Source organism: Cnephaeus nilssonii (genome assembly GCF_951640355.1).
Source record: "Cnephaeus nilssonii genome assembly, chromosome: 1".
Lineage (NCBI taxonomy): Eukaryota > Metazoa > Chordata > Mammalia > Chiroptera > Vespertilionidae > Cnephaeus > Cnephaeus nilssonii.
The window spans coordinates 118180288-118251605 of NC_137072.1; the positions used below are offsets into that span (position 1 = coordinate 118180288).

Sequence of the window (71318 nt, forward strand, 5' to 3'; positions counted from 1 at the left end):
ACAGCTATAAAAACTACATATATATGTATATAAACATCCATACACACCACACACACACACACACACACACACACACACACACACACGCTTGTTAACCCTTACCTGAGGATATATTTTGCTTCTAAAAGACTGGAAAAGGGGGGTGGAGAAACGCATGAGGGCACACATCAATTGATTGACTCTTGTACACGCCCCGACTGGGCCGGGGATGGAACCTGCAACCCAGTATGTGCCTTTGACCGGGAATCAAACTCACGGCCCTTCAGTGCGAGGGCTGGCACTATCTAGTGAGCCACACCAGCCGGGGCTTTTACTTTAAAAAGCTTCCAATGGAAGTACCATTTGAGCTGAGACCTGAGACTGAAGTGTTGTCTAGGTGAGATGAGGTGGGGCCTTCCTAGGGAGACAGTAAACTGCAAAGGCTCCAAGCCAGGGGCAGTGCGCATGGGAGCTAGCTACACGTGATCCTGAGAGGAAAGGGAGCTCAGACGAGGGGGAGGTACACGGGCAGGACAGCCACGAGGCCTGGGTGAGTAGGCGCAGTGGCGGGCACTCAGTTGAGTAGCACGAGCTGGAGACCACATTGGACTGGATGAGGGAGGTGGCTCAGTTCAGCTATATTCTCAGAATTAAGACACACCTGTTCACCTCATTTCTCATGAAGAGTAGGTTACCATCCATCTTTAAATTTTTACAATGTGATAGACAAAACTTGGCCTTGCAGATGGTTTTGAGTTGCTATGATTACTAGTAAAGTAAAAAGAATCTTTTCACATGTTTAATGGACATTTCAATTTCTTGCCCTGTGGAACTCCTCTTACCCTCTGGGCTGGCACCCCAGGGAGCATGCAGGTAGCAACCGAGTTGCAGTTGGGGGCTGTAGGAAGTGTGAAGTGAGAACTCAAGTCTGTCAGCTCCTTGGAGGTTCCCGTGACTGCCATGGCCTTGGGAATGGGGGTTCTTGCCTTCTGAGGGAAGGACCTGTCTCAGTCACCCTGCTCAGCAGTGCTGCCGTGTGCTGCCCCATGACAGCCAGTCATTGGAGCCAGGCAGCCTTGTGCTCCAGTCCCCATTGCAGTTGCATGACCTGGGTACTTCAAGCCTGTTCCCTCCTTTGGAAACGGTCCCTAATAAAGCTTCAGTCTTTTCTTTACCTATAGTTCCTGGGTGAGGCACTAGGCACTTGAAAGCCACATTCACTAGCTGAGCACCTGCAGGCAGTTTACACAGCGAGAACTGTGGAGGCCAGACCCTGCTGGGTCAGTCACTGTATGCTTCAGTGCTGGGAAAAGTCTGAGTTTCCCTTCTCATCCATAAAGTCAAGAGACTGGACGAGATAACCCTAAAGGCTTTCCAGGAGTATAACTGACCTAATGGCCATTACAGAAAATAACAGGGTAGCAAGGAGGATGGCATCCCTGAGACTAGGCTAGCCTGGAATAACTGGCTTTCAATCCTTTATGCCTCCCAGGAAGCATGAACTCTGGCTACTTGAAAAGGGGTACAAATCGTGGTCTCAGTTCTACCTTATTATGTCAGGCTTCTTTGTCTGTCTACTGCCCCAGCCAGGCTGAGAGCAGTAAATGCATTTCAAATGTGGACAAGTAACAAACTATAAAGAGCCCTCTGCACCTCTTAGAGCCAAACCATCCAATCTAATAAAGAGCTAATGTGCTAATTAGGACGAAGCGGGGGCTGCGAGGGCTGTGCCCCTTGTGAGAATTTCGTGCATCTGGCGCCTAGTGATTTATGAAACACGGTGTTAAACTGTTTACCTTGATTCGAGGCATAGTAACTGTAGGTGGCTTTGCTTCAGCCACAAAACTGTGAGATGCTCCTTTTTCCACAAGGTAAGTTGTGTAGGGCATACATTTCACACCTTTTGACCCAAACACAAAATCATCTCTCAAGGCATCGATCAGCATAATAACAACTTTCCTGAAGAGAGGTGGGGGGAGCTTGGTCCAATTGGAACTGGCCCCTAAAAGGGTTTGAAAGGAAAAGAAAATTGAGTTGTCCACTTTACTTAGCATTCCATCACCTATAACCTAGTTGCTGCCCACTTCTCTAGCACAGCTCCTGCCACGTACCCACCCACCCACCCACAGAACAATGCCCTCCCCTACAGGGTGGGGGGCGGCTCCCACCAGGTAGCTCGGGAGCCCCAGGACCGAGTCAGGAAGTTCTGGGCCCGGGGAGTCCCTGCCGAGGCGAGGGCCCTGGAGCGGTAAATGCAGGCGCTGGACCTGCGAACACGCGCTTCACTGCGCGGAAGGGCGAGCTTCTGCCACTTGTGTTCACGTGGTCAGCGGCTCGTAGTGTGTGGACCTGGGGCAAGACGGAGCCTCTCCCTGGCATGGCCTGCCGGGAGGGCGAACCGAGCAGGGGTCCCTGCAGGCGGTCGTCACTACCGGCGACAAGGGGCCTGGCGGAATGTAAGAGAGAAAAGCGAGGGCTCAGCAGGGATCCCTATCTGTTGTGACTCAATGAGCAAAGCGGGTGCCGGGAACCCAGGGGCTCCGAGCTGCTCGGGGAAGGGGCGCGGGCTGGAGGGTGGCGGCCCGGCTGGGAGCGCTGGCTTTCGGTGACCAGACCGGAGGGCCGAAACGGGGCTGACAGCGCGGTTGTCAAGTTGTCGGACAGACACAGAGAGAGAGGCTGGAGCGGTCAGGAGAGGGGCCTCGGGTGGGGGGTCCGGGAGGGGCTCAGGAGGAGGGTCCTCCGGCAAAGGAGCGGGCCGGGAGCGGGGCCCTACCTGCCGAGGGCTCGGGCGCCGCCGGGGGCTCGGGCTTGGAGGAGGAGCGCACGGGAGGCGGGAAGAAGCCCCGCAGGAAGAGCGCGACTCCCAGCACCTCGATCACCACGCAGCCCGCGGCGAAGGCCCCGCAGCCCAGCCGCATCGCGCCGCCCGCCGCCGCCCGGCCGCCTCCGGCTGCGGAAACAGCGGGGAGCAGGTGCGCACCGCGGCCCCGGCTGCAGCCAGCCCCGCGCGTCCGGGCGGCCTGCGCTCCACCGACACACCCGCGAGGGGCGAGCGCTTCCGGGTGCCCAGCCGCCCGGTTGGAGGCCCCGTACAGCACTTCCGGCGCGCCGCCCAATCCCCGCAGGGTCCCCGCCCACCCGGATCCCCGCCCACCGGCGAATCCCGCCGCGCGGCCCCGCCCACCCCGCCGTGGAGCCGGGGGCCATTGGGCCGGGGCCCGCCCATCTCCCGCCGGGTTTGGGGGTTGGGGTGAGAGTCGTGGGCTAAGGAGTGAGGGCAGAGGCTGGAGGGGAAGCCCCGCAACCGAGGGGCGGGGTCGGGGCGCCTGTGGCTCCGTGAGCCAGTCCAGCAGACAGGGGCGACTCACGTGAGCGTTTATCCCGAGCCGCCCGCCAGGTGGCAGACGGGCAGGTCACCCCCAAAGCCTGCTCTGCATCCCCCCGTAAGCCAGCGGCCTGTAAGGTAAGAAGGACAAAGATTACCTGGGGAAGTAGGCCAAAGGAATAAAAATGTGTGTGACGGTTACAGATTAGAAGTGTTAACGGAAAAAAACATTCAAACCTGTAAAGAGTTTCCGTGCCTTTATTTGAGCCCAACTGTCGACAATTACCCAAAAGCAGAATCTCAATGTATTGGGGTAATGCCCCGGACATCCGCAGTCCCTTCACACCGCTTTGCACACTGCAAGCAAAGGTGGAGACGCAGTGGGCCACATGAGATCCACCGGTGACAGACCAGGGAGGGGGGAGAAAACAACGCGGGGAAGCCTCCGGGAATGGACGAAAAGTAAAGCGACACGTACTTCTACCCAGGTGGGCACAGGACAGTCAGCAGTCAACAGCCAACATAACAGCAACGAAGGAACTTACGGTATCCTTCCCGCCCTGGCTGTGCCCTTGTTTTAGAAGACCAGAGAGAAACCAAGCAACGCTTAGGGAAATGGAGTTACACAGCTTTATTAGGCCAGTGGACTCAGAGGAGGTTGCCTCTCAAATTCTGAGCAAACCCATGTGATGGAAGCCCCTCTTTTACCCCCTTTTGGTGTCTTTGTCCCCCAAATATGGATTATACTTCCAGACCGTTCTCAGGCTTTGTAAAAAGCCACACACAAGTGTTGGTGGTTGAGACCATACCTAAGGGCCTGGCGCCAGCGCTATAACCCCCCTCCAGGGGCTGTGTCATGGTTTATGGTGCTGTAAGATGGGAGCATTTAGGTAACAGGTCTTGCAAGACCAGTCGGTGGAGAAAGGGGCAGTGACTTAATTATAGGTCATCAAGAATGTACATTAGGAGAGGAACCAAGATGGCGGCAAAGTTAAACAACTAAACTGCCGCCTCGCACAACCATTTCAAAAATACAACTAAAAGACAAAAGTCTACCACCCAGAACCACGGGAAAGCTGGCTGAGTGGTAGATTTACAACTAAGAAGAGAAGGGAGCGCAAACGCTGGAGAGCTGAGGTATGCAGGCGCGCGCGTAGCCGGCTGGTGGCGGGCGACTGGGCGCGCGGCTTTTCTTCAAACCGAAGGGAGACAAACTCCCGATCACTCTGAACTCCAGTTTCTGGGGACACGCGGGGGACCCAGACGCCTACGGGGAGAAGCTGGACTCTCGGCCATCGGTCGGAGAGTGAGAGTGACTTTTTTGCAGAGGTGCGCCCAGCAATCAGGGTTCGCTGCGCTGGAGCGCGGGACACAGGGACTTGGAAACGCGGAAAGGCAAAGATGGCTGAAGGCAGCCATGGCCGTTGGCCACGCCTCAGCCTAGTGACGCCCTGAGACCCCGCCCCGCCCTGAGACCCCGCCCCGCACATTCTACAAACCTGCCCAGGCTCCACACAGCGGCTTTTACATATAAATGGCCTGTTCTGTGGCAGCTCAACCAAATTAACTGCAGCTCCAGTCAGACTGCTCCCAAACCACCCAAGCAAAGAGGAGAAAACTGTAGCTCTTGCTGTAGCTCCTGCTGGGAGGCCTCAGACCTGCACCCCATTGGAGATCCAGACACTAGGGTATCTAGTGGTCGGTGTGGACGACACCAGATTTCAACCACTCTCATAAGGGACACATTCAAGTGGCAGACTCAGTGAGCACCAAAGCCCTACTGTGTCTCCAGCACAGCAATTCTTCCGTTATAGACACAGCAGGTCCTCACAGCCAATTGGCCTGGAGGTCAATTCCTCCCAGTGTACCAACAGCAATCAGGGCTTTTAACTACACCAAGACTTTCCACTGAGCCCACAAAGGGGTGTACAAAGAGTGACCACCTAGAGTGATTGGGAAAGCTGAGCTACTGGCCCCTATAGGTCACTGACCACACAAAGCCACTCAATCAACACAGGGAGGCAGCCAAAATGCGGAGACACCGAAGTATGTCACGAGTAGGAGAGATGGAGGAAAGCAAACTAATGGACGACACAGTGTTCAGAACCACATTTATAAGGTTACTCAAGAATCTTCCAAAAACTGCTGAGAAACTTGAAGAGACCTTCAAGACCTTAATGAGAATACCAAAAAAAACGGAAAAGGACCAGTCAGAAATTATGCATACACTGTCTGAAATAAAGAATATACAGACACTCAACTGTAGATCACCGTACCCGAAGAGTCAAACCAAAGATCTGGAATATGAGGAAGAAAAAAACACCCAACCAGAGAGGCGGAAAGAAAGAAGAATCCAAAAGTGTGAGGATAGCGTAAGGAGCCTCTGGAATGGCTTTAAGCGTACTAATATCTGAATTTTTGGGGTGCCAGAAGAAGAGAGAGAGCAAGATACTGAAAACCTATTTGAAGAAATAATGACAGAAAACTTCCCCTACCTGGTGAAAGAGTTAGACTTACAAGTCCAGGAAGCGCACAGAACCCCAAACAAGAGGAATCCAAAGAGGACCACACCAAGACACATCATAATTAAAATGCCAAGTGCAAAAGACAAAGAGAGGATCTTACAAGCAGCAAGAGAAAAACAGTTAATTACCTACAAGGGAGCACCCATACGACTGTCAGCTGATTTCTCAACAGAAACTATGCAGGGCAGACGGGAGTGGCAAGAAATATTCAAAGAGATGAATAGCAAGAACCTACAACCAAGACTACTCTACCCAGCAAAGTTATCATTCAGAATTGAAGGGCAGATAAAGAGCTTCACAGATAAGAAAAAGCTAAAGGAGTTCATCACCATCAAACCAATATTATATGAAATGCTGAAAGGTATTCTTTAAGAAGAGGAAGAAGAAGAAAAAGATAAAGATAAAAAGTATGAACAACAAATACATATCTATCAACAAGTGAATCTAAAAGTGAAGTGAATTAAAAATCTGAGGAACAGAATAAATTGGTGAACATAATAGAATCAGAGGCATAGAATGGGAGTGGATTGATAATTCTCAGGGGGAAAGGGGTGTCTGTGTGGGGGGTACGGGAAGAGACTGGACAAAAATCATACACCTATGGATAAGGACAACAGGGGGGAGGTAAGGGCAGAGGGGGGGTTGGGAACCGGGTGGTGGGGAGATATGGGGGGAAAAAAGAAGAAACAATTGTAATAATCTGAACAATAAAGATTTATTTTAAAAAAAAGAATGTACATTAGATTGCTGGCACAGATGCAGATTGCTAGGCCCCTCCCCCACCCCCCAAATATCAGGGTTACATTGGACTTAGCCTTTTAGCCTTCTCACCCTGAGGGGTCCGGAAAAAGGGAAGCCACAAGTCACTCTGACATTTCACAGTTATGCACCCCCAGATGCAAAAAGACAATAGGCTCAGCCAAGATCAAAGTTGATTTTTGCCAAGGAACTAGCCTAGAACATGACCACCCACCATAAACTGCTCTCTAATCAAAGGTCTTCAATTTCAGACCATCCTCTGTGGTCCTCCCCCACCCCCATCCCTTCCTAAAAGACTACCATGCACTCCGCCCCCCTCCCCCTGCCCAGCCCCCAAGCCCGCCAGCCAGCATGTAGCCCCTTTCCAGTCCACACAGGCAATGTGGGCTGGGGATTTGCAAAGCACAAGATCATCTGGGACTCCATTGTTTTCTTTCTGCAACAAGGTTGTTGATCTTCCCAGGGTAGTAGTTCTCCAATACTCCCATGTCCCGGGCAGTGCAACTCTCAGCCAGGTGAGGATATGCATTCTCTAATAGAACAGAACAATCCCAGTTCACAGAGCAGGATTACCATTTCTTCCCCTAGCAAAAGAGGGGGGAAAGTGGATGTGGGCTCCCTGAGAGAGGCTGGGTGGGGGTGGGGACAGGGGATCTGAACGTGGTTGTTCCCAGGAGTGCCTGATTCCCCTAACCTGAATACAGAAAACCTCAGGAGTGTTAGGTTTGATGGAGAAATTGAATCAATACCCCTCCCCCGGGAACTGGCTTTTTAGGTCATTTCACTATGGATATTCCCTTTGCTGAGGCCACATTTCACTTGTGCTGACCACGTCCATTCTCTCCCCTCCGGGTATGCATAAAGAAGTCTTCGGCCCCCAAAAAGCCCGCAAAAGTCCTTTAACGGCCGCTGACTGCTGTCACTGGGTGCTGGCACCACACAGGCTCAGCCACGTGGTGTGCGGATGACCAAATAAATCCCTCCCCACTCTGGTCTCCTGTGTTCCTCCTTTGGCTCCTTTGGCGACCTAACAAGGAGCAGCACACAGCACTCCTCGTCCCTCCCTGGGTCCCAGCTATCCTTTGTTACCATGTGGGCCACCCCCAAGTTGCGGGATGTCTTGCCCCAAACAGGGACACTTCCCCAAAGGGCCACAAAGCCCCACATGAGGACTCTACATGGTGTGTGTTGTAGATGGTGGATGGGCACCCGGCGTCTGACCTGTGGAGTCAGATCAAAGCTGGGGTCAGCAACCTTGGTACTTGGGTTCTGTCTGGGAAAGAATTCAGAGCCATGACCCAAACTGTAAGAGAAAATTTATCTGGCAAATCACAGAGGGAGAGGAAGTAATGGCTAGAAGAAATGGGATTAGCAAACAAGTTATGAATGCAAAGAAACAGCCCTTGGAGCTTGGGAGTGAGGAAGATGATGGTAACACGCCTGGGGCAGGGAGGGGAGGGGAGGGGAAAGGCAGGGGTTGTCCTGGGAAGAGAGTGAAACAAAAATGCTGTGGTGGTCGGTCAGAGTGCTTTGTCTCACAAAGCTGAAGATTGGATTCAAAGACAAAAACGGTGGGTGGAAACCAACCTTTTGGGGGGATTGTGGGAGCACTTACTCTTCGATCTTGCTTGACCATGCCAACTGTTGGGAGCACTGGTCCTCATTAGACAGAGAAGACATGAGAAGTCGTAGGCACATACAGGAGAGACTATTGTAGATCAAGCAGCCATTGCTACTCTAGGAGCCATTAGACAAAGTAGTTCTTCAAAATAGCCCCACAAGAGCAGCTGTAGAAAGCGGCCCATTGCCAGCTGGTCAGTAGAAGCGTATATAGACGCTCAAACAGAAGAGGCCTCATGCCAACTAGTGACACACGATCAAACAGAAGAGGCCTTGTGCCAATTCGTGATGCTTGTGCTACATTAACATAAACAGGTTACATCTGTTAACATAACGTCAACGAAAAAACCCATTGAGACCTGTAAAGAATTTTTGTGAGTTTATTGGAGCCAAACTGTGGACATGTGCCAGGAAGCAGAAACTCAACGAATTGAGATAATGTTCTGGAGATTGGCGGGTTACATCTGTATTTATACATTGCAATCAAAGGAGGGACGTAGGTGGGTTACATGAAATCCACTGGTGATAGATGAAGGAGGTGGGAGAAAGCAGAGCTGGGGAATCCCCTGGGATTGGATAAAAAGTGAAATGATGGACACATACTTAGGTGGGTGCAGAAACAATTAACATGATAATGAAGGAATTTGTGGTATCTGTCCTGTGCCTAGCACATTTGGTTGTGCCTATGGGGTCCAGAAAAAGGGAGATTACCAAGTCACCCAGACATTTCAAGGGCCTGTTATTGTAGAGGCAAAAAGACAGATAGATAGGCTCAGTTAAGGTAAAGGTTGACCTTGTCAATGAAGATACCGGCCTAGGACATAACTACCTACCCACCATAACTGCTTTTAGTTAAAGTTTAATTTCAGACCATCCTTTGTGGCTACTTTAGGTCTCAGAGGTTGTAAGACTGCCATGCAGGCCTCCCCTGAGATTGTCAGGTTAGCATGTGGCCCCTTTCGACCACAACAGGTTTCCATGGTTTTTTTGTTTGTTTTGTTTTTAATTTATTTATTGATTAAGGTATCACATATTTGTTCTCATCCCCCCATTCCCATCCCACACCCCTCCCCACACATGCCCCCACCCCCCTGTTGTCCTTAACCACTGGTTAGGCTCATATGCTTGCACACAAGTCCTTTGGTTGATCTCTCCCCTTTACCCCCACCCTTCCCTACCCTCCCTCTGAGGCCCGACAGTCTGATCCATGCCTCCATGTTTCTGGGTCTGCTCTTGTTCATCAGTCTATGTTGTTCATTATTTCCCCTAGATGAGTGAGATCATGTGCTATTAGAAATACACTTCTAAGAACCGAAAATGAGACAAGCAATCATGGTTATGCTGACAGGCAAATGAATCAGTCTGTAGTGAGTTTCTTTCTGGGCCAACAGTTCTTTTGAGACCCAATTTCAATGTCCAACAGTTCCTTATGTGTACATGTCAGCACCGACATTACAGTTCTGGATGGTGGACAAATGGTGGTAATGCAGGTCCAACTCTCTCTGGTTTGGTCCTGGGCAACCTGCAGTGATGCACAGCTGCTAACTGCTAGTATGGGAAGGCCACATCAGCGTCTTCCGTCTCTGGACTGCTTCTCTTCTGTCTTCATGGCTGGAGTAGTCCTGTCGATTCCTCTCTGTTGCTGGAATCCACATGGTCTCGGAGTTGTTTTCTGAAAATATACAAACGTATTCTCGACCAAAAGTTAATAAAGGAATATTTTCTATAAATTTGACTTGGGATCCTATTTCATTTTTTGCCCAAATGATTTTCCTCTGTCTTGTTTTGACACCTTGTGTGTTTTTCATGGGTGTCTTGCTTTTAGCCTTACAATTAATTTTCTAAAGTATTAATTTTCTAGATGTAATTTACTTACAGGATATTTTTCCTTACATGATATTCCTCTACTATCCCCTCCTTTTTTGATTTAAATGTTAGGAGGCTTTTGAACATTTTATAATGTAGTCTTGATGGCTTTTAAATTTTAATTTTTTGCACTATAATATTACTGTTTTAGGTTCATTACATAGTGCACAATTTTATCATGAGATGAAGTACCAGTAAAAATTTTAGTTAACACTTTAGGAACACCTTTTTGTCCAGTACAATTAATTTTTCTAGAATATTCGCTTGTTTCAACTAGCCAATTTAAATTTGCCTGAAAACTTGACTACTATTTTACTGTCAAATTTATTACTCTAACAACAATCTGATTTTACCCTGTAAATATTGGTGGAAGGGATTATTTGCCTTCTTGAGTAGGTCCTGAGCATTCCTGGTGGCAGGCTGGATTTAGATATCGTAAACCCACTTCCCCACACCATGGGTATAAGACAACTCAAACAATTCTTGTTGGAGTGAGAGGGCAGCTGCTGTAGGCCAAGTCTCTGTCGGTCACCTGGGTCCTGATCTGAGCTGGGCATGGGAAGCACGAAGCAGCCATGGGGGCAGGAGACCTCCCTCAGAGGGACTAGGGTTTAGGCCTCTGCAATGTTGGGCGGGGGGGGGGGGGGGGGGGTGTGAGGGTCTGTGCCCCACCTCTGTTGATACCAAAATTCTCTCCTGATGGCCCCTCGGAGACTGTGCCTGTCTTAGGTTGTTCCTTCCTTGAGGAATCTTACCCATCTCTGGCTAACCAGCAATGGTTTTTTACATTGACATTATCATAGATGCAAGAGGACAATAGGCTCAGTTAAAGTAAAGACTGACCTTTTTCAGGGAAGATGCTGGCCTAGAACATGACTATCTAGTATAAACTGCTTTTTAGTGAAAATGTTTTAAGTTCAGATCATCCTTTGTGGCTACTTTAGGTCACTGAGTTTGCCAGGCCGCCATGCAGGCCTCCCCTGAGCTAGTCAGGTTAGTATGTGACGGTCTTTCGTCCACAGTATGGAATATAACTTTGTTGTAATGACATAGCATGTGTGCAAGTAGCTACAGGGAAGCCTGACATGGATGCAATGGCACATGGTTCTGCTTCCTTCTCTTTTATTTCCACCTTAGCATTCACGAACAGGGTTCCCACCTCCCCCTCCTCAACCCCAGCTGAATGCACACCCAGCCCCACCCACTGCCACGCCTTGTCATTGTTGCCTCAGCTGACCCAGCCACTCTGCCCTTGGCAGGAAGTGGCCACTGCAGATGGTGGGGACCAGGTTTCACTGAGGACCCTCCCTCTCTCCGTTCCCATCCACGGTTCTCCCCCACCAAGGGCATGAGGCTGGCAGAGGGCCCGGTCACCCTCAGGACGCCCCTCTTGCTGCTTGGGCTCTGGGTGGTGCTGGGTCCCGCCCAGTGTTCTCAAGGTCGTCCCTCCTGGCGCTACATCTCCTCGGAGGTGGTGATTCCCAGGAAGGAGCTGCACCATGGCAAAGCCGTGCTGGCAGCAGGCTGGCTCTCCTACAGCCTGAGGTTCGGGGGCCAGAGACACGTCCTCCACATGCGGCGCAAGAGACTCTTTTGGCCTGGACAGCTGGTGGTGATGACTCAGGATGACCAGGGGGCCTTGCAGGTGGACTACCCCTTTTTCCCTCTCGACTGTTACTACCTGGGCTACCTGGAAGACGTCCCTCTCTCCATGGTCACCGTGGACACGTGCTATGGGGGCCTGGAAGGCATCATGAAGGTGGATGACCTGGCCTATGAAATCAAACCCCTCAAGGATTCCCAGAGGTTTGAGCACATCATTTCTCAGATCGTAGCCGACACTAACGCCACAGGACCCATGTCCACGCTGGGACACAAGGCTGAGAGGCACCCGCTATTCTCTGACCCGAACCCCAGTGCAGCCTCCAGGGTCAGCAGTAAGCTCTATTCATCCCACCTTGGTACTATGAAAGGCTGTGTTATGAGTGCCCATTCCACTTATACTCTGTACAACAATGTGTCACAGTGTGCCCAATTCCTGGTACATCTAGGTAGTTTAATAGACGCCATGTTGAGAGGTCTTAATATGAGGTTCTACATCAGCCTCATCATCATTTATAATAAGGGAGAGCCTGCAGACATGAGAAACTATGATGTGCCACAAGGTCCATATGCTCAGAATTATGCTCACAACATTTTCAAATATTTTCTTACATATCCATCCTTGATTGTGAACAGATATGGGCCCCATGAACTTAATCATGAGCCACAACTATACGGGATATGCAGTAGAACAAATCTCATCTTTCTGGGCCACCTATCCAGACATTATTTATTGTTATCAATTATAGCCTCCCACCAAATAGGGGTTCTTATCGGTTTGTGGTTAGATACGAGCGACTGTGTTTGCCAGAGAAGGGCCACCTGCATCATGTACACGTACCCTGTGTTGACAGATTCATTCAGTAACTGTTCCTTTGCACACACACAACACATACTGAATAATAATGTAGACCGATGCATCTTCAGAGAAATAGTGTATTCAAACAGTAGCCTGACACCCATTCGATGTGGAAACTCTGTGGTGGAAGACAAAGAGCAGTGTGACTGTGGGACCTTCAAGCAGTGTTACACCAACCCATGCTGCGACAGTGACTGCCGCTTTACACCTGGGAGCATTTGTAACAGGGAATCATGCTGTGCAAACTGCACCTACACGCCCGCGGGGACGCTCTGCAGACCAATCCAGAACATCTGTGACCTTCCCGAGTACTGCAAGGGGAAGGACACGCGGTGCCCCAGTGATTTTTATCTGCAAGATGGAACCCCGTGCACCGAGGACGGCTACTGCTACCATGGCAATTGTACGGACCGCAGTATGCACTGCAAGGAGATCTTTGGGGAAGGGGCGCTGAGCGCTCCAGATGTCTGCTATGGCATAAATAGAAAGGGCCACCGATTTGGACACTGTAAAGTTACTGAGTTTTTCCGTCCAGCTCGTTGTGGGCAAGCTGACGTTAAGTGTGGACGCCTACAGTGTGTCAACGTCACTCATCTGCCTCGTTTGCAGGAACATGTGGGGTTCCATCACTCCATAGTAGGGGGGTTCTTGTGTTTTGGGGTGGGTGCACACCGTGCGACAGAAACAACTGATGTGGGTGCTGTGAGACCTGGTACCCCCTGTGGGGGTGGAAATTTCTGTCTTCAGGGCTTCTGCAATGCTACTCTGGCGGCCATAGACTACAACTGTCCCCCTTCGAAATGCAACTACAGGGGCGTGTGCAACAATAATAGGAACTGCCATTGCCATGTAGGCTTGGACCCTCCCCGGTGCATAAACACTGGAGCCGGAGGGAGTGTGGACAGTGGACCCCCTCCAAGAAGAACGCGGACAGTGAGGGAAAGTGGTATGTCAGTGGTGTATTTGAGAGTCGTGTTTGGTCGCTTGCTTGCAGTCATAGCTGCACTCCTCTTCGGTGTAGCCACGAATGTGAGAACTCTCCAGACCACTACAGTCACTGAAGTGAACGTTCGTGGGAAGTAAACAACAAGTTAGCCTTCGGACCCCTGTACAAGTCAGGCAACATGAAGAAACACCTGCAAAAAGTCACCATATCCTGCTGGCAGAGCTCAAGCCCACATTTCTGAGCGGCTGCAGGGGTCCTGGCCCACATCCAGGGTGTGAACCGTGGATGTTTTCACACCACTCTCTCTGACAGCTTGCTTGCCAGCATCTGCAATAAAGCTTGAACACCTCACGTTAGTGTCCTGTGCAGTCCTTGTAAGTCTGTAAGAGCCCTGAGTGAGCCTGAGGCTCGGGCCTGGAGAGGAGACCTGGTCAGCAGCTGGCCTTGCGCTGTGGATGACTGTCCCAGGATTAGTGACAGTGGCCACAGGTTCCTTTAGGGCCAATTCTTGACAGTTCCCCCCAATTGTGCCCTTGAGCACTGAGTGTCCCTCAGTCCCTGGGTAAGGTCTCCTCTAAACTGCTTGGGTTCAGGGCAATGGCGTGCTCCTCCGCTCCCCATCCATGTCTGTTTCACACGGGGTTGGGGGAGGGTGGGTGTGGGCTGTGGGCTGACAGTGAGGGTTCCTTGTCTGCTAGTGACCCCTGAGCTCCATGAAGAGCACCCTTCCCTGTGTGGAGGCAGACCAGTGAGTGGCACTCAATCAGAAAGAAGAAGTGGCCCTCGTGATTCTGGCCTCAGAGGGAGAAGGCAAGCCGAGAGCAGGTAACCCTCGCCTTACTTGCTCCACCAGAACCATCCTCTTGGCTTCTGTAATCTCTCTAGCTTCTCGCATGATGCGTAGCCAACCGCCCAGGCTGCCACATGTGTGGAAAGCCCCCTGAATATCCGGAAGCTTATCATGTATGAAAAAAGGTCAGAACCCGGATGCAGGGCTCAGCCTCTGGAGAGAACTCCCCTGAGCCCACAGTGGTGCAAATAAGTCTTTTTCTGAACCTCCGAGTGCATTTGGATTGTCGCTTCTGCCCAGCCTGGTTTCTGCCATCACATTTGTTTCCCTGTTTTCTGAGAAGCCAACAGCCACTCTGGCCCTTTGAGCCACCATTGTCAGAAGCCATCAGAGGCAGCCGCTAATTTCGGGTTCCCGTGAAGGACAGGAAGGCTCGCCACTGGTGATGTCACTGGGCCCTGACCCTCGCCGGGCCCGAAAGTAGTCGGCCACTGCTGTCCTCGAACGGACTCCAGGGAAGACAATAAAGTCTGCCAGGACCAGGACATGAGACTGGTAAGTGTCCCCGGGGACCTTGGACCGAGTTCAGGCCCCCCTCGAAGGCAGAAAGGCAGCTTGATCACCTCCTGAATAGTGTGGTCACCGCATAGGATTGGAGACTCCTGGGGTGGGAGTCTGGAACTCTGTGTGAATCTGTGTGCATGTGTGTGTATGACTGTGCCCCATGGCGTCAGCTATGGAGCCTGCGTGAGTCCCTACCTGCGGTTCTGTGGTGACCTCATATGGCTTACGGCAGTGTCAGGTTCTGGGGGACACTGCCCTCCCGGCGAACCTGATCCGGGTCAGGGCCTTATACTGACCTGCCAATGCTAAGGGGCACCTAATTCCCCACCAGGATCGGGCCTAAACAGGCAGTCGGACATCCCTCTCACAATCCAGGACTGCTGGCTCCCAACTGCTTGCCTGCCTGCCTTCCTGATTGCCCCTAACCGCTTCTGCCTGCCAGCCTGATCACCCCCTAACCACTCCGCTGCCAGCCTGGTTGATGCTTAACGGCTCCCCTGCCAGCCTGTTTGCCCCCAACTACTCTCCTCTGCCAGCCTGGTCACCCGTAACTGCCCTCTCCTGCAGGGTTGATCACCTCCAACTGCCCTCCCTTGCAAGCCTGGTCCCTATCAACTGCCCTCCCTTGCAGGCCTGGTCCCTCCCAACTGCCCTCCCTTGCAGGCCGGGTGCCTCCCAACTGCCCTCTCCTGCTAGCCATCTTGTAGTGGCCATCTTGTGTCCACATGGGAGCAGCTATATTGTGTGTTGCAGTGATGATCAATCTGTATATTACTCTTTTATTAGATAGGATAGAGGCCTGGTGCACGGGTGGGGGCCAGATGGTTTGCCCTGAAGGGTGTCACAGATAAGGGTGGGGGTTCCCTTGAGATGTGGGGCGGCCTGAGCGAGGGGCCTGTGGTGGTTTGCAGGCCGGCCATGCCTCCTGGCAACCCAAGGGGAGGCTCTGGTATCTGGAATTTATTTTCCTTCTACAATTGAAACTTTGTAGCCTGGGGTGGCAGCCATTTCTGGGGCGGCAGCCATTTCTGTGGCAGTTAATTCACCTTCTACAATTGAAACTTTGTAGCCTTAAGCGGGTGAGCCCGGCCAGGGTGTGCGGAAAGCTTTGCTTCCCCTGTTGCCACCGGCAACCCTGGCCTGCTCTCTCAAGCTCCATTCTGCTGCCATTTGTTTGAATTTGTTTACCTTCTATAATTGAAACTTTGTAGCTTGAGTGGAGGCTTAGGCCTGCAATGGCTATGGAAAGCTTGGCTTGCTCTGTTACCTGGGAAACCTTGCTCTCTGTGGCTGTAGCCATCTTGGATTGGTGTTAATTTGCATACTTGTCCTGATTGGTGGGCGTGGCTTGGCTGGTGGGCGTGGCTTATGTAGCAGAGTGATGGTTAATTTGCATATTACCATTTTATTAGAGAGGATATCTTACCATTGCCCCCCCCCAATGCCACTTCCATACATGCCCTCACCCCCCAATGCTTTGCATCCGTTGGTTATTCTTATATGCATGCATTCAAGTCCTTTGGTTTATCTCTTATCTCCCCCACCTCTCCCTAATCTTCCTGCTGTAATTTGACAGTCTGTTTGATGCTTTACTGCCTCTGTATCTATCTTTTTGTTCATCAGATTATAATGTTCTTTATTATCCACAAATGAGTGAGATCATGTGGTATTTTTCTTTCATTGACTGGCTTACTTCGCTTAGCATGATGTTCTCCAATTCCATCTAGGTTGCTGCAAATGGTAAGAATTCCTTCTTTTTTATGGAAGCGTAGTATTCCATTGTGTAGATGTACATGACAGTCATCTGCTGACAGGCACCTAGGCTGTTTCCAAATCTTAGCTATTGTAAATTGTGCTGCTACGAACATAGGGGCGCATATATCCTTTCTGATGGGTGTTTCTAGTTTCTTAGGATATATTCCTAGGAGTGGGATTACTGGGTCAAATGGGAGTTCCATTTTCAGTTTTTTGAGGAAATTCCATACTGTTCTCCATAGTGGCTGCACCAGTCTGCATTCCCACCAGCAGTGCACGAGGGTTCCTTTTTCTCCTCATCCTCGCCAACACTTATCGTTTGTTGATTTGTTGATGATGGCCATTCTGACAGGTGTGAGATGGTACCACATTGTCGTTTTGATTTGTATCTCTTGGATAATTCCTGACTTTGAGCATGTTTTCATGTGTCTCTTGGCCTTCCTTCTGTCTTCTTTTGAAAAGATTCTATTTAGGTCCGTTGCCCATTTTTTAATTGGATCATTAACTTCCTTTTATTCAGTTGTATAAGCTGCCTGTAGATGTTGAAGATGAAACCTTTATCAGTGATAACATTTGCAAATATGGGAGAATACAGTGGGCTTTCTTGTTGTTTTGTTGATGGTTTCTTTAGCCCAGAGAGGTTTCACCATGGGGCTTGAAGAGACATTTGCATGTGGGACTCTGTTCTCATAAGTGGGAGGGACTGTGTTCAGTCTGACATGTCCTTCTAGGTCCTGAGCACATTCCTTCTCCAGGACTCAGTCGCGTGGGTCTTGGATGGGAGAACACTTGGGGTATGATGCACCTTGGAGTCAGGTCAATGGATGACCCCATCTTTCCAAGTTTAATAGTAAATGCTGGACTAGATGAGTGGGTCACACCACTTTAATCTTATGTGCCATGGAATTCTTTAAAAAGTGGATCAACATTATGTACAAACATCTTTCCAAGTTGAAAGAAAGCCATTAAATAGGTTCAATCTTGTAAAATCAGATAACCACAATTTCATATAAAATAACATCTTCATGTCAGAGAAAATGGAGAGATATAGGAAATAAGTGAAAGATCAGTGAAATGGAGAGGTAGCAGGATACAAAATGAACATTCAGAAATCAATGGCATTTTAATACACCAATAATGAACTCTCAGAAAGAGAAACTGAAAAAAACAAACAAACAAAAAAAGCCCAAAAATCCTATTTGCCATTGCAAGAAAGAAATTAAGATACCTGGGAAAAAACTTAACGAAGGAGGTAAAAGATCTATACTTGGAGAACTATAGGACCATGAGAAAAGAGATAGAGGAACATATAAAGAAATAAAAAAATATACTGTGTTTATGGATCTCTAGAATTAACTCCAGTAAAATGTCAATACTACCGAAGGAGGCAATCTACAGATTCAATGCAATCCTTATTAACATACCAAGGGCATATGTCACAGAACTTGAACAAATACAACCAAAATTTATATGGAACCATAAAAGACCCTGAATAGCTGCAGCAATATTGAGAAAGAAGAACAAAGTTGGAGGGAATCACAATACCGGATATCAAACTATGATACAAAGCCATTATAATCAAAGCAGCCCGATACTGGCACAAGAACAGGCACATAGACCAGTGGTTGGGAAACCGTAGCTCGCGAGCCACATGCCGCTCTTTGGCCCCTTGAGTGTGGCTCTTCCACAAAATACCATGTGCAGGCGCGCATGTACAGTGTGATTGAAACTTCGTGGCCTATGCGTAGAAGTCGGTTTTTGGCCTGGGTGAGTCGATTTTGAAGAAGTGGCGTTAGAAGAAGTAGGGTTGTCAGTCGGTTGGAGACAGGAGACGAGGTGCAGGCGGGCCGCGGGATATGCAGCGCGGGGGAGGCGCGTGCGATTCAAGCACGACTTGAGTGAGCCAGTCAGTCAGCAGTCTCATGGTGCAATGGTTAGTGCTAATCACGTCCACAAATCGCACGGGTGTGGGTGGCAAAAGTACCTACTCGAAGCATAAAGTTACCCATATTTTTCCAACCAGCTGCAAATCCTACAGGTATTTTGGTCATCAATTTAAGAATTGAGTACACTAATTAAGTTAATAACAATGTACCTACCTATATAGTTTAAGTTTTAAAAATTTGGCTCTCAAAAGAAATTTCAATCGTACTGTTGATATTTGGCTCTGTTGACTAATGAGTTTGCCGACCACTGAAATAGACCAATGGAACAGAACAGGGAACCCAGAAATTGACCCAAGCCTTTACGCTCAATTAATATCTGACAAAGGAGGCCAGGACATACAGTGGAGTAAAGACAGTCTCTTCAACAAATGGTGCTGGGAAAACTGGACAGAAACATGCAAAAGATGAAACCAGACCACCAACTTACACCATACACATGAATAAACTCAAAATGGGTAAAAGACTCAAATGTAAGTCATGAAACCATACAAATCCTAGAAGAAAACATAGGCAGTATTATCTCAGGCATCTCACGTAGCAGAATTTTTGCCAATACATCTCCTAGGGCAAGAGAAACAAAGGAAAATAAACAAATGGGACTACATCACAGTAAAATGCTTAGGACAGGAGGCCACCCGAAATGTGGTGGGGCACCCCACTCCTTAAACTAGCCTTTTTCTCTTCATGGGAACAGACGTCCTGGACGCATCCCCCAGATTGTGAGAAATGGCTGGTGTATTTAAATTTCAAAGGACGGACTGGGAAACAAAAAACATGACCAAAATGAGACCTTTAATTACACTCTGAAGAGTGGGTGCCGATGCACAAATGAAAACGCTGTACATGAAATATGAATTTAGAAGGCATTGAGGACATTGGAAAAAAGATGGCGACCGGCAGGAAGGTAGGGAGAGAGTGTGAGTGAGGAACCCATAGAGGAGAGTGTAGACGTGTGTGGTGTGTGTGTGTGTATGAGCTAGGGTCAGTTAGATTCTGCACGTCTTCCAAGGGGCTCCCTAACTGGGCAGTCCTAGACGGCGCAGCCCCGCGCACAAAGCGGACACTTCTCAGCGGCTGGTGCGGACGCGGAGACCACGCCATCTTGGGAAACAGAGCTGCCTGAGACGCGGATCCTGGCTTCTGACACAAACCAGGACCCTGCAGCCACTGGGGACAGAGAACTGCTATCACAGCTTCAGACCAACGAACAACAAGAATCCAGACTTCTCAGCAGAATTCCGTGAGTCAAAGAGCCTACCTCACTCCCAGCAGGCGCGCGGAGAGCGCCATAGTAACTGATAGACCCGCCCCTCCCCCAAGCTGCTGAGCGCTCACAGGTGCGCGGAGAGCGCCATAGTAACTGATAGACCCGCCCCTCGCCCAAGCTGCCGAGCTTTGCGCAGGGACGCGCTCCCCCCTAGGGAATTTGGCGCGCGTGGGACAGAAGCAGCTTCCCGTCGGGGAAATCTGTCAGTGCGCACAGAGGGCTCCCCTTCGGGGAATTTGGCTTGCGGGTCACAGCTCCCCCTTCTGGGAATCTTAGAGTGTGCACAGAAGGGCTTCCCTTTGGGGAAGTTGGCGCGCAGGACGGACTCCGCTCCCCTTCCGGGACACTGGGAGAGTGCACCACGGAACCAGCTCACCTTCAGGATTTTAAGAATGTGCGCTCTAGCCGGTTTGACTCAGTAGAGAGAGCACACACAGGACGCAGCTCCACTTCAGGGAATTTGGCACGCCGGACACAGCTGCCTGGGATCCCTGACTCACAGCGCATTCACACTAAGAGCCAGCGACCCCAATTGTTGGTGCATGCACACACAGGGACCCTGATTCTCAACGAGAAACCACACAAGGCAACAGGGACTTTGACACTCGAGTCTTGGTGCAGACACAGGGAAACTCTGACTCCTGGCACATCCTAAGGATCTCATTTTCGGCGCATACCAACAGTGTGGTGCAGACAGGGCCCCTGATTCCAAGTGTGCACACGAGACCACACGGAACACTGGGGTCACGGACCCTGGGCAAGTCTGGTTCCCACCAACCAAAGGCAGCCACACGTCCTAGTGTCAGAGCACTTCAGTGAAACTCGGGTGGAGCGAAGTCCCCACAGCACACGGCCCAGGTCCACGCAAACGGAAGCTTGAGCTTTCTGGTAATAGCCAGAATGGGGAAACGAAATAACTCACAGAGGAAAGAAAATGTGGAGTCGCCAAGAAAGGAAATTAGTGAAACTGAAGCTTGCAACATGACCGAAAAGGAGTTCAGAGTAATGGTCATGGAATTTATACATCGGATGGATGAGAAAGTCAACAACTTATGCAAGAATCAGGAAGAAATGAAAAGTGATATAGCTACAATCAAAAACTCCATGGAAAGTTTCAACAGTAGACTACAAGAAGCAGAGGACCGAATTAGTGAGTTAGAAGATCAGGTACAGAAACAAGCTCAATCTGAACAGCAATTGGAGAAAAAAATTAAAAAGCAGGAGGAAAGCCTAAGGGAGCTTCGGGACAACATGAAACGAAGTAACATGCGTATAATAGGGCTGCCAGAAGGACAAGAAGAGCAGCAGGGAATAGAAAATCTATTTGAAGAAATAATGACAGAAAACTTCCCGGATATGGGAAAGATAAAAGTTACGCAAGTAAAGAGAGTCCCAAGCAGGATCAACCCCAAAAGACCCACACCAAGACATGTCATAATTTCAATGGCAAATATAAATGATAAAGAGAGAATCCTAAAGGCGGCAAGAGAGAGACAGAGAGTTACCTACAAAGGAACACCCATCAGATTGTCAAATGATTACTCATCAGAAACACAACAAGCTAGAAGTGAATGGAAGGAGGTATACAAAGTGTTGCAAAGCAAAGGTCTGAATCCAAGAATACTATATCCAGCAAGACTATCAATCAAAATTGAAGGGGAAATCAGGAGCTTTGCAGACAAAAAAAAGCCTCAGGGAGTTTATCACCACCAAACCAGCAATGCAAGAATTGCTAAAGGGAATACTGTAAAAAGAAGAAATAAACAGGTAAGAAGGAATACAGACACAAAAATAGATATGACTGCAAACAAATACCTTTCAGTAATAAGTTTAAATGTAAACGGACTAAATGCTCCAATCAAAAGACATCGAGTAGCTGAATGGATAAAAAAACACGACCCAAGTATATGCTGTCTACAAGAGACCCACCTCAGAACAAGAGACTCACACAGATTGAAAGTGAAGGGATGGAAAAATATCTTTCAGGCAAATGGAAATGAAAAAAAAGCTGGGGTAGCAATACTTATATCTGACAAAATAGACCTCAAAGTAAATGCCATAACAAGAGATAAGGAAGGCCACTTCATAATACTAAAGGGAGAAATCCAACAAGAAGAAATAATTCTGGTAAACATATACGCTCCCAATATAGGAGCACCCAAATACATAAAAAAAACTCCTGGAGGATATCAAGGGAGAGATTAATAGCAATACAATCATAGTAGGAGACCTTAATACCCCACTATCACCACTGGACAAATCCTCTAAACAAAAAATCAGCAAAGAAACAGCAATCTTAAATGACTCACTAGACCAGATGGAATTAATTGACATCTTCAGAACATTTCACCCCAAAGCCACAGAATATACATTCTTCTCAAGTGCACATGGGTCATTTTCAAAGATAGACCATATGCTGGGTCACAGGCAAAGTCTCTTCAAATTCAAGAAGATAGAAATTATATCAAGCATCTTCTCAGATCACAGTGGCATAAAACTAGAAATCAACTACAATAAACACAATCCAAAGAAATCAAACACATGGAGACTAAACAGCATGCTATTAAACAAGGACTGGGTCACCAGAGAGATCAAGGAAGAAATAAAAAACATCATGGCAACAAATGACAATGAAAACACAACAATCCAAAATCTATGGGACACAGCGAGAGCAGTCTTGAGAGGGAAGTTCATAGCTCTACAAGCCTATTGCAAAAAACAAGAAACAATGGTAATAAATTACTTAACCCTACAACTCAAAGAGCTAGAAAAAGCGCAGCAAGAAAAGCCCAGTGTAACCAGAAGGAAGGAAATAACAAAGATCAGAGCGGAGATAAATGACATAGAGACCAAAGAAACAATACATAAGATCAACAAAACCAAGAGCTGGTTCTTTGAAAGGATAAACAAGATTGATGGACCTCTAGCCAGGCTCACCAAGAAGCAAAGAGAGAGGACCCAAATAAACAAAATCAGAAATGAAAGAGGTGAAATAACAACAGACCCTGCTGAGATACAAAGGATTGTTACAAAATACTACGAACAACTCTATTCCAACAAACTGGACAACCTGGAGGAAATGGACATATTCCTAGAAAAATATAACCTTCCAAAAATCAATCAAGAAGAATCTAAACAGCTCAATAGGCCAATAACTATGGACGAAATTGAAGCAGTCATCAAAAAGCTTCCGGCAAACAAAAGCCCGGGGCCTGATGGCTTCACAGGAGAGTTTTACCAAACATTCAAGGAAGAACTAAAACCTATCCTCCTCAGACTATTCCAAAAAATTCAAGTGGAAGGAGCACTTCCAAGCTCCTTCTATGAAGCCAGCATCACCCTAATACCAAAACCAGATAAAGACAACACAATGAAAGAGAACTACAGACCAATATCCCTCATGAACATAGATGCCAAAATCCTCAACAAAATTCTAGCAAATCGGCTCCAGCAGTACATCAGAAAGATCATACACCATGACCAAGTAGGATTTATCCCAGGAATGCAAGGATGGTACAATATCCGCAAATCAATAAACGTGATACATCACATAAACAAATTGAAAGATAAAAATCACATAGTCATATCAATTGATGCAGAAAAAGCATTTGGCAAAATCCAACACCCTTTCTTGATAAAAACTCTCAACAAGATGGGAATAAAAGGCGCATACCTCAACATAATACAAGCTATATATGATAAACCCAGAGCAAACATCATACTCAATGGACAAAAACTAAAAACATTTCCCCTAAGAACAGGAACAAGACAGGGATGCCCACTCTCACCACTCCTGTTTGACATAGTACTGGAAGTATTAGCCATTGCAATTAGACAAGAAGAAGAAATAAAAGGCATCCAAATTGGAAAAGAACAAGTAAAACTGTCTTTATTTGCAGACGACATGATATTGTACATAAAAAACCCAAAAGACTCCGTCAAAAAACTAATAGACTTAATAAAGGAATTCGGCAATGTAGCAGGATACAAAATTAACGCCAAGAAATCTATGGCCTTTCTATACACCAATAGTGAACTTACAGACAGAGAGACTAAAAAGGCAATCCCATTTACCATCGCGCCAAAAAAATTAAGATACCTAGGAATAAACTTAACTAAGGAGGTAAAAGACCTATACATGGAAAACTACAGGACACTGAAAAAAGAGATAGAGGAAGACGTAAACAGATGGAAGAACATACCATGTTCATGGATTGGTAGCATCAACATCATTAAAATGTCCATACTACCCAAAGCAATCTATAGATTCAATGCACTCTCCATTAAAATACCAACGGCATATTTCACAGACCTTGAAAGAATTCTCCAAAAATTCATCTGGAATAAAAAAAGACCCCGAATAGCCACAGCAAACCTGAGAAAGAAGAATAAAGTAGGAGGGATCTCAATACCAGATTTCAAGCTGTATTACAAAGCCACTGTTCTCAAAACAGCCTGGTACTGGCACAAGAACAGACATATAGATCAATGGAACAGAATAGAGAATCCAGATATTGACCCAAACCACTATGCTCAATTAATATTTGACAAAGGAGGCATGAACATACAATGGAGTCAAGACAGTCTCTTCAATAAATGGTGTTGGGAAAATTGGACAGATACATGCAAAAAAATGAAGCTTGATCACCAACTTACGCCATACACAAAAATAAACTCAAAATGGATACAGGACTTAAACATAAGACGGGAAACCATAAAAATACTAGAGCAATCCACAGGCAGCAAAATCTCAGACATATGCCAAAAGAAATTCTTCACTGACACTGCTCCTAGGGCAATGGAAGCTAAAGAGAAAATTAACAAATGGGACTACATAAAAATAAAAAGCTTTTTCACAGCAAAAGAAACCATCAACAAAACAACAAGAAGGCCCACTACATGGGAGAACATATTTGCAAATGGCATCACTGATAAAGGTTTAATCTCCAACATCTACAGGCAGTTTATGCAACTTAATAAAAGGAAGATAAATGACCCAATTAAAAAATGGGCAACAGACCTAAATAGAATCTTTTCAAAAGAAGACAGAAGGAAGGCCAAGAGACACATGAAAACATGCTCAACGTCACTAATTATCCGAGAGATGCAAATCAAAACAACAATGCGGTACCATCTCACACCTGTCAGAATGGCTATCATCAACAAATCAACAAACGACAAGTGTTGGCGAGGATGCGGAGAAAAAGGAACCCTCGTGCACTGCTGGTGGGAATGCAGATTGGTGCAGCCACTGTGGAGAACAGTATGGAGTTTCCTCAAAAAACTGAAAATGGAACTCCCATTTGACCCAGTAATCCCACTCCTGGGAATATATCCGAAGAAACTAGAAACACCAATCAGAAAGGATATATGCACCCCTATGTTCATAGCAGCACAATTCACCATAGCTAAGATTTGGAAGCAGCCTAGGTGCCCGTCAGCAGATGACTGGATCAGAAAACTGTGGTACATCTACACAATGGAATACTATGCTGCCATAAAAAAGAAGGAATTCTCATCATTTGCAGCAACCTGGATGGAATTGGAGAACATTATGTTAAGTGAAATAAGTCAGTCAATGAAAGAGAAATACCACATGATCTCACTCATTTATGGATAATAAAGAACATTATAAAATTGAACAAAAAGATAGATACAGAGACAGTAAAACATCAAACAGACTGTCAAATTACAGGGGGAAGGTTAGGGAGAGGTGGGGGAGATAAGAGATCAATCAAAGGACTTGTATGCATGCATATAAGCATAACCAATGGACGCAAAACTCTGGGGGGTGAGGGCATATATGGGAGTGGGGTGGGGGGGGGCAATGGTAAGATATGTACACATATAATACCTTAATAAAAAAATTGGAAAGAAAAAAAAAAAGATGGCGACCGGCAGGAAGGTAGGGAGAGAGAGTGTGAGTGAGGAACCCATAGAGGAGAGTGTAGACGTGTGTGGTGTGTGTGTGTGTGTATGAGCTAGGGTCAGTTAGATTCTGCAGGTCTTCCAAGGGGCAAAAAAAAAAAGAAGGCATTGAGGGCCAGGTGGAGACCTCTTTCCTGAAGAGGCACACCAAGCCCAGATCCATCTCCTTTTTATTCCCTTTGAATACACATTTTCCCTTTAGCAATGCACACAGACAGATCTAGGGTAAAGTTTGGCAACCAATGTAAGGCTTATCAGGTCAGGAAATTGCCTGGAGCCATTGCTCCCACAGCAGAGCAGTTTTGTGCCGATATTCAGCCTTGCTGAATATCAAAGTCCATTGGCCTTCCAATGTCTCTTCTGCACTTTTATGCTAATTCCATTTGCTTTAGCCTCAGGCAACTGAGTGTAGGAAATAGGCCTCTGAGATCCAGCTCCAGCTTAGTCAACTTTTAATGGAACTGGTTATTGAATTTCCCCAGAACAAAGAGAATGTGGGGAGGAGGGAAGAGGATATAAGAACAAAGGACTGTGTGTGTGAGCCAGCATCACAATGGAAACCCCCAGGGGCGCCCATGACAAACTAGATAGTGGGAGGTGGAGACAACTAGAAAAGGCCTCAGCAACGCCCCCCACCCCCTTTTTTTCTAGGAAGAGGGAAAGAAAATCATCAATGATGAGAATCATTGATAGGTTGCCTTCTTCAGCCGCTATAATGGGGATCAAACCCACAACCCAGACATGTGCCGTGATGGAGAACTGAACCATGACCTTCAGGATCATAGATCGAAGCTCAACCACTGAGCCACGCTGGCTGGCTTTCCATTGATTTTAGAGAGAGTGCAAGAGAAAGGGAAAGACAGAGACAACCATCGATTGGTTGCCTCCCGCACACACTCTGAACAGGGCTTGGGCCAGGTAGGAGTATGTAACCAAGGTACGTGCCCTTGACTTGACTTGAACCTGGGACCTTTTGGTCCACATTCTAATGCTCTACACACTGAACCGCACCGGATAGGGCAGCCCTTTTTTCGTTTTAATAGCCCAGTGTGATACAATGAGACCTAGTCCACATATGAGGAAAACCGTTAACCCCATAGCACTGAGCCAATGAGGAAACAGAGGAGGGACTTTTGCGCCCTAGGGAGAAATAGCCTGTGATGGCTACTCCATGTGTGCCTGTACAGCCCGACACCCTCTCTTTCAGGGATTCGTTAAAAGTCGCGTTTTTGCCGTACTTCTGTCTCCAAGCCCATTATTTTAATCCAGACAGATGAACATTTCTTCACTGAGGTCCAGTGTCCTGGGCTCGTTGGAGGCTTTGTCCTGCTGCAGGTGTCTCATGAGCTCAAGACCCGGCAGTGTTGCTTCTTGGTAGTGTTAATGTGAAAACATTCAAACTTGTATAGAACTTTTGTGAGTTTAACTGAGCCAAACTTTAGACAATTGCCGGGAAGCAGAATCACAACGGATTGAGATAATGTTGCAAAGAATTTCACCTTACTTCATATATTGTAATCAAAGGAGGAGACCAACCTGGGTTACTTGAAATCCATTGGTGATACATTAGGGAGGCGCAAGAAACCAAAGGTGGGGGGTGAGACGGTGGGTGGAGGGGGGCGGGGGCGACCTCTGGGAATGGATAAAAAGTGAAATGATGAACACATGCTTTCTTTTCTTCTTTTGCTGGGTATAGGATAATTAACAGGCAACAATTAACATGATAACAGTAACAATGAAGGAATCTGTGGTTGCTGTACTGGAGCGCAGGCCATTGGGCTGTGCCTGGAGGGGTCTGCAAGAAGGGACTTGACAAGTTACCCTGACATTTCAATGATATGTTATCATAGATGCAAAAGGACAATTAGGCTCAGTTAAGGTAAAGACTGACCTTTGTCAGGGAAGATGCTAGCCTAGATCATGGGTACCCAGTATAAAGTGCTTTTTAATGAAAATGTTTTAAGTTCAGACCATGCTTTGTGGCTACTTTAGGTCACTGAGTTTGCCAGGCCGCCATGCAGGCCTCCCCTGAGCTAGTCAGGTTAGTATGTGGCGGTTTTTCGTCCACAGCAGGGAATTTGACTTTGCTGTAATGACATAGCATGTGTGCAAGGAGCTACAGGGAAGCCTGACATGGATGCAATGGACACATAGGTTAGCTTCCTTCTCTCCTATTTCTACCTTAGCATTCACGGACAGGGTTACAACCTCACCCTACTCAACCCCAGCTGACCGCATGCCCAGCCCCACCCACGGCCACGCCGTGTCATTGTTGCCTCAGCTGACCCAGCCACTCTGCCCTTGGCAGGAAGTGGCCACTGCAGATGGTGGGGACCAGGTTTCACTGAGGACCCTCCCTCTCTCCGTTCCCATCCACGGTTCTCCCTCACCAAGGGCATGAGGCTGGCAGAGGGCCCGGTCACCTTCAGAACGCCCCTCTTGCTGCTTGGGCTCTGGGTGGTGCTGGCTCCCACCCAGTGTTCTCAAGGTTGTCCCTCCTGGCGCTACATCTCCTCGGAGGTGGTGATTCCCAGGAAGGAGCTGCACCATGGCAAAGCCGTGCTGGCAGCAGGCTGGCTCTCCTACAGCCTGAGGTTCGGGGGCCAGAGACACGTCTTCCACATGCGGCGCAAGAGACTCTTTTGGCCTGGACAGCTGGTGGTGATGACTCAGGATGACCAGGGGGCCTTGCAGGTGGACTACCCCTTTTTCCCTCTCGACTGTTACTACCTAGGCTACCTGGAAGACGTCCCTCTCTCCATGGTCACCGTGGACACGTGCTATGGGGGCCTGGAAGGCATCATGAAGGTGGATGACCTGGCCTATGAAATCAAACCCCTCAAGGATTCCCAGAGGTTTGAGCACATCTTTTCTCAGATCGTAGCCAACACTAACGCCATAGGACCCATGTCCACGCTGGGACACAAGGCTGAGAGGCACCCGCTGTTCTCTGACCCGAACCCCAGTGCAGCCTCCAGGGTCAGCAGTAAGCTCTATCCATCCCACAGTGGAACTATGAAAGGCTGTGTTATGAGTGCCCATTCCATTTATACTCTGTACAACAATGTGTCACAGTGTGCCCAATTTCTGGTACAACTAGGTAGTTTAATAGACGCCATGTTGCGAGGTCTTAATATTCGGTTCTACATCAGCCTCATCGTCATTTATAATAAGGGAGACCCAGCAGATATGACCAACTATAAGGTTCCACAGGGTCCATTTGCTCAAAATTATATTCACAATATATTCAACTATTTTCTTATATATCCAGCCATGATTGTGAACAGAGATGGGCCCCATGAACTTGATCATAACCCATACCTATACGCGATATGCAGTCCTACAAATCTGTTCTATCTGGGTCAACTATCCAGACATTATTTATTGTTATCAATTATAGCCTCCCACCAAATAGGGGTCCTTTTCGGTTTGTGGTTAGATACGAACGACTGTGTTTGCCAGAGAAGGGCCACCTGCATCATGTACAGGTAGGTACCCTGTGTTGACAGATTCATTCAGTAACTGTTCCTTTCAACACACACAACACATTCTTAATAATAATGTAGACCGCTGCCTCTTCAGAGAAATAGTGTATTCAAACAGTAGCCTGACACCCATTCGATGTGGAAACTCTGTGGTGGAAGACAAAGAGCAGTGTGACTGTGGGACCTTCAAGCAGTGTTACACCAACCCATGCTGCGAAAGTGACTGCCGCTTTACACCTGGGAGCATTTGTAACAGGGAATCATGCTGTGCAAACTGCACCTACACGCCCGCAAGGATGCTCTGCAGACCAATCCAGAACATCTGTGACCTTCCTGAGTACTGCAAGGGGAAGGACACGCGGTGTCCAAGTGATTTTTATCTGCAAGATGGAACCCCATGCACCGAGGACGGCTACTGCTACCATGGCAATTGTACGGACCGCAGTATGCACTGCAAGGAGATCTTTGGGGAAGGGGCGCTGAGCACTCCAGACGTCTGCTATGGCATAAATAAAAAGGGCCACAGATTTGGACACTGTAAAGTAACTGAGTTTTTCCATCCAGATCGTTGTGCGCAAGCTGACGTTAAGTGTGGACGCCTACAGTGTGTCAACGTCACTCATCTGCCTCGTTTGCAGGAACATGTGGGGTTCCATCACTCCATAGTAGGGGGGTTCTTGTGTTTTGGGGTGGGTGCACACCGTGCGACAGAAACAACTGATGTGGGTGCTGTGAGACCTGGTACCCCCTGTGGGGGTGGAAATTTCTGTCTTCAGGGCTTCTGCAATGCTACTCTGGCGGCCATAGACTACAACTGTCCCCCTTCGAAATGCAACTACAGGGGCGTGTGCAACAATAACAGGAACTGCCATTGCCATGTAGGCTTGGACCCTCCCCGGTGCATAAACACTGGAGCCGGAGGGAGTGTGGACAGTGGACCCCCTCCAAGAAGAACGCGGACAGTGAGGGAAAGTGGTATGTCAGTGGTGTATTTGAGAATCATTTTTGGTCGCTTGCTTGCCCTCTTGGCTGCACTCCTCTTTGGTGTAGCCACGAATGTGAGAACTCTCCAGACCACTACAATCACTGAAGTAAACGTTCATGGGAAGTAAACAAGTCAGCCTTCAGACCCCTGTACAAGTCAGGCAACATGAAGAAACACCTGCAAAAAGTCACCGTATCTGGCCGACAGAGCTCAAGCCCACACTTTTGAGCGGCTGCAGGGGTCCTGGCCCACATGCAGGGTGCACACTGTGGATGTTTTCACACCACTCTCTCTGACCGCTCGCTTGCCAGCATCTGCAATAAATCTTGAGCACTGCACGTTGGCGTCCTGTGCAGTCCTTGTAGGTTCTGTAAGAACCCTGAGTGAGCCTGAGGCTCGGGCCTGGAGAGGAGACCTGGTCAGCAGCTGGCCTTGCGCTCTGGACTCCTGTCCCAGGATTAGTGACAGTGGCCACAGGTTCCTTAATGGCAATTCCTGACAGTTCCCCAGAATTGTGCCCTTGAGTCCCTCAGTCCCTGGGTAAGGTCTTTTGTAAACTGCTTGGGTTCAGGGCAATAGCGTGTTCCTCCCTTCCTCCAATCCTGACTGTTTCATATGTGGTCGGGGAGGGTGGTTTTAGGCTGTGGGCTGAGAGTGAGGGTTCCTTGTCTGCTAGTGACCCCTGAGCTCCATGGAGAGCACCCTTCCCTGTGTGGAGGCGGACCAATGAGTGGCACTCAATCAGAAAGAAGAAGTGGCCCTCCTGACTCTGGCCTCAGAGAGAGAAGGCAAACCGAAAGCAGATAACCCTCCCCTTACTTGCTCCACCAGAACCATCCTCTTGGCTTCTGTAATCTTTATTTTTTTATAATTTAATAAATCTTTATTGTTCAGATTATTACAATTGTTCCTCTTTTCCCCCCTTGCTCCCCTCCACCTGGTTCCCACCTCACCTTCTGTCCTTACCTCTCCCCTCACTGTCCTCATCCATAGTTGTACGATTTTTGTGCAGTCTCTTCCCACACCCCCACACCCATTTTCCCTTGAGAATTGTCAGTCCACTGCCTTTCTATGCCCCTGATTCTATTATATTCACCAGTTTATTCTGTTCATCAGATTTTTAATTCACTTGATATTTAGATTCACTTGTTGATAGATATATATTTGTTGTTCCTACTTTTTATCTTTACCTTTTTCTTCTTCTTCCTCTTCTTCTAAAAGAGCACTTTTCCACATTTCATATAATACTGGTTTGGTGTTGATGAACTCCTTTAGCTTTTCCTTATCTGTGAAGCTCTTTATCTGACTTTAAATTCTGAAGGATAGCTTTGCTGGGTAGAGTAATCTTGGATGTACGTTCTTTCTATTCATCACTTTGAATATTTCTTGCCACTGCCGTCAGCCCTACATAGTTGCTGTTGAGAAATCAGCTGACAATTGTATGGGTTCTCCCTTGTAGGTAACTGTTTTTCTCTTGCTGCTTTTAATATTCTCTCTTTGTCTTTTGCCCTTGGCATTTTAATTATGATGTGTCTTGGTGTGGTCCTCTTTGGATTCCTTTTGTTTCGGGTTCTGTGTGCTTCCTGGACTTGTAAGTCTATTTCTTTCACCAGGTGGGGCAAGTTTTCAGTCATTATTTCTTCAAATAGGTTTTCAGTATCTTGCTCTCTCTCTTCTTCTGGCTCCCCCATAAGTCGGATGTTGGTACGCTTTAAGTTGTCCCAGAGGCTCCTTACACTATCTTTAAATTTTTGGATTCTTTTTTCTTTTCCAGTTGCGTGTTTTTTGCTTCTTTGTATTTCAAATCTTTGACTTGATTCTTGCGTTCCTCTAGTCTGCTTTAGGTCTCGGTATAATATTTTTTATTTCAGTCAGTGTACGTTTAATTTCTATTTGGTTGTTTTCCATATCCTCGAGGGTCTTGTTAAATTTATTGGCCTTTTCTAGGAAATTCTTGAAAAACCTTATAACCGTGGTTTTGAACTCTATATCCAGTTGTTTGTTTTCCTCCATTTCTTTTGTTTGTGATCTGTTTCTTTGTCTCCACATTTTCCTGCTTCCCTGAGTTGGTAGAGTAGCTTTGTGTGCTAGGTGTCCTATACGGCCCAGTGGCTGCGCCTCCCCAGTTACCTGAGGTGGACACTTTTGGTGCACCCCTTTGTGGACTGTGTGTACAGCCTTGTTGTAGTTAAGTCTTGATTGTTGTTGGTATCATGGGGAGGAATTGACCTCCAGGCCAATTGGCTGTGGGGATCACCTGTGTCTATACTGCGAGAACTTATATGCTGGAGACAGCCTTATGAGACAAGACTTGCAAAATTGCAAAAGCCTCTGTGCTTGGCTTGGATGGGGCGGAGTCTCAGGGCTGAGCAGACAGCCTTGGCTTCCCGTCAGCCCTGCCCTATGTGGCCCCTGGGTCTCAGTGTCCGTCGGTAATCACTACAGTCCTCTCTGCCCACACTCGCGTGTGCACGCATCCAGATGTTTCCACTCTGCCATTCGCGGCTTCCCCAAGTTTCCGTGCTCTCCGGGCACCCGTATGAGTCTGGGTCCCCAGGGTCTCGTCTAAAACTGGGGTTCAGTGCTGTCGGAAATGGAGTTCACCGCAGTCGGGAGCTTCCGTCTCCCTCCCAGTAAAGCCAGCAGCACACTCAGCAGTTGGTCCTCTGTGTGCGCACTAGCGCATGCCTCTCCAGACCTCTGCCTTTCGTGGCTCCCCTGAGTTTCCGTGCGCTCCTCCCTTTTCCCGACAGTCCAGAATCCCCCTGTATGAGTCTGGGACCCCAGGGTCTCTCCCAGAACTGGGGTTCAGTGCAGTTGGAACTGGGGTTCAGTGCAGTTGGGGGTTTCCGTCTCCCTCCCACTAGAGAAATCCAGCCAGGCACTCAGCCGCCGGTCTACTCTGCACGCGTGTCTCCGTACCTCAGCTTTTTGCAGCTCCTCTGAGTTTCCGAGAGTCCCTCTGATTACTTCTAGTTGTACAATTTCCACTCAGCCAGCTTTCCTGTGGTTCTGGATGATGTCCGTTCTGTCTTTTAGTTGTAGTTTTGAAACTGTTGTGCGAGGCAGCAGTTTAGGTGTTCGCCTAAGCCGCCATCTTGGTTTCTCTGGCTCCTGTAATCTCTCTAGCTTATCGCATGATGCACAGGCAACCGCCCAGGCTGCTACATATGTGGAAAGACCCCTGAAGACCCAGAAGCTTATCTTGTATAAAAAAGGTCAGAACCTGGACGCAGGGCTCAGCATCTGGAGAGAACTCCCCTGAGCCCACAGCGGTGCAAATAAAAGCCTTTTTCTGAACCTCCAAGTGCATTTGGATTGTCACTTCTGCCCAGCCTGGTTTCTGCCATCACATTTGTTTCCCTGTTTTCCGAGAAGCCAACAGCCACTCTGGCCCTCTGAGCCACCATTGTAGGAAGCCATCAGAGGAGGTCGTTAATTTCAGGTTCCCGCAAAGGACAGGAAGGCACGTCGCTGGTGATTTCACTGGACCCCTGTTGGAGACCAGGTGTAAGGTGACACGGTCCTTGCACCTGAAGGGGCTAGCAAGGCTGGCCCCCTACCCACACAGTTTTCCCAGCCTGTTTGGATGGCAATTAATCAGTATAGTGAGAGCAGCCCCTGCCTACAAAGCTTTCCCAGGTTTGTTTATATGACTGCTATCAGTAGAATGAGAGCAACCCATTCATGGCTTGCCAGGAAGTCTGTAACTATTTACGGAGAATCTGCCTGATTTACTGTACCAAGAATTTGTCCTTCTACTCTATCTCTCCCTTAGAGATTAAGAGGAACAAAGAGTACATTCCTCTTCACAGACCTCCTATTCAGTGTTTTGTGTATTAAAGGCATTACAGAGTTAATAATTACTTAAATATATTAGCTTATTAAATTATATTCAAGGTTTTCAGCTTAAAGAAAAGCCAATGTCTTTGTAAGCAATTTAAGTAAGTATTCTAAGGAAGTTACTAAGACCTTGTCTATACAAAAAGAAATTAACAGCCAGTTTAAAATTAAATTACCATACCTAGAACAAAGTATATCCTTACATAATATTATTCTACAATGTCATTATAATTTTTGATATTTTACAACAGCATAGTTTACATTTATCCCAAACAAACTTACAAACTACTTTTTTAAATATTTAGCAGCAATTTAAAAGGACATAAAAGGATTTAATCCCTTCCACTGTATAGAGGGACCCCTGGGAAGGCACTTGAGCATTCTATATTGGCCCCTCTTGCCCTTTTTACCAAGAGGGGCTCTCCCACAGCTGTTGCCTAAGCTTTCTGTTCATGCTAAGGTTGAAGCCTCATAGTAGCTAGTACCATAGATCTGTCTCTCGCCCAATGGCGTGGGCTGGGCCCTTCCTAGAGAAGAAACCTGGGTTCCCCAAGATATATGATCAATACCGGGGCCCCGCCAGCAGGCAAGGGGATCCCAAGGCATGTACTGGGCATGGAGGCCATGGGGGCATAGGCTACCAAGGAGACAGAACTGAACCTCACATCACCCTGCTTGGCCCTGGAGGATGGCTGGTTAGTCAAAGACGGGTAAGATTCCTCAGGGGAGGAACAACCTAAGACAGACACAGTCGCAGAGGGGCCATCAGGAGAGAACTTGGGGGTCAACAGAGGTGGGGCACAGAACCTCACCCCCCCAACATTGCAGGGGCCTGAACTCTAGCCCCTTCTGAGGGAGGTCTCCTGCCCCATGGCTGCTTCGCGCTTCCCATGCCCAGCTCAGATCGGCACCCAGATAACAGAGAAGTGGCTAACACAGCAGCTGCCCTATATCTAAATCCAGCCTAACACCAGGAATGCTCGGGGCTTTCTCAGGGATACAAATAATCCTTTCCATTAATATTTACAAGGTAAACTAAGATAGTTATTAAAATGTTAAATTTAAAAGTAAATTAGTAGTCAGCCTTACTATAAAAGTACTTATCATATAGCTAGCTATTCACCTATAGGCTCAACCTTCAAACTACAGCCTTACAGGTTACGTGTTAGAAAAAGAAAGACAGAGATTCTTAAATAAAAATAAAGAGGGTTCCTTCAAATATTATAAGAATTATAATTAAAAGCCTATATATTTAGCCCTTTATACTAAACTAAATAATTTATATTTTTCCTCTCTAATAAGTCTTATATAAAATTAAAGATTAATAGCAGAAACTTAATGTCATTTATTGTCCATAATCTAGGACAAATAAAGTTAATAAATAAATTAAGCTTTATTTCAGATTAATTTAAATTAGCTAATTAAAATAAGTAAATATTCATAAAAACTTAATTATACTAGACAAAAAAACTATTCCTAAAGAATTAACAAAACTTTATTGATAGTTCATCTCATAGTAAAATTACTTAACATACAGTAAATCCAAAGCAATCATATTTCTATACAAAAATTAAAAATAAAAGGTTATCAAGACTACATTAAAAATTTTACAAAAACCTCATAATAATACAAAAAAAGAGATTAATAGAATATTTTGAAAGAAATATCCTGTAAGTAAATTATATCAAGCCTTAATTACTTTAAAATTTTTACTCAAATATTAATTTTCATTTATAATACCAATAACAGGACACCCATAAAATCTTATAGTATTAAAATAAGCCAAAAGAAAATCATTTAGACAAAAGTCAAAAGGATCCCAACTCTAATTTATAGAAAAGATTTCTTTATTAACCTTTGGGTTGAGAATATATTTATATATTTCTAGAAAAGCCCATATAGATTTCTATGACAACGGATCCCAGAGAAGACCTCAGAGAACTGTTCCAGCCACAGAATAGGCAGTGGCCCACAAGAACAAAGGTAAAACAGTCCAGAAATAAATACAGTAAAGACGCCTTACCATACTAGCAGTCAGCAGCTATACATTACTACAAGTTACCCAGGACCAAGGACAAGGAAGGTCGGTATACGTACTTCCAGATCTTATGTACACACCCTTCTATATAAAAGTCAAAATATTTAATGTTTTGTATTCTACCAGGAACCCTGGCTTACGGGCTTACTTTATTTCTAACACAAGGAATAGTATTAACTACCACATTAAAAGAAATACCATACCTCAGGCATTAACCATTTTTACAGATAGATCCAGTTCTAGAAAGGCTAGATCTACTACAGCAGAAAACACAGGTCCTTCAAACCCCTTATATTTTAGTAGAAATACAAGCTCTTATTTATGCCTTAACAGATTTTACTACAGAGCCCATCAACCTATAGTAATAGTACTTATATAGTAAGTACAGCAAAGATTATTAAAACAGCCACTATAAGGCACACTAATTCAGAGGACTTTTTAATTTAATTTTCAGCCTTTAAAATATTATTTAAGAACTAGAAGCCCAGTGCACAAAATTCGTGCACGGTGGGGAGTTGTCCCTCAGCCCAGCCTGTACCCTCTCCAATCTGGGACTCCTGGAGGGATGTCCGACTGCCCGTTTAGGCCCGATCCCACCAGGATCGGGCCTAAACGGGCAGTTGTACATCCCTCTCACAATCCAGGACTGCTGGCTCCCAACTGCTTGCCTGCCTGCCTTCCTGATTGCCCCTAACCGCTTCTGCCTGCCAGCCTGATCACCCCCTAACCACTCCGCTGCCAGCCTGGTTGATGCTTAACTGCTCCCCTGCCAGCCTGTTTGCCCCCAACTTCCCTCCTCTGCTGGCCTGGTCACCCCTAACTGCCCTCTCCTGCAGGGTTGATCACCTCTAACTGCCCTCCCTTGCAAGCCTTGTCCCTCACCACTGCCCTCCCTTGCAGGCCGGGTGCCTCCCAACTGCCCTCTCCTGCTGGCCATCTTGTGGTGGCCATCTTGTGTCCACATGGGGGCAGGATTTTTGACCACATGGGGGCAGCTATATTGTGTGTTGCAGTGATGATCAATCTGTATATTACTCTTTTATTAGATAGGATAGAGGCCTGGTGCACAGGTGGGGGCCAGCTGGTTTGCCCTGAAGGGTGTCACAGATAAGGGTGGGGGTTCCCTTGAGGTGTGGGGCGGCCTGAGCAAGGGGCCTGTGGTGGTTTGCAGGCCGGCCACGCCCCCTGGCAACCCAAGCAGAGGCCCTGGTATCTGGAATTTATTTTCCTTCTACAATTGAAACTTTGTAGCCTGGAGCAGAGCCAAGCCTGGGGCTCCGGCAGCCATTTCTGTGGCAGTTAATTCACCTTCTACAATTGAAACTTTGTAGCCTTAAGCGGGTGAGCCCCGCCAGGGTGTGCGGAAAGCTTTGCTTCCCCTGTTGCCGCCAGCAACCCTGGCCTGCTCTCTCAAGCTCCATTCTGCCGCCATTTGTTTGAATTTGTTTACCTTCTATAATTGAAACTTTGTAGCTTGAGTGGAGGCTCAGGCCTGCAACGGCTTTGGAAAGCTTGGCTTCCTCTGTTACCTGGGAAACCTTGCTCTCTGTGGCTGTAGCCATCTTGTATTGGGGTTAATTTGCATACGCGACCTGATTGGCTGGTGGGCGTGGCTTATGTAGCGGAGTGATGGTTAATTTGCATATTACCAGTTTATTAGAGAGGATAGCAATTTCCATATTTTATTAGAAGCAATGTTCTCAGTATATTATCCACCTTCCTGTACCAACTTTCGGTGTAAATCCCCAAGGACTTAAACCTAATCGAATCTAGCAGAAGAATGCCACTCAATTGTAGAAAGAACCAAGCATACTCTTAAAATCATTTACTAAAAAACAAAAAAGGGGGAAACAGATGTTATGAGTCACCTCAAGAGAAGCTCAGTCATGCTTTTTAAACTTTAAATGAGTCACCTCAAGAGAAGCTCAGTCATGCTTTTTAACCCTTTACACTCGCTTGCTTTTTTCTCGATTCCTTTATTCTACTCGGGATTTAATTTTTTAAATACCCCAGATTTTACAAAGCGCGGCAGTAGAACAAAAAACTGGAGTTTCTTTTCATACAAACTTATTTATTTAATGTAAGAAAAGCCCAAATAAAGGAGGAGGGATGGAGGGAGGGAAGGGATGGGCAACCGATGCTAACTGTGTCGAGTCACACTCGACATCTGAGTGCAAAAGGTTAAACTTTAAAAAGTTTTTGAACTATGATACAGAGGATCGTACAGCAGGTGAAAGGCATCAGGCCTCCTATACAATAGCCTCCACCGAGTCAGCTAGGTGGAAGGAAGCATAAACCAGAAAAGAGTTTTATTAGATTCAGTAATAATGTGAAGAAGAGGTTGTGTTTTATATCTTTCCAGAAGGAGCAATGCAGCCAATTCAGGTGCCGGAGCGTTACGTGTGTCACCACAATGGACTCAGACAAGCTCCTGTGTCCCTTCACTCAAAAGGACTAAGTACTTCTCTAATAACAGCAAAGCGGAGGAAGAAGAAAACTGAAAACTACGCAAGGGACTGAGGTACCAACATAGAGTCATCTAAAGAAGTTAACGACTCAAGTGCAGCAGATTATGGAAAAGCAAGAAGTTGAAGCTACTTCTGCAATCATGTTCCTGCTCATGCTAGCATCTGTTAGCTGCCAGTCTTCTGCAAAGTCTTGCGCAGCCAAGTCCAAGGACTCTAAGTAAATATACACCAGCAGCAAAAGAGACTTTCTTTCATTTAGTAGCTAAAAATGTTAACATGTCCATAGTTTTGATTTCTCTCTTATTGTTTTATTATTATTTAACTAGAAGCCCGGTGCACGAAATTCGTGCACAGCAGGGGGTTGTTCCTCAGCCCAGCCTGTACCCTCTCCAATCTGGGACTCCTGGAGGGATGTCCGACTGCCCGTTTAGGCCCGATCCTGGTGGGATCAGGCCTAAACGGGCAGTCGGACATCCCTCTCACAATCCAGGACTGCTGGCTCCCAACTGCTTGCCTTCCTGCCTTCCTGATTGCCCCTAACCACTTCTGCCTGCCAGCCTGATCACCCCCTAACCACTCCGCTGCCAGCCTGGTTGATGCTTAACTGCTCCCCTGCCAGCCTGTTTGCCCCCAACTTCCCTCCTCTGCCAGCCTGGTCACCCCTAACTGCCCTCCCTGCAGGGTTGATCACCTCCAACTGCCCTCCCTTGCAAGCCTGGTCCCTCGCAACTGCCCTCCCTTGCAGGCCGGGTGCCTCCCAACTGCCCTCTCCTGCTGGCCATCTTGTGGTGGCCATCTTGTGTCCACATGGGGGCAGGATCTTTGACCACATGGGGGCAGCTATATTGTGTGTTGCAGTGATGATCAATCTGTATATTATTCTTTTATTAGATAGGATAGAGGCCTGGTGCACGGGTGGGGGCCAGCTGGTTTGCCCTGAAGGGTGTCACAGATAAGGGTGGGGGTTCGCTTGGGGCATGGGGCGGCCTGAGCGAGGGGCCTGTGGTGGTTTGCAGGCCGGCCATGCCCCCTGGCAACCCAAGGGGAGGCCCTGGTATCTGGAATTTATTTTCCTTCTACAACTGAAACTTTGTAGCCTGGAGCGGAGCCAAGCCTGGGGCTCCGGCAGCCATTTCTGTGGCAGTTAATTCACCTTCTACAATTGAAACTTTGTAGCCTTAAGCGGGTGGGCCCCGCCAGGGTGTGCGGAAAGCTTTGCTTCCCCTGTTGCCGCCAGCAACCCTGGCCTGCTCTCTCAAGCTCCATTCTGCCGCCATTTGTTTGAATTTGTTTACCTTCTATAATTGAAACTTTGTAGCTTGAGTGGAGGCTCAGGCCTGCATCGGCTATGGAAAGCTTGGCTTGCTCTGTTACCTGGGAAACCTTGCTCTCTGTGGCTGTAGCCATCTTGTATTGGGGTTAATTTGCATACTCGACCTGATTGGCTGGTGGGCGTGGCTTGGCTGGAGGACGTGGCTTATGTAGCGGAGTGATGGTTAATTTGCATATTACCATTTTATTAGAGAGGATAGCCATAGTTTTGCTCTTAACATTCAAGTTTGAAAATGATAACATGTATGTAATTTAATTTTGCATTGGCATTGTTTTAATATTAGAACTTTATTATTAATATTTAAATTTTACTTCTATTATTAGTAGCCTAAAAACCAAAAAAGGGGGATCTGTTGGAGACAAGGTGTAAGGTGACACGGTCCTTGCACCTGAAGGGGCTAGCAGGCTGGCCCCCTACCCACACAGTTTTCCCAGGCCTGTTTGGATGGCAATTAATCAGTATAATGAGAGCAGCCCCTGCCTACAAAGCTTTCCCAGGTTTGTTTATATGACTGCTATCAGCAGAATGAGAGCAACCCTTTCATGGCTTGCCAAGAAGTCTGTAACTATTTACTGAGAATCTGCCTGATTTATTGTACCAAGAATTTGTCCTTCTACTCTATCTCTCCCTTAGAGATAAAGAGGAACAAAGAGTACATTCCTCTTCACAGACCTCCTATTCAGTGTTTTGTGTATAAAAGGCATTACAGAGTTAATAAACGCACCACAGCCACTCGAGGGCTCGTGGTCCTCCTGATCCCGCTGTTGTTTCTCTTGCTTTTGTTTCTCTTATTCTTTCTATTTCTCAATTCCCACCTCCCTACCTCAGCCTGGTTCAACCTGTCAGGCTGGCCCTGACCGACCCCGACCCTCGCTGGGCCCAAAAGTAGTCGGCCACTGCTGTCCTCGAACAGACTCCAGGAAAGACAATAAAGTCTACCAGGACCAGGACTTGAGACTGGTAAGTGTCCCCAGGCACCCTGGACCGAGTTCAGGCCCACCTACAAGGCAGAAGGACAGCTTGATCACCTCCTGAGTGGTATAGTCACCGCATAGGATAGGAGACTCCTGGGGTGGGAGTCTGGAACTCTGTGTGAATCTGTGTGCATGTGTGTGTGTGTGACTCTGCCCCATGGCATCAGCTACGAAGCCTGAGTAAGTCCTAACCTGTGGTTCTATGGTGACTTCATATGGCTTTGGGCGGTGTCAGGTTCTTGGGGACGCTATCCCTCCCAGCGAACCTGATCCAGGTCAGGGGCATATACTGACCTGCCAGGTTCGCCGGTGCCAGTGCTAAGGGGCACCTAATTCCCTGTGAGGGGAGTGGTCAGGTGGACAATAAGAGCAACCCTTTGTTTGTCTCGTGACACCGTTCACTGGGAGGGTTTTAGTTCATCATTTTGGACACCACCATGGGGGGCGGGGTGGGGAGTTCCTCACAACCTACAGGTCTGGAATGTATGATTAAAAACTTTAAGAAAGGGTTCTCAGGAGATTATGGGGTCAAATTGACCCCTGGAAAGCTGCGCACCCTGTGAATTGGAGTGGCCCACCGTTGGTGTAGGATGGTCCTCTGAAGGCACTCTTGATGTCCCCATGGTCCGTGCTGTATATGGGGTCGTTTCTGGAAGCCCCAGTCACCCGGACCAGTTTCCTTACATAGACCAACAGTTGGAAATAGCTCAGATCAACCTTCCTGGGTCCGGTTCTGCGTTACTGCTCAGGGACAGTGTAAGGTCCTCGTAGCACAAAGTGAAAGGAAGACTTCATGAAAAGTACAGAGCCCTCCCTCCCCCCATATTACACCTAGATGGAGAAGCCTGGGCACGGGAAGCCTCGCCTGATGGAGAACCACACTGGGACCCAAAGACAGAGGAGGGAAGAAGTCGTCTACAAAGATATCGACTCACCTTCCTCCAAGGGATCAGGGCAGGGGCCAAGAAGCCTACAAACATGACAAAGACCTCTAAGGTCCTGCAGAAATGGGATGAGAGTCTGGCTGATTTTTATGAGAGTCTGCGAGGCCTTCAGAGTCTACACTCTGGAGGCCCCTGAAAGCCAGCTCATGGTCAATGCTGCCTTTGTGGGGTAGGCTCAAACGACATCAGACAGAAACCTCAAAAATTAGAGGGGTTCGCCGGAAAGAATGCCACTGAATTGATAAAATTGCCAATAAGGTCTTTGTGAACCTAGACCGCACTACCAAGAAGGAGGAAGAAGGAAGAATGCAAAGGGAGGGGCTCTCCTGGCTGCTGCCTTGAGGCAACCAGCCCTGCTGAAGACCCCAGATGGAGACAACGAGGGACTAAAGAACCAAGAAGGAACGGGCCCCAGAGACGGGACCAATGTGCCTCCTGCACGGAATCGTGGCACTGGAAAATTGAGTGCCCCAACTGTCAGAAGGGGAAGCCAGGAGCTTCTGCTCCACCCAGCCGCTACGGGGCAGACCCACCAGAGGCCTACCAGATCGGCCTGGCAGGAGTAGATTCCGACTAGGAAAGACCAGCTCTATCCAACTTGGCCCCCATGAGCCCATGGTCCATGTGAAGGCTGGGGGCCAAACAGTCAAGTTTACGGTAGACACAGGGGCCGAACATTCTGTAGTGACTCAAAAGGTGGCACCCCTATCAGGACAACATGTCACCATTGTGGGGGCTGCCAGGACCAAAACCCGTAGACCACTCTGTGGCCCCCGACAATGCCCCTTCGGAGCCACCAGGTAGTCCATGAGCTCCTGTATCTACCAGACTGCCCGGTCCCGCTGCTGGGCAGGGACCTGCTGGCAGAGATGGGTGCAGAGATAGCCTTTACTCTGGATGGATCGGCACGACTGCGCCTAGATAAGCAAGTCCCTCCCATGATCCTGTCTCTGCCGGCACCACGGGAAGAAGAATATGAGGCTGTATACCTCCCCACCCGATAAGCTTTTTGGCAAGTACCATTTCATACTTTCTTTCTGTAGGTGTACAACCAAATTTACACCAAGATACATTTTTCACCAAAATGTTAACAGACTATGTAAATCATTTTACAACTTGGTTTTATTTTCCAATTAATAACCAACCACGGATTTCTTTCCCCAGAAAACAACAGCTATAAAAACTACATATATATGTATATAAACATCCATACACACCACACACACACACACACACACACACACACACACACACACACTTGTTAACCCTTACCTGAGGATATATTTTGCTTCTAAAAGACTGGAAAAGGGGGGTGGAGAAACGCATGAGGGCACACATCAATTGATTGACTCTTGTACACGCCCCGACTGGGCCGGGGATGGAACCTGCAACCCAGTATGTGCCTTTGACCGGGAATCAAACTCACGGCCCTTCAGTGTGAGGGCTGGCACTATCTAGTGAGCCACACCAGCCGGGGCTTTTACTTTAAAAAGCTTCCAATGGAAGTACCATTTGAGCTGAGACCTGAGACTGAAGTGTTGTCTAGGTGAGATGAGGTGGGGCCTTCCTAGGGAGACAGTAAACTGCAAAGGCTCCAAGCCAGGGGCAGTGCGCATGGGAGCTAGCTACACGTGATCCTGAGAGGAAAGGGAGCTCAGACGAGGGGGAGGTACACGGGCAGGACAGCCACGAGGCCTGGGTGAGTAGGCGCAGTGGCGGGCACTCAGTTGAGTAGCACGAGCTGGAGACCACATTGGACTGGATGAGGGAGGTGGCTCAGTTCAGCTATATTCTCAGAATTAAGACACACCTGTTCACCTCATTTCTCATGAAGAGTAGGTTACCATCCATCTTTAAATTTTTACAATGTGATAGACAAAACTTGGCCTTGCAGATGGTTTTGAGTTGCTATGATTACTAGTAAAGTAAAAAGAATCTTTTCACATGTTTAATGGACATTTCAATTTCTTGCCCTGTGGAACTCCTCTTACCCTCTGGGCTGGCACCCCAGGGAGCATGCAGGTAGCAACCGAGTTGCAGTTGGGGGCTGTAGGAAGTGTGAAGTGAGAACTCAAGTCTGTCAGCTCCTTGGAGGTTCCCGTGGCTGCCATGGCCTTGGGAATGGGGGTTCTTGCCTTCTGAGGGAAGGACCTGTCTCAGTCACCCTGCTCAGCAGTGCTGCCGTGTGCTGCCCCATGACAGCCAGTCATTGGAGCCAGGCAGCCTTGTGCTCCAGTCCCCATTGCAGTTGCGTGACCTGGGTACTTCAAGCCTGTTCCCTCCTTTGGAAACGGTCCCTAATAAAGCTTCAGTCTTTTCTTTACCTATAGTTCCTGGGTGAGGCACTAGGCACTTGAAAGCCACATTCACTAGCTGAGCACCTGCAGGCAGTTTACACAGCGAGAACTGTGGAGGCCAGACCCTGCTGGCTCAGTCACTGTATGCTTCAGTGCTGGGCAAGTCTGAGTTTCCCTTCTCATCCATAAAGTCAAGAGACTGGACGAGATAACCCTAAAGGCTTTCCAGGAGTATAACTGACCTAATGGCCATTACAGAAAATAACAGGGTAGCAAGGAGGATGGCATCCCTGAGACTAGGTTAGCCTGGAATAACTGGCTTTCAATCCTTTATGCCTCCCAGGAAGCATGAACTCTGACTACTTGAAAATGGGTACAAATCATGGTCTCAGTTCTACCTTATTATGTCAGGCTTCTTTGTCTGTCTACTGCCCCAGCCAGGCTGAGAGCAGTAAATGCATTTTAAATGTGGACAAGTAACAGACTATAGAGAGCCCTCTAAACCTTAGAGCCAAACCATCCTATCTAATAAAAGAGTAATATGCAAATTAACCATCATTCCGCGACAAAATGGCGACGCCCAAAGACATAAGATGGTGGCGCCCAGTCCTCTCAGGCCCACTGAAGTCCCCCAGTCCCAGGGAGGGCTGCCACTGAGAGCAGTCAGTATGAGGCCCGGGCTGATGGCCTGGGGGCTCCCCTGTACCCCCGGCTGATCTGTTCCCAGCCGTGGCCCTGGCTGCTGGCCTAGAAGGCGGTGCATCTCACCCCCCCCCCCCGCCCACCCCCGCGATCTGCTCCCTGCCGAGACCTGGGAAGTGGCCTGGGAGGCTGCGTGAACCCCCACACCCCCCGCGTGATCTGTTCCCAGCTTTGACCCTGGCAGTGGCCTGGGAGAAGGCGTGCACCCCCGGGCGTGATCTGCTAGCAGCCGCCACCCGGGCAGTGGCCTGGAAGGCCATGTGCACAATAGGCAAGATCTGCTCCCAGCCGCGTGCACCCCCCCACCCCCTGACCCTCAGCGTGATCTTCCAGCCGCGACCCGGGCAGTGGCCTGGGAGAAAACGCACAACCCCCGGCATGATCTTCTCCCAGCTGCGACCCGGGCAGTGGCCTGGGAGGCCGCTCACACCTCCCTCCCACCCACCCCCCGCACGATCTGCTCCCAGCCAGGACCTGGGCAGTGGCCTGGGAGAAGGCACACATGCACATAAACACACACACACACACACACCCCTGATCTGCTCCCAGCCGCGACCCGGGCAGTGGCCTGGAAGGCCGCGAGCACCTCCCCCCCACCACCCCCCACATGATCTGCTCCCAGCCAAGACCTGGGCCTGGGCTGTGGGCCTGGGAGGCGCCAGCACTGCCTATCCCCCTCCCACCCAGTGATCATCCCCCATCTGCAGTTGGGGGGTGGGGGGATGGCAGGGGGTGTAGGCCTGGGAGGCAGCCTGGGGTGTCAGCCTCCAAAGGGCCTGCGCCCACATGGAGTGATCCCCCCCCCCCCCCACACACACACACACCTATAGCCTTGGAAATTCCCTTGCCCCCAGCCCAGTGATTGGAGATTGTGAGGGGGCGTGTATCTGGGCTATGCTGCCCAGCAAACCTCTCCCATTGGGTAGAAACTTCTGACCATGTGAGGGAGGTAAATGGGTTTTGTTTAAAATCTTTAGAAACTGCAAAGGAAATGTCTGAGGTAGGGTTTCACATCAGAAGTAACTTACAACTAATTTCTGAAGGCAAACAGGGGCGTTGCAGTTACATTACTGGAGAGTACCCCGAGGTCTGGAGGTTGGCTCAGCAAGGACAGTGGTGGGTGCTCCCCAGCCTGGTTCCTCAGCACCTTGGGCAAGGCTTGAGCCCACCCAGGAAGGCCTTTTCCCCTACAGTTTTCACCAGGCAGGGAGGTTTTGTAGACATGAGTAAGAAGTGCCCACGCACCAGTCTGAAGATGCCAGGGCCGGCAGAAATGACAATCAAACCGGGAAAAGAGCAAAACCAGAAACACCACCGATCCCAACATAGATCATCTTTTTCTTCAGCTGACTGTGTTTCCCTCTTCTTCATCTTCTGGAAGCAAGACAGATTCAAGTACTGACAATTCTACCAACGGAAAAGTTAAGAGAAAGAGAGGACAGAAAAGGAATAAAAGGAGAAAAGAAAGAAAGGACAAAAGATGAAACATCAAGAAAAAGAAAGAGAAGGAAAAAAGGAAGAAACAACCACATGATAGCATCTTTCCAAGGTCTCATGAAATTCCTGGTTAAGGAGTTTATTTTATGACACTTTTAGTTTGGGTTTACATTTTTACTGGTTTGTCAAGACATGGCAGGTACACTGTCCAATATGTTAAAGAAAAAACCCTATCCAATAAAGAGGGAATATGCAGGGGAGGGCATTTGAGGGTGACTGGGCTTTCAGGGGAGGGCAGTTGGGGACGATCAGGCTGGCAGGGGAACAGTTAGGCATCGATTAGGCTGGCAGGGGAGTGGTTAGGGGTGATCAGGCTGGCAGGCAGAATTGGTTAGGGGTAATCAGGCAGGCAGGCGAGCAGTTGGGAGTCAGCCGTCTCGGATTGTGAAAGGGATGTCCGACTGCCGGGTCAGACATCCCCCAAGGGGTCCCAGATTGGAGAGGGTGCAGGTTGAGCTGAGGGACACCCCCCACCAGTGCACGAAATTCATGCACCGGGCCTCTAGTCCTATCTAATAAAGAGCTAATGTGCTAATTAGGACAAAGCCAGGGCTGTGAGGAGCTGCCAGGGCTGTGCCCCCTGTGAGAATTTCGTGCATCTGGCGCCTAGTGATTTATGAAACACGGTGTTAAACTGTTTACCTTGATTCGAGGCATAGTAACTGTAGGTGGCTTTGCTTCAGCCACAAAACTGTGAGATGCTCCTTTTTCCACAAGGTAAGTTGTGTAGGGCATACATTTCACACCTTTTGACCCAAACACAAAATCATCTCTCAAGGCATCGATCAGCATAATAACAACTTTCCTGAAGAGAGGTGGGGGGAGCTTGGTCCAATTGGAACTGGCCCCTAAAAGGGTTTGAAAGGAAAAGAAAATTGAGTTGTCCACTTTACTTAGCATTCCATCACCTATAACCTAGTTGCTGCCCACTTCTCTAGCACAGCTCCTGCCACGTACCCACCCACCCACCCACAGAACAATGCCCTCCCCTACAGGGTGGGGGGCGGCTCCCACCAGGTAGCTCGGGAGCCCCAGGACCGAGTCAGGAAGTTCTGGGCCCGGGGAGTCCCTGCCGAGGCGAGGGCCCTGGAGCGGTAAATGCAGGCGCTGGACCTGCGAACACGCGCTTCACTGCGCGGAAGGGCGAGCTTCTGCCACTTGTGTTCACGTGGTCAGCGGCTCGTAGTGTGTGGACCTGGGGCAAGACGGAGCCTCTCCCTGGCATGGCCTGCCGGGAGGGCGAACCGAGCAGGGGTCCCTGCAGGCGGTCGTCACTACCGGCGACAAGGGGCCTGGCGGAATGTAAGAGAGAAAAGCGAGGGCTCAGCAGGGATCCCTATCTGTTGTGACTCAATGAGCAAAGCGGGTGCCGGGAACCCAGGGGCTCCGAGCTGCTCGGGGAAGGGGCGCGGGCTGGAGGGTGGCGGCCCGGCTGGGAGCGCTGGCTTTCGGTGACCAGACCGGAGGGCCGAAACGGGGCTGACAGCGCGGTTGTCAAGTTGTCGGACAGACACAGAGAGAGAGGCTGGAGCGGTCAGGAGAGGGGCCTCGGGTGGGGGGTCCGGGAGGGGCTCAGGAGGAGGGTCCTCCGGCAAAGGAGCGGGCCGGGAGCGGGGCCCTACCTGCCGAGGGCTCGGGCGCCGCCGGGGGCTCGGGCGCCGCCGGGGGCTCGGGCTTGGAGGAGGAGCGCACGGGAGGCGGGAAGAAGCCCCGCAGGAAGAGCGCGACTCCCAGCACCTCGATCATCACGCAGCCCGCGGCGAAGGCCCCGCAGCCCAGCCGCATCGCGCCGCCCGCCGCCGCCCGGCCGCCTCCGGCTGCGGAAACAGCGGGGAGCAGGTGCGCACCGCGGCCCCGGCTGCAGCCAGCCCCGCGCGTCCGGGCGGCCTGCGCTCCACCGACACACCCGCGAGGGGCGAGCGCTTCCGGGTGCCCAGCCGCCCGGTTGGAGGCCCCGTACAGCACTTCCGGCGCGCCGCCCAATCCCCGCAGGGTCCCCGCCCACCCGGATCCCCGCCCACCGGCGAATCCCGCCGCGCGGCCCCGCCCACCCCGCCGTGGAGCCGGGGGCCATTGGGCCGGGGCCCGCCCATCTCCCGCCGGGTTTGGGGGTTGGGGTGAGAGTCGTGGGCTAAGGAGTGAGGGCAGAGGCTGGAGGGGAAGCCCCGCAACCGAGGGGCGGGGTCGGGGCGCCTGTGGCTCCGTGAGCCAGTCCAGCAGACAGGGGCGACTCACGTGAGCGTTTATCCCGAGCCGCCCGCCAGGTGGCAGACGGGCAGGTCACCCCCAAAGCCTGCTCTGCATCCCCCCGTAAGCCAGCGGCCTGTAAGGTAAGAAGGACAAAGATTACCTGGGGAAGTAGGCCAAAGGAATAAAAATGTGTGTGACGGTTACAGATTAGAAGTGTTAACGGAAAAAAACATTCAAACCTGTAAAGAGTTTCCGTGCCTTTATTTGAGCCCAACTGTCGACAATTACCCAAAAGCAGAATCTCAATGTATTGGGGTAATGCCCCGGACATCCGCAGTCCCTTCACACCGCTTTGCACACTGCAAGCAAAGGTGGAGACGCAGTGGGCCACATGAGATCCACCGGTGACAGACCAGGGAGGGGGGAGAAAACAACGCGGGGAAGCCTCCGGGAATGGACGAAAAGTAAAGCGACACGTACTTCTACCCAGGTGGGCACAGGACAGTCAGCAGTCAACAGCCAACATAACAGCAACGAAGGAACTTATGGTATCCTTCCCGCCCTGGCTGTGCCCTTGTTTTAGAAGACCAGAGAGAAACCAAGCAACGCTTAGGGAAATGGAGTTACACAGCTTTATTAGGCCAGTGGACTCAGAGGAGGTTGCCTCTCAAATTCTGAGCAAACCCATGTGATGGAAGCCCCTCTTTTACCCCCTTTTGGTGTCTTTGTCCCCCAAATATGGATTATACTTCCAGACCGTTCTCAGGCTTTGTAAAAAGCCACACACAAGTGTTGGTGGTTGAGACCATACCTAAGGGCCTGGCGCCAGCGCTATAACCCCCCTCCAGGGGCTGTGTCATGGTTTATGGTGCTGTAAGATGGGAGCATTTAGGTAACAGGTCTTGCAAGACCAGTCGGTGGAGAAAGGGGCAGTGACTTAATTATAGGTCATCAAGAATGTACATTAGGAGAGGAACCAAGATGGCGGCAAAGTTAAACAACTAAACTGCCGCCTCGCACAACCATTTCAAAAATACAACTAAAAGACAAAAGTCTACCACCCAGAACCACGGGAAAGCTGGCTGAGTGGTAGATTTACAACTAAGAAGAGAAGGGAGCGCAAACGCTGGAGAGCTGAGGTATGCAGGCGCGCGCGTAGCCGGCTGGTGGCGGGCGACTGGGCGCGCGGCTTTTCTTCAAACCGAAGGGAGACAAACTCCCGATCACTCTGAACTCCAGTTTCTGGGGACACGCGGGGGACCCAGACGCCTACGGGGAGAAGCTGGACTCTCGGCCATCGGTCGGAGAGTGAGAGTGACTTTTTTGCAGAGGTGCGCCCAGCAATCAGGGTTCGCTGCGCTGGAGCGCGGGACACAGGGACTTGGAAACGCGGAAAGGCAGAGATGGCTGAAGGCAGCCATGGCCGTTGGCCACGCCTCAGCCTAGTGACGCCCTGAGACCCCGCCCCGCCCTGAGACCCCGCCCCGCACATTCTACAAACCTGCCCAGGCTCCACACAGCGGCTTTTACATATAAATGGCCTGTTCTGTGGCAGCTCAACCAAATTAACTGCAGCTCCAGTCAGACTGCTCCCAAACCACCCAAGCAAAGAGGAGAAAACTGTAGCTCTTGCTGTAGCTCCTGCTGGGAGGCCTCAGACCTGCACCCCATTGGAGATCCAGACACTAGGGTATCTAGTGGTCGGTGTGGACGACACCAGATTTCAACCACTCTCATAAGGGACACATTCAAGTGGCAGACTCAGTGAGCACCAAAGCCCTACTGTGTCTCCAGCACAGCAATTCTTCCGTTATAGACACAGCAGGTCCTCACAGCCAATTGGCCTGGAGGTCAATTCCTCCCAGTGTACCAACAGCAATCAGGGCTTTTAACTACACCAAGACTTTCCACTGAGCCCACAAAGGGGTGTACAAAGAGTGACCACCTAGAGTGATTGGGAAAGCTGAGCTACTGGCCCCTATAGGTCACTGACCACACAAAGCCACTCAATCAACACAGGGAGGCAGCCAAAATGCGGAGACACCGAAGTATGTCACGAGTAGGAGAGATGGAGGAAAGCAAACTAATGGACGACACAGTGTTCAGAACCACATTTATAAGGTTACTCAAGAATCTTCCAAAAACTGCTGAGAAACTTGAAGAGACCTTCAAGACCTTAATGAGAATACCAAAAAAAACGGAAAAGGACCAGTCAGAAATTATGCATACACTGTCTGAAATAAAGAATATACAGACACTCAACTGTAGATCACCGTACCCGAAGAGTCAAACCAAAGATCTGGAATATGAGGAAGAAAAAAACACCCAACCAGAGAGGCGGAAAGAAAGAAGAATCCAAAAGTGTGAGGATAGCGTAAGGAGCCTCTGGAATGGCTTTAAGCGTACTAATATCTGAATTTTTGGGGTGCCAGAAGAAGAGAGAGAGCAAGATACTGAAAACCTATTTGAAGAAATAATGACAGAAAACTTCCCCTACCTGGTGAAAGAGTTAGACTTACAAGTCCAGGAAGCGCACAGAACCCCAAACAAGAGGAATCCAAAGAGGACCACACCAAGACACATCATAATTAAAATGCCAAGTGCAAAAGACAAAGAGAGGATCTTACAAGCAGCAAGAGAAAAACAGTTAATTACCTACAAGGGAGCACCCATACGACTGTCAGCTGATTTCTCAACAGAAACTATGCAGGGCAGACGGGAGTGGCAAGAAATATTCAAAGAGATGAATAGCAAGAACCTACAACCAAGACTACTCTACCCAGCAAAGTTATCATTCAGAATTGAAGGGCAGATAAAGAGCTTCACAGATAAGAAAAAGCTAAAGGAGTTCATCACCATCAAACCAATATTATATGAAATGCTGAAAGGTATTCTTTAAGAAGAGGAAGAAGAAGAAAAAGATAAAGATAAAAAGTATGAACAACAAATACATATCTATCAACAAGTGAATCTAAAAGTGAAGTGAATTAAAAATCTGAGGAACAGAATAAATTGGTGAACATAATAGAATCAGAGGCATAGAATGGGAGTGGATTGATAATTCTCAGGGGGAAAGGGGTGTCTGTGTGGGGGGTACGGGAAGAGACTGGACAAAAATCATACACCTATGGATAAGGACAACAGGGGGGAGGTAAGGGCAGAGGGGGGGTTGGGAACCGGGTGGTGGGGAGATATGGGGGGAAAAAAGAAGAAACAATTGTAATAATCTGAACAATAAAGATTTATTTTAAAAAAAAGAATGTACATTAGATTGCTGGCACAGATGCAGATTGCTAGGCCCCTCCCCCACCCCCCAAATATCAGGGTTACATTGGACTTAGCCTTTTAGCCTTCTCACCCTGAGGGGTCCGGAAAAAGGGAAGCCACAAGTCACTCTGACATTTCACAGTTATGCACCCCCAGATGCAAAAAGACAATAGGCTCAGCCAAGATCAAAGTTGATTTTTGCCAAGGAACTAGCCTAGAACATGACCACCCACCATAAACTGCTCTCTAATCAAAGGTCTTCAATTTCAGACCATCCTCTGTGGTCCTCCCCCACCCCCATCCCTTCCTAAAAGACTACCATGCACTCCGCCCCCCTCCCCCTGCCCAGCCCCCAAGCCCGCCAGCCAGCATGTAGCCCCTTTCCAGTCCACACAGGCAATGTGGGCTGGGGATTTGCAAAGCACAAGATCATCTGGGACTCCATTGTTTTCTTTCTGCAACAAGGTTGTTGATCTTCCCAGGGTAGTAGTTCTCCAATACTCCCATGTCCCGGGCAGTGCAACTCTCAGCCAGGTGAGGATATGCATTCTCTAATAGAACAGAACAATCCCAGTTCACAGAGCAGGATTACCATTTCTTCCCCTAGCAAAAGAGGGGGGAAAGTGGATGTGGGCTCCCTGAGAGAGGCTGGGTGGGGGTGGGGACAGGGGATCTGAACGTGGTTGTTCCCAGGAGTGCCTGATTCCCCTAACCTGAATACAGAAAACCTCAGGAGTGTTAGGTTTGATGGAGAAATTGAATCAATACCCCTCCCCCGGGAACTGGCTTTTTAGGTCATTTCACTATGGATATTCCCTTTGCTGAGGCCACATTTCACTTGTGCTGACCACGTCCATTCTCTCCCCTCCGGGTATGCATAAAGAAGTCTTCGGCCCCCAAAAAGCCCGCAAAAGTCCTTTAACGGCCGCTGACTGCTGTCACTGGGTGCTGGCACCACACAGGCTCAGCCACGTGGTGTGCGGATGACCAAATAAATCCCTCCCCACTCTGGTCTCCTGTGTTCCTCCTTTGGCTCCTTTGGCGACCTAACAAGGAGCAGCACACAGCACTCCTCGTCCCTCCCTGGGTCCCAGCTATCCTTTGTTACCATGTGGGCCACCCCCAAGTTGCGGGATGTCTTGCCCCAAACAGGGACACTTCCCCAAAGGGCCACAAAGCCCCACATGAGGACTCTACATGGTGTGTGTTGTAGATGGTGGATGGGCACCCGGCGTCTGACCTGTGGAGTCAGATCAAAGCTGGGGTCAGCAACCTTGGTACTTGGGTTCTGTCTGGGAAAGAATTCAGAGCCATGACCCAAACTGTAAGAGAAAATTTATCTGGCAAATCACAGAGGGAGAGGAAGTAATGGCTAGAAGAAATGGGATTAGCAAACAAGTTATGAATGCAAAGAAACAGCCCTTGGAGCTTGGGAGTGAGGAAGATGATGGTAACACGCCTGGGGCAGGGAGGGGAGGGGAGGGGAAAGGCAGGGGTTGTCCTGGGAAGAGAGTGAAACAAAAATGCTGTGGTGGTCGGTCAGAGTGCTTTGTCTCACAAAGCTGAAGATTGGATTCAAAGACAAAAACGGTGGGTGGAAACCAACCTTTTGGGGGGATTGTGGGAGCACTTACTCTTCGATCTTGCTTGACCATGCCAACTGTTGGGAGCACTGGTCCTCATTAGACAGAGAAGACATGAGAAGTCGTAGGCACATACAGGAGAGACTATTGTAGATCAAGCAGCCATTGCTACTCTAGGAGCCATTAGACAAAGTAGTTCTTCAAAATAGCCCCACAAGAGCAGCTGTAGAAAGCGGCCCATTGCCAGCTGGTCAGTAGAAGCGTATATAGACGCTCAAACAGAAGAGGCCTCATGCCAACTAGTGACACACGATCAAACAGAAGAGGCCTTGTGCCAATTCGTGATGCTTGTGCTACATTAACATAAACAGGTTACATCTGTTAACATAACGTCAACGAAAAAACCCATTGAGACCTGTAAAGAATTTTTGTGAGTTTATTGGAGCCAAACTGTGGACATGTGCCAGGAAGCAGAAACTCAACGAATTGAGATAATGTTCTGGAGATTGGCGGGTTACATCTGTATTTATACATTGCAATCAAAGGAGGGACGTAGGTGGGTTACATGAAATCCACTGGTGATAGATGAAGGAGGTGGGAGAAAGCAGAGCTGGGGAATCCCCTGGGATTGGATAAAAAGTGAAATGATGGACACATACTTAGGTGGGTGCAGAAACAATTAACATGATAATGAAGGAATTTGTGGTATCTGTCCTGTGCCCAGCACATTTGGTTGTGCCTATGGGGTCCAGAAAAAGGGAGATTACCAAGTCACCCAGACATTTCAAGGGCCTGTTATTGTAGAGGCAAAAAGACAGATAGATAGGCTCAGTTAAGGTAAAGGTTGACCTTGTCAATGAAGATACCGGCCTAGGACATAACTACCTACCCACCATAACTGCTTTTAGTTAAAGTTTAATTTCAGACCATCCTTTGTGGCTACTTTAGGTCTCAGAGGTTGTAAGACTGCCATGCAGGCCTCCCCTGAGATTGTCAGGTTAGCATGTGGCCCCTTTCGACCACAACAGGTTTCCATGGTTTTTTTGTTTGTTTTGTTTTTAATTTATTTATTGATTAAGGTATCACATATTTGTTCTCATCCCCCCATTCCCATCCCACACCCCTCCCCACACATGCCCCCACCCCCCTGTTGTCCTTAACCACTGGTTAGGCTCATATGCTTGCACACAAGTCCTTTGGTTGATCTCTCCCCTTTACCCCCACCCTTCCCTACCCTCCCTCTGAGGCCCGACAGTCTGATCCATGCCTCCATGTTTCTGGGTCTGCTCTTGTTCATCAGTCTATGTTGTTCATTATTTCCCCTAGATGAGTGAGATCATGTGCTATTAGAAATACACTTCTAAGAACCGAAAATGAGACAAGCAATCATGGTTATGCTGACAGGCAAATGAATCAGTCTGTAGTGAGTTTCTTTCTGGGCCAACAGTTCTTTTGAGACCCAATTTCAATGTCCAACAGTTCCTTATGTGTACATGTCAGCACCGACATTACAGTTCTGGATGGTGGACAAATGGTGGTAATGCAGGTCCAACTCTCTCTGGTTTGGTCCTGGGCAACCTGCAGTGATGCACAGCTGCTAACTGCTAGTATGGGAAGGCCACATCAGCGTCTTCCGTCTCTGGACTGCTTCTCTTCTGTCTTCATGGCTGGAGTAGTCCTGTCGATTCCTCTCTGTTGCTGGAATCCACATGGTCTCGGAGTTGTTTTCTGAAAATATACAAACGTATTCTCGACCAAAAGTTAATAAAGGAATATTTTCTATAAATTTGACTTGGGATCCTATTTCATTTTTTGCCCAAATGATTTTCCTCTGTCTTGTTTTGAAACCTTGTGTGTTTTTCATGGGTGTCTTGCTTTTAGCCTTACAATTAATTTTCTAAAGTATTAATTTTCTAGATGTAATTTACTTACAGGATATTTTTCCTTACATGATATTCCTCTACTATCCCCTCCTTTTTTGATTTAAATGTTAGGAGGCTTTTGAAAATTTTATAATGTAGTCTTGATGGCTTTTAAATTTTAATTTTTTGCACTATAATATTACTGTTTTAGGTTCATTACATAGTGCACAATTTTATCATGAGATGAAGTACCAGTAAAAATTTTAGTTAACACTTTAGGAACACCTTTTTGTCCAGTACAATTAATTTTTCTAGAATATTCGCTTGTTTCAACTAGCCAATTTAAATTTGCCTGAAAACTTGACTACTATTTTACTGTCAAATTTATTACTCTAACAACAATCTGATTTTACCCTGTAAATATTGGTGGAAGGGATTATTTGCCTTCTTGAGTAGGTCCTGAGCATTCCTGGTGGCAGGCTGGATTTAGATATCGTAAACCCACTTCCCCACACCATGGGTATAAGACAACTCAAACAATTCTTGTTGGAGTGAGAGGGCAGCTGCTGTAGGCCAAGTCTCTGTCGGTCACCTGGGTCCTGATCTGAGCTGGGCATGGGAAGCACGAAGCAGCCATGGGGGCAGGAGACCTCCCTCAGAGGGGCTAGGGTTTAGGCCTCTGCAATGTTGGGCGGGGGGGGGGGGGGGGGGTGAGGGTCTGTGCCCCACCTCTGTTGATACCAAAATTCTCTCCTGATGGCCCCTCGGAGACTGTGCCTGTCTTAGGTTGTTCCTTCCTTGAGGAATCTTACCCATCTCTGGCTAACCAGCAATGGTTTTTTACATTGACATTATCATAGATGCAAGAGGACAATAGGCTCAGTTAAAGTAAAGACTGACCTTTTTCAGGGAAGATGCTGGCCTAGAACATGACTATCTAGTATAAACTGCTTTTTAGTGAAAATGTTTTAAGTTCAGATCATCCTTTGTGGCTACTTTAGGTCACTGAGTTTGCCAGGCCGCCATGCAGGCCTCCCCTGAGCTAGTCAGGTTAGTATGTGACGGTCTTTCGTCCACAGTATGGAATATAACTTTGTTGTAATGACATAGCATGTGTGCAAGTAGCTACAGGGAAGCCTGACATGGATGCAATGGCACATGGTTCTGCTTCCTTCTCTTTTATTTCCACCTTAGCATTCACGAACAGGGTTCCCACCTCCCCCTCCTCAACCCCAGCTGAATGCACACCCAGCCCCACCCACTGCCACGCCTTGTCATTGTTGCCTCAGCTGACCCAGCCACTCTGCCCTTGGCAGGAAGTGGCCACTGCAGATGGTGGGGACCAGGTTTCACTGAGGACCCTCCCTCTCTCCGTTCCCATCCACGGTTCTCCCCCACCAAGGGCATGAGGCTGGCAGAGGGCCCGGTCACCCTCAGGACGCCCCTCTTGCTGCTTGGGCTCTGGGTGGTGCTGGGTCCCGCCCAGTGTTCTCAAGGTCGTCCCTCCTGGCGCTACATCTCCTCGGAGGTGGTGATTCCCAGGAAGGAGCTGCACCATGGCAAAGCCGTGCTGGCAGCAGGCTGGCTCTCCTACAGCCTGAGGTTCGGGGGCCAGAGACACGTCCTCCACATGCGGCGCAAGAGACTCTTTTGGCCTGGACAGCTGGTGGTGATGACTCAGGATGACCAGGGGGCCTTGCAGGTGGACTACCCCTTTTTCCCTCTCGACTGTTACTACCTGGGCTACCTGGAAGACGTCCCTCTCTCCATGGTCACCGTGGACACGTGCTATGGGGGCCTGGAAGGCATCATGAAGGTGGATGACCTGGCCTATGAAATCAAACCCCTCAAGGATTCCCAGAGGTTTGAGCACATCATTTCTCAGATCGTAGCCGACACTAACGCCACAGGACCCATGTCCACGCTGGGACACAAGGCTGAGAGGCACCCGCTATTCTCTGACCCGAACTCCAGTGCAGCCTCCAGGGTCAGCAGTAAGCTCTATCCATCCCACCTTGGTATTATGAAAGGCTGTGTTATGAGTGCCCATTCCACTTATACTCTGTACAACAATGTGTCACAGTGTGCCCAATTCCTGGTACATCTAGGTAGTTTAATAGACGCCATGTTGAGAGGTCTTAATATGAGGTTCTACATCAGCCTCATCATCATTTATAATAAGGGAGAGCCTGCAGACATGAGAAACTATGATGTGCCACAAGGTCCATATGCTCAGAATTATGCTAACAACATTTTCAAATATTTTCTTACATATCCATCCTTGATTGTGAACAGATATGGGCCCCATGAACTTAATCATGAGCCACAACTATACGGGATATGCAGTAGAACAAATCTCATCTTTCTGGGCCACCTATCCAGACATTATTTATTGTTATCAATTATAGCCTCCCACCAAATAGGGGTTCTTATCGGTTTGTGGTTAGATACGAGCGACTGTGTTTGCCAGAGAAGGGCCACCTGCATCATGTACACGTACCCTGTGTTGACAGATTCATTCAGTAACTGTTCCTTTCAACACACACAACACATACTTAATAATAATGTAGACCGATGCATCTTCAGAGAAATAGTGTATTCAAACAGTAGCCTGACACCCATTCGATGTGGAAACTCTGTGGTGGAAGACAAAGAGCAGTGTGACTGTGGGACCTTCAAGCAGTGTTACACCAACCCATGCTGCGAAAGTGACTGCCGCTTTACACCTGGGAGCATTTGTAACAGAGAATCATGCTGTGCAAACTGCACCTACACGCCCGCGGGGACGCTCTGCAGACCAATCCAGAACATCTGTGACCTTCCCGAGTACTGCAAGGGGAAGGACACGCGGTGTCCAAGTGATTTTTATCTGCAAGATGGAACCCCGTGCACCGAGGACGGCTACTGCTACCATGGCAATTGTACGGACCGCAGTATGCACTGCAAGGAGATCTTTGGGGAAGGGGCGCTGAGCGCTCCAGATGTCTGCTATGGCATAAATAGAAAGGGCCACCGATTTGGACACTGTAAAGTTACTGAGTTTTTCCATCCAGATCCTTGTGCGCAAGCTGACGTTAAGTGTGGACGCCTACAGTGTGTCAACGTCACTCATCTGCCTCGTTTGCAGGAACATGTGGGGTTCCATCACTCCATAGTAGGGGGGTTCTTGTGTTTTGGGGTGGGTGCACACCGTGCGACAGAAACAACTGATGTGGGTGCTGTGAGACCTGGTACCCCCTGTGGGGGTGGAAATTTCTGTCTTCAGGGCTTCTGCAATGCTACTCTGGCGGCCATAGACTACAACTGTCCCCCTTCGAAATGCAACTACAGGGGCGTGTGCAACAATAACAGGAACTGCCATTGCCATGTAGGCTTGGACCCTCCCCGGTGCATAAACAATGGAGCCGGAGGGAGTGTGGACAGTGGACCCCCTCCAAGAAGAACGCGGACAGTGAGGGAAAGTGGTATGTCAGTGGTGTATTTGAGAATCATTTTTGGTCGCTTGCTTGCCCTCTTGGCTGCACTCCTCTTCGGTGTAGCCACGAATGTGAGAACTCTCCAGACCACTACAGTCACTGAAGTGAACGTTCGTGGGAAGTAAACAACAAGTTAGCCTTCGGACCCCTGTACAAGTCAGGCAACATGAAGAAACACCTGCAAAAAGTCACCATATCCTGCTGGCAGAGCTCAAGCCCACATTTCTGAGCGGCTGCAGGGGTCCTGGCCCACATCCAGGGTGTGCACCGTGGATGTTTTCACACCACTCTCTCTGACAGCTTGCTTGCCAGCATCTGCAATAAAGCTTGAACACCTCACGTTAGTGTCCTGTGCAGTCCTTGTAGGTCTGTAAGAGCCCTGAGTGAGCCTGAGGCTCGGGCCTGGAGAGGAGACCTGGTCAGCAGCTGGCCTTGCGCTGTGGATGACTGTCCCAGGATTAGTGACAGTGGCCACAGGTTCCTTTAGGGCCAATTCTTGACAGTTCCCCCCAATTGTGCCCTTGAGCACTGAGTGTCCCTCAGTCCCTGGGTAAGGTCTCCTCTAAACTGCTTGGGTTCAGGGCAATGGCGTGCTCCTCCGCTCCCCATCCATGTCTGTTTCACACGGGGTTGGGGGAGGGTGGGTGTGGGCTGTGGGCTGACAGTGAGGGTTCCTTGTCTGCTAGTGACCCCTGAGCTCCATGAAGAGCACCCTTCCCTGTGTGGAGGCAGACCAGTGAGTGGCACTCAATCAGAAAGAAGAAGTGGCCCTCGTGATTCTGGCCTCAGAGGGAGAAGGCAAGCCGAGAGCAGGTAACCCTCGCCTTACTTGCTCCACCAGAACCATCCTCTTGGCTTCTGTAATCTCTCTAGCTTCTCGCATGATGCGTAGCCAACCGCCCAGGCTGCCACATGTGTGGAAAGCCCCCTGAATATCCGGAAGCTTATCATGTATGAAAAAAGGTCAGAACCCGGATGCAGGGCTCAGCCTCTGGAGAGAACTCCCCTGAGCCCACAGTGGTGCAAATAAGTCTTTTTCTGAACCTCCGAGTGCATTTGGATTGTCGCTTCTGCCCAGCCTGGTTTCTGCCATCACATTTGTTTCCCTGTTTTCTGAGAAGCCAACAGCCACTCTGGCCCTTTGAGCCACCATTGTCAGAAGCCATCAGAGGCAGCCGCTAATTTCGGGTTCCCGTGAAGGACAGGAAGGCTCGCCACTGGTGATGTCACTGGGCCCTGACCCTCGCCGGGCCCGAAAGTAGTCGGCCACTGCTGTCCTCGAACGGACTCCAGGGAAGACAATAAAGTCTGCCAGGACCAGGACATGAGACTGGTAAGTGTCCCCGGGGACCTTGGACCGAGTTCAGGCCCCCCTCGAAGGCAGAAAGGCAGCTTGATCACCTCCTGAATAGTGTGGTCACCGCATAGGATTGGAGACTCCTGGGGTGGGAGTCTGGAACTCTGTGTGAATCTGTGTGCATGTGTGTGTATGACTGTGCCCCATGGCGTCAGCTATGGAGCCTGCGTGAGTCCCTACCTGCGGTTCTGTGGTGACCTCATATGGCTTACGGCAGTGTCAGGTTCTGGGGGACACTGCCCTCCCGGCGAACCTGATCCGGGTCAGGGCCTTATACTGACCTGCCAATGCTAAGGGGCACCTAATTCCCCACCAGGATCGGGCCTAAACAGGCAGTCGGACATCCCTCTCACAATCCAGGACTGCTGGCTCCCAACTGCTTGCCTGCCTGCCTTCCTGATTGCCCCTAACCGCTTCTGCCTGCCAGCCTGATCACCCCCTAACCACTCCGCTGCCAGCCTGGTTGATGCTTAACGGCTCCCCTGCCAGCCTGTTTGCCCCCAACTTCTCTCCTCTGCCAGCCTGGTCACCCGTAACTGCCCTCTCCTGCAGGGTTGATCACCTCCAACTGCCCTCCCTTGCAAGCCTGGTCCCTATCAACTGCCCTCCCTTGCAGGCCTGGTCCCTCCCAACTGCCCTCCCTTGCAGGCCGGGTGCCTCCCAACTGCCCTCTCCTGCTAGCCATCTTGTAGTGGCCATCTTGTGTCCACATGGGAGCAGCTATATTGTGTGTTGCAGTGATGATCAATCTGTATATTACTCTTTTATTAGATAGGATAGAGGCCTGGTGCACGGGTGGGGGCCAGATGGTTTGCCCTGAAGGGTGTCACAGATAAGGGTGGGGGTTCCCTTGAGATGTGGGGCGGCCTGAGCGAGGGGCCTGTGGTGGTTTGCAGGCCGGCCATGCCTCCTGGCAACCCAAGGGGAGGCTCTGGTATCTGGAATTTATTTTCCTTCTACAATTGAAACTTTGTAGCCTGGGGTGGCAGCCATTTCTGGGGCGGCAGCCATTTCTGTGGCAGTTAATTCACCTTCTACAATTGAAACTTTGTAGCCTTAAGCGGGTGAGCCCGGCCAGGGTGTGCGGAAAGCTTTGCTTCCCCTGTTGCCACCGGCAACCCTGGCCTGCTCTCTCAAGCTCCATTCTGCCGCCATTTGTTTGAATTTGTTTACCTTCTATAATTGAAACTTTGTAGCTTGAGTGGAGGCTTAGGCCTGCAATGGCTATGGAAAGCTTGGCTTGCTCTGTTACCTGGGAAACCTTGCTCTCTGTGGCTGTAGCCATCTTGGATTGGTGTTAATTTGCATACTTGTCCTGATTGGTGGGCGTGGCTTGGCTGGTGGGCGTGGCTTATGTAGCAGAGTGATGGTTAATTTGCATATTACCATTTTATTAGAGAGGATATCTTACCATTGCCCCCCCCCAATGCCACTTCCATACATGCCCTCACCCCCCAATGCTTTGCATCCGTTGGTTATTCTTATATGCATGCATTCAAGTCCTTTGGTTTATCTCTTATCTCCCCCACCTCTCCCTAATCTTCCTGCTGTAATTTGACAGTCTGTTTGATGCTTTACTGCCTCTGTATCTATCTTTTTGTTCATCAGATTATAATGTTCTTTATTATCCACAAATGAGTGAGATCATGTGGTATTTTTCTTTCATTGACTGGCTTACTTCGCTTAGCATGATGTTCTCCAATTCCATCTAGGTTGCTGCAAATGGTAAGAATTCCTTCTTTTTTATGGAAGCGTAGTATTCCATTGTGTAGATGTACATGACAGTCATCTGCTGACAGGCACCTAGGCTGTTTCCAAATCTTAGCTATTGTAAATTGTGCTGCTACGAACATAGGGGCGCATATATCCTTTCTGATGGGTGTTTCTAGTTTCTTAGGATATATTCCTAGGAGTGGGATTACTGGGTCAAATGGGAGTTCCATTTTCAGTTTTTTGAGGAAATTCCATACTGTTCTCCATAGTGGCTGCACCAGTCTGCATTCCCACCAGCAGTGCACGAGGGTTCCTTTTTCTCCTCATCCTCGCCAACACTTATCGTTTGTTGATTTGTTGATGATGGCCATTCTGACAGGTGTGAGATGGTACCACATTGTCGTTTTGATTTGTATCTCTTGGATAATTCCTGACTTTGAGCATGTTTTCATGTGTCTCTTGGCCTTCCTTCTGTCTTCTTTTGAAAAGATTCTATTTAGGTCCGTTGCCCATTTTTTAATTGGATCATTAACTTCCTTTTATTCAGTTGTATAAGCTGCCTGTAGATGTTGAAGATGAAACCTTTATCAGTGATAACATTTGCAAATATGGGAGAATACAGTGGGCTTTCTTGTTGTTTTGTTGATGGTTTCTTTAGCCCAGAGAGGTTTCACCATGGGGCTTGAAGAGACATTTGCATGTGGGACTCTGTTCTCATAAGTGGGAGGGACTGTGTTCAGTCTGACATGTCCTTCTAGGTCCTGAGCACATTCCTTCTCCAGGACTCAGTCGCGTGGGTCTTGGATGGGAGAACACTTGGGGTATGATGCACCTTGGAGTCAGGTCAATGGATGACCCCATCTTTCCAAGTTTAATAGTAAATGCTGGACTAGATGAGTGGGTCACACCACTTTAATCTTATGTGCCATGGAATTCTTTAAAAAGTGGATCAACATTATGTACAAACATCTTTCCAAGTTGAAAGAAAGCCATTAAATAGGTTCAATCTTGTAAAATCAGATAACCACCATTTCATATAAAATAACATCTTCATGTCAGAGAAAATGGAGAGATATAGGAAATAAGTGAGAGATCAGTGAAATGGAGAGGTAGCAGGATACAAAATGAACATTCAGAAATCAATGGCATTTTAATACACCAATAATGAACTCTCAGAAAGAGAAACTGAAACAAACAAACAAACAAAAAAAACCCAAAAATCCTATTTGCCATTGCAAGAAAGAAATTAAGATACCTGGGAAAAAACTTAACGAAGGAGGTAAAAGATCTATACTTGGAGAACTATAGGACCATGAGAAAAGAGATAGAGGAACATATAAAGAAATAAAAAAATATACTGTGTTTATGGATCTCTAGAATTAACTCCAGTAAAATGTCAATACTACCGAAGGAGGCAATCTACAGATTCAATGCAATCCTTATTAACATACCAAGGGCATATGTCACAGAACTTGAACAAATACAACCAAAATTTATATGGAACCATAAAAGACCCTGAATAGCTGCAGCAATATTGAGAAAGAAGAACAAAGTTGGAGGGAATCACAATACCGGATATCAAACTATGATACAAAGCCATTATAATCAAAGCAGCCCGATACTGGCACAAGAACAGGCACATAGACCAGTGGTTGGGAAACCGTAGCTCGCGAGCCACATGCCGCTCTTTGGCCCCTTGAGTGTGGCTCTTCCACAAAATACCATGTGCAGGCGCGCATGTACAGTGTGATTGAAACTTCGTGGCCTATGCGTAGAAGTCGGTTTTTGGCCTGGGTGAGTCGATTTTGAAGAAGTGGCGTTAGAAGAAGTAGGGTTGTCAGTCGGTTGGAGACAGGAGACGAGGTGCAGGCGGGCCGCGGGATATGCAGCGCGGGGGAGGCGCGTGCGATTCAAGCACGACTTGAGTGAGCCAGTCAGTCAGCAGTCTCATGGTGCAATGGTTAGTGCTAATCACGTCCACAAATCGCACGGGTGTGGGTGGCAAAAGTACCTACTCGAAGCATAAAGTTACCCATATTTTTCCAACCAGCTGCAAATCCTACAGGTATTTTGGTCATCAATTTAAGAATTGAGTACACTAATTAAGTTAATAACAATGTACCTACCTATATAGTTTAAGTTTTAAAAATTTGGCTCTCAAAAGAAATTTCAATCGTACTGTTGATATTTGGCTCTGTTGACTAATGAGTTTGCCGACCACTGAAATAGACCAATGGAACAGAACAGGGAACCCAGAAATTGACCCAAGCCTTTACGCTCAATTAATATCTAACAAAGGAGGCCAGGACATACAGTGGAGTAAAGACAGTCTCTTCAACAAATGGTGCTGGGAAAACTGGACAGAAACATGCAAAAGATGAAACCAGACCACCAACTTACACCATACACATGAATAAACTCAAAATGGGTAAAAGACTCAAATGTAAGTCATGAAACCATACAAATCCTAGAAGAAAACATAGGCAGTATTATCTCAGGCATCTCACGTAGCAGAATTTTTGCCAATACATCTCCTAGGGCAAGAGAAACAAAGGAAAATAAACAAATGGGACTACATCACAGTAAAATGCTTAGGACAGGAGGCCACCCGAAATGTGGTGGGGCACCCCACTCCTTAAACTAGCCTTTTTCTCTTCATGGGAACAGACGTCCTGGACGCATCCCCCAGATTGTGAGAAATGGCTGGTGTATTTAAATTTCAAAGGACGGACTGGGAAACAAAAAACATGACCAAAATGAGACCTTTAATTACACTCTGAAGAGTGGGTGCCGATGCACAAATGAAAACGCTGTACATGAAATATGAATTTAGAAGGCATTGAGGACATTGGAAAAAAGATGGCGACCGGCAGGAAGGTAGGGAGAGAGTGTGAGTGAGGAACCCATAGAGGAGAGTGTAGACGTGTGTGGTGTGTGTGTGTGTATGAGCTAGGGTCAGTTAGATTCTGCACGTCTTCCAAGGGGCTCCCTAACTGGGCAGTCCTAGACGGCGCAGCCCCGCGCACAAAGCGGACACTTCTCAGCGGCTGGTGCGGACGCGGAGACCACGCCATCTTGGGAAACAAAGCTGCCTGAGACGCGGATCCTGGCTTCTGACACAAACCAGGACCCTGCAGCCACTGGGGACAGAGAACTGCTATCACAGCTTCAGACCAACGAACAACAAGAATCCAGACTTCTCAGCAGAATTCCGTGAGTCAAAGAGCCTACCTCACTCCCAGCAGGCGCGCGGAGAGCGCCATAGTAACTGATAGACCCGCGCCCTCCCCCAAGCTGCTGAGCGCTCACAGGTGCGCGGAGAGCGCCATAGTAACTGATAGACCCGCCCCTCGCCCAAGCTGCCGAGCTTTGCGCAGGGACGCGCTCCCCCCTAGGGAATTTGGCGCGCGTGGGACAGAAGCAGCTTCCCGTCGGGGAAATCTGTCAGTGCGCACAGAGGGCTCCCCTTCGGGGAATTTGGCTTGCGGGTCACAGCTCCCCCTTCTGGGAATCTTAGAGTGTGCACAGAAGGGCTTCCCTTTGGGGAAGTTGGCGCGCAGGACGGACTCCGCTCCCCTTCCGGGACACTGGGAGAGTGCACCACGGAACCAGCTCACCTTCAGGATTTTAAGAATGTGCGCTCTAGCCGGTTTGACTCAGTAGAGAGAGCACACACAGGACGCAGCTCCACTTCAGGGAATTTGGCACGCCGGACACAGCTGCCTGGGATCCCTGACTCACAGCGCATTCACACTAAGAGCCAGCGACCCCAATTGTTGGTGCATGCACACACAGGGACCCTGATTCTCAACGAGAAACCACACAAGGCAACAGGGACTTTGACACTCGAGTCTTGGTGCAGACACAGGGAAACTCTGACTCCTGGCACATCCTAAGGATCTCATTTTCGGCGCATACCAACAGTGTGGTGCAGACAGGGCCCCTGATTCCAAGTGTGCACACGAGACCACACGGAACACTGGGGTCACGGACCCTGGGCAAGTCTGGTTCCCACCAACCAAAGGCAGCCACACGTCCTAGTGTCAGAGCACTTCAGTGAAACTCGGGTGGAGCGAAGTCCCCACAGCACACGGCCCAGGTCCACGCAAACGGAAGCTTGAGCTTTCTGGTAATAGCCAGAATGGGGAAACGAAATAACTCACAGAGGAAAGAAAATGTGGAGTCGCCAAGAAAGGAAATTAGTGAAACTGAAGCTTGCAACATGACCGAAAAGGAGTTCAGAGTAATGGTCATGGAATTTATACATCGGATGGATGAGAAAGTCAACAACTTATGCAAGAATCAGGAAGAAATGAAAAGTGATATAGCTACAATCAAAAACTCCATGGAAAGTTTCAACAGTAGACTACAAGAAGCAGAGGACCGAATTAGTGAGTTAGAAGATCAGGTACAGAAACAAGCTCAATCTGAACAGCAATTGGAGAAAAAAATTAAAAAGCAGGAGGAAAGCCTAAGGGAGCTTCGGGACAACATGAAACGAAGTAACATGCGTATAATAGGGCTGCCAGAAGGACAAGAAGAGCAGCAGGGAATAGAAAATCTATTTGAAGAAATAATGACAGAAAACTTCCCGGATATGGGAAAGATAAAAGTTACGCAAGTAAAGAGAGTCCCAAGCAGGATCAACCCCAAAAGACCCACACCAAGACATGTCATAATTTCAATGGCAAATATAAATGATAAAGAGAGAATCCTAAAGGCGGCAAGAGAGAGACAGAGAGTTACCTACAAAGGAACACCCATCAGATTGTCAAATGATTACTCATCAGAAACACAACAAGCTAGAAGTGAATGGAAGGAGGTATACAAAGTGTTGCAAAGCAAAGGTCTGAATCCAAGAATACTATATCCAGCAAGACTATCAATCAAAATTGAAGGGGAAATCAGGAGCTTTGCAGACAAAAAAAAGCCTCAGGGAGTTTATCACCACCAAACCAGCAATGCAAGAATTGCTAAAGGGAATACTGTAAAAAGAAGAAATAAACAGGTAAGAAGGAATACAGACACAAAAATAGATATGACTGCAAACAAATACCTTTCAGTAATAAGTTTAAATGTAAACGGACTAAATGCTCCAATCAAAAGACATCGAGTAGCTGAATGGATAAAAAAACACGACCCAAGTATATGCTGTCTACAAGAGACCCACCTCAGAACAAGAGACTCACACAGATTGAAAGTGAAGGGATGGAAAAATATCTTTCAGGCAAATGGAAATGAAAAAAAAGCTGGGGTAGCAATACTTATATCTGACAAAATAGACCTCAAAGTAAATGCCATAACAAGAGATAAGGAAGGCCACTTCATAATACTAAAGGGAGAAATCCAACAAGAAGAAATAATTCTGGTAAACATATACGCTCCCAATATAGGAGCACCCAAATACATAAAAAAAACTCCTGGAGGATATCAAGGGAGAGATTAATAGCAATACAATCATAGTAGGAGACCTTAATACCCCACTATCACCACTGGACAAATCCTCTAAACAAAAAATCAGCAAAGAAACAGCAATCTTAAATGACTCACTAGACCAGATGGAATTAATTGACATCTTCAGAACATTTCACCCCAAAGCCACAGAATATACATTCTTCTCAAGTGCACATGGGTCATTTTCAAAGATAGACCATATGCTGGGTCACAGGCAAAGTCTCTTCAAATTCAAGAAGATAGAAATTATATCAAGCATCTTCTCAGATCACAGTGGCATAAAATTGGAAATCAACTACAATAAACACAATCCAAAGAAATCAAACACATGGAGACTAAACAGCATGCTATTAAACAAGGACTGGGTCACCAGAGAGATCAAGGAAGAAATAAAAAACATCATGGCAACAAATGACAATGAAAACACAACAATCCAAAATCTATGGGACACAGCGAAAGCAGTCTTGAGAGGGAAGTTCATAGCTCTACAAGCCTATTGCAAAAAACAAGAAACAATGGTAATAAATTACTTAACCCTACAACTCAAAGAGCTAGAAAAAGCGCAGCAAGAAAAGCCCAGTGTAACCAGAAGGAAGGAAATAACAAAGATCAGAGCGGAGATAAATGACATAGAGACCAAAGAAACAATACATAAGATCAACAAAACCAAGAGCTGGTTCTTTGAAAGGATAAACAAGATTGATGGACCTCTAGCCAGGCTCACCAAGAAGCAAAGAGAGAGGACCCAAATAAACAAAATCAGAAATGAAAGAGGTGAAATAACAACAGACCCTGCTGAGATACAAAGGATTGTTACAAAATACTACGAACAACTCTATTCCAACAAACTGGACAACCTGGAGGAAATGGACATATTCCTAGAAAAATATAACCTTCCAAAAATCAATCAAGAAGAATCTAAACAGCTCAATAGGCCAATAACTATGGACGAAATTGAAGCAGTCATCAAAAAGCTTCCGGCAAACAAAAGCCCGGGGCCTGATGGCTTCACAGGAGAGTTTTACCAAACATTCAAGGAAGAACTAAAACCTATCCTCCTCAGACTATTCCAAAAAATTCAAGTGGAAGGAGCACTTCCAAGCTCCTTCTATGAAGCCAGCATCACCCTAATACCAAAACCAGATAAAGACAACACAATGAAAGAGAACTACAGACCAATATCCCTCATGAACATAGATGCCAAAATCCTCAACAAAATTCTAGCAAATCGGCTCCAGCAGTACATCAGAAAGATCATACACCATGACCAAGTAGGATTTATCCCAGGAATGCAAGGATGGTACAATATCCGCAAATCAATAAACGTGATACATCACATAAACAAATTGAAAGATAAAAATCACATAGTCATATCAATTGATGCAGAAAAAGCATTTGGCAAAATCCAACACCCTTTCTTGATAAAAACTCTCAACAAGATGGGAATAAAAGGCGCATACCTCAACATAATACAAGCTATATATGATAAACCCAGAGCAAACATCATACTCAATGGACAAAAACTAAAAACATTTCCCCTAAGAACAGGAACAAGACAGGGATGCCCACTCTCACCACTCCTGTTTGACATAGTACTGGAAGTATTAGCCATTGCAATTAGACAAGAAGAAGAAATAAAAGGCATCCAAATTGGAAAAGAACAAGTAAAACTGTCTTTATTTGCAGACGACATGATATTGTACATAAAAAACCCAAAAGACTCCGTCAAAAAACTAATAGACTTAATAAAGGAATTCGGCAATGTAGCAGGATACAAAATTAACGCCAAGAAATCTATGGCCTTTCTATACACCAATAGTGAACTTACAGACAGAGAGACTAAAAAGGCAATCCCATTTACCATCGCGCCAAAAAAATTAAGATACCTAGGAATAAACTTAACTAAGGAGGTAAAAGACCTATACATGGAAAACTACAGGACACTGAAAAAAGAGATAGAGGAAGACGTAAACAGATGGAAGAACATACCATGTTCATGGATTGGTAGCATCAACATCATTAAAATGTCCATACTACCCAAAGCAATCTATAGATTCAATGCACTCTCCATTAAAATACCAACGGCATATTTCACAGACCTTGAAAGAATTCTCCAAAAATTCATCTGGAATAAAAAAAGACCCCGAATAGCCACAGCAATCCTGAGAAAGAAGAATAAAGTAGGAGGGATCTCAATACCAGATTTCAAGCTGTATTACAAAGCCACTGTTCTCAAAACAGCCTGGTACTGGCACAAGAACAGACATATAGATCAATGGAACAGAATAGAGAATCCAGATATTGACCCAAACCACTATGCTCAATTAATATTTGACAAAGGAGGCATGAACATACAATGGAGTCAAGACAGTCTCTTCAATAAATGGTGTTGGGAAAATTGGACAGATACATGCAAAAAAATGAAGCTTGATCACCAACTTACGCCATACACAAAAATAAACTCAAAATGGATACAGGACTTAAACATAAGACGGGAAACCATAAAAATACTAGAGCAATCCACAGGCAGCAAAATCTCAGACATATGCCAAAAGAAATTCTTCACTGACACTGCTCCTAGGGCAATGGAAGCTAAAGAGAAAATTAACAAATGGGACTACATAAAAATAAAAAGCTTTTTCACAGCAAAAGAAACCATCAACAAAACAACAAGAAGGCCCACTACATGGGAGAACATATTTGCAAATGGCATCACTGATAAAGGTTTAATCTCCAACATCTACAGGCAGTTTATGCAACTTAATAAAAGGAAGATAAATGACCCAATTAAAAAATGGGCAACAGACCTAAATAGAATCTTTTCAAAAGAAGACAGAAGGAAGGCCAAGAGACACATGAAAACATGCTCAACGTCACTAATTATCCGAGAGATGCAAATCAAAACAACAATGCGGTACCATCTCACACCTGTCAGAATGGCTATCATCAACAAATCAACAAACGACAAGTGTTGGCGAGGATGCGGAGAAAAAGGAACCCTCGTGCACTGCTGGTGGGAATGCAGATTGGTGCAGCCACTGTGGAGAACAGTATGGAGTTTCCTCAAAAAACTGAAAATGGAACTCCCATTTGACCCAGTAATCCCACTCCTGGGAATATATCCGAAGAAACTAGAAACACCAATCAGAAAGGATATATGCACCCCTATGTTCATAGCAGCACAATTCACCATAGCTAAGATTTGGAAGCAGCCTAGGTGCCCGTCAGCAGATGACTGGATCAGAAAACTGTGGTACATCTACACAATGGAATACTATGCTGCCATAAAAAAGAAGGAATTCTCATCATTTGCAGCAACCTGGATGGAATTGGAGAACATTATGTTAAGTGAAATAAGTCAGTCAATGAAAGAGAAATACCACATGATCTCACTCATTTATGGATAATAAAGAACATTATAAAATTGAACAAAAAGATAGATACAGAGACAGTAAAACATCAAACAGACTGTCAAATTACAGGGGGAAGGTTAGGGAGAGGTGGGGGAGATAAGAGATCAATCAAAGGACTTGTATGCATGCATATAAGCATAACCAATGGACGCAAAACTCTGGGGGGTGAGGGCATATATGGGAGTGGGGTGGGGGGGGCAATGGTAAGATATGTACACATATAATACCTTAATAAAAAAATTGGAAAGAAAAAAAAAAGACGGCGACCGGCAGGAAGGTAGGGAGAGAGAGTGTGAGTGAGGAACCCATAGAGGAGAGTGTAGACGTGTGTGGTGTGTGTGTGTGTATGAGCTAGGGTCAGTTAGATTCTGCAGGTCTTCCAAGGGGCAAAAAAAAAAAAAGAAGGCATTGAGGGCCAGGTGGAGACCTCTTTCCTGAAGAGGCACACCAAGCCCAGGTCCATCTCCTTTTTATTCCCTTTGAATACACATTTTCCCTTTAGCAATGCACACAGACAGATCTAGGGTAAAGTTTGGCAACCAATGTAAGGCTTATCAGGTCAGGAAATTGCCTGGAGCCATTGCTCCCACAGCAGAGCAGTTTTGTGCCGATATTCAGCCTTGCTGAATATCAAAGTCCATTGGCCTTCCAATGTCTCTTCTGCACTTTTATGCTAATTGCCATTTGCTTTAGCCTCAGGCAA

The 71318-nt window shown here is 47.9% G+C and overlaps 4 protein-coding genes across 7 annotated transcripts; 3 read left to right on the top strand and 1 right to left on the bottom strand.

Moving 5' to 3' along the window:
* Positions 1-3233: 3233 nt before the first annotated feature.
* LOC307104132 (GPI ethanolamine phosphate transferase 2-like) lies at positions 3234-48204 on the bottom strand. Of its 4 annotated transcripts, none has more exons than XM_079778804.1 (3): positions 47923-48204; positions 46943-47148; positions 3234-3438 (listed from the first exon to the last, which is right to left on the bottom strand). In XM_079778804.1, the coding sequence occupies exons 1-3, from the start codon at positions 48083-48085 to the stop codon at positions 3247-3249; spliced, it is 561 nt and encodes a 186-aa protein (XP_079634930.1). In that variant the 5' UTR covers positions 48086-48204; the 3' UTR covers positions 3234-3246. The 4 variants fall into 4 exon arrangements, with proteins under 4 accessions (XP_079634930.1, XP_079634931.1, XP_079634933.1 ...); XM_079778805.1 differs by lacking the exon at positions 3234-3438 and adding an exon at positions 9370-9883; XM_079778807.1 differs by lacking the exon at positions 3234-3438 and adding an exon at positions 16971-17126.
* On the top strand, positions 10799-15394 carry LOC307101192 (disintegrin and metalloproteinase domain-containing protein 21-like). The gene has a single exon (XM_079773904.1). It carries the CDS (start codon positions 11261-11263, stop codon positions 13619-13621), a length of 2361 nt encoding a protein of 786 aa, XP_079630030.1. The 5' UTR covers positions 10799-11260; the 3' UTR covers positions 13622-15394.
* LOC307104124 (disintegrin and metalloproteinase domain-containing protein 21-like) lies at positions 25518-29365 on the top strand. The gene has a single exon (XM_079778798.1). It carries the CDS (start codon positions 28132-28134, stop codon positions 29224-29226), a length of 1095 nt encoding a protein of 364 aa, XP_079634924.1. The 5' UTR covers positions 25518-28131; the 3' UTR covers positions 29227-29365.
* A 7722-nt stretch (positions 48205-55926) lies between the features above and the next one.
* LOC307103028 (disintegrin and metalloproteinase domain-containing protein 21-like) lies at positions 55927-58803 on the top strand (the record flags this gene model as incomplete). The annotated part of the gene is made up of 1 exon (XM_079776893.1): positions 55927-58803. Exon 1 carries the CDS (start codon positions 56443-56445, stop codon positions 58801-58803), a length of 2361 nt encoding a protein of 786 aa, XP_079633019.1. The 5' UTR covers positions 55927-56442.
* Positions 58804-71318: the final 12515 nt, after the last annotated feature.

Bases quoted from the DNA above. Each gene is read 5' to 3' on its own strand.
- LOC307101192 (XM_079773904.1), top strand. From the start codon at position 11,261: ATGCACACCCAGCCCCACCCACTGCCACGCCTTGTCATTGTTGCCTCA.
- LOC307104124 (XM_079778798.1), top strand. From the start codon at position 28,132: ATGAGGCTGGCAGAGGGCCCGGTCACCTTCAGAACGCCCCTCTTGCTG.
- LOC307104132 (XM_079778804.1), bottom strand. From the start codon at position 48,085: ATGCGGCTGGGCTGCGGGGCCTTCGCCGCGGGCTGCGTGATGATCGAG. The intron at 47,149-47,922 runs GTAGGGCCCCGC...AAACCCTTTTAG, and splicing joins GGCGCCCGAGCCCTCGGCAG to GGGCCAGTTCCAATTGGACC. The intron at 3,439-46,942 runs GTAAACAGTTTA...CTTACCTTACAG, and splicing joins TTACTATGCCTCGAATCAAG to GCCGCTGGCTTACGGGGGGA.